This window comes from Panthera pardus, unplaced genomic scaffold (genome assembly GCF_024362965.1).
Source record: "Panthera pardus isolate Hobbes unplaced genomic scaffold, ASM2436296v1 HiC_scaffold_11, whole genome shotgun sequence".
Classification (NCBI taxonomy): Eukaryota; Metazoa; Chordata; class Mammalia; order Carnivora; family Felidae; genus Panthera; species Panthera pardus.
In genome coordinates, this window is record NW_026526666.1 from 88,928,090 (window position 1) to 88,992,506 (window position 64,417).

Genomic DNA, 64,417 nt, shown 5'->3' on the forward strand with positions numbered 1-64,417 from the left:
AGGTCTCTGAGGGTCAGGAATTCAGGAAGAGATCGGCTGGGCGGTCTGACTTGGGGTCTATCGTGGGGCTGCTGGTGCGGGGGGCGGGGGTAGACGGAGCTGGAACAGCTGGGAGCTGGCTGGCCATCTCTGTGTCCTCACGTAACTCTCAGAGCCTCCTCCCCCCCCACCAGGTTGTCCCTCCATGTGGGAGAGTTTGGGTGGCTCCCAGCATGGCTACGTCATGGTAAATGAAGGCTCCGGGAGGGAGTATTCTCAGCCTTGAAAGTCACATAGCGTCACTTCTGCAATACTCCATGGATTGAAATCATCACAAAAGCCTTCCTAATTTCAAGGGGGAGGGGACATATGGGAGAAGTCATATGGATGGGAGAGTCTACTGAGGTCATCTTTAGAAAATACAGTCTGCCAAAAAAAAAAAAAAAAAAAAAAAATATATATATATATATATATATATATATATACAATCTGCCAGACACGTTTTTGTGTCTGCCTTCCCTGCTAGAACACTTATTCATTCAACCACTCATGCATAAATTTGTTCACGCATCAAACGTTTGTTGAGCACCTATTATGTGCCAAGCACTAAGCCAGGCCCTTTATATTGATTATTTATTTCACTTAATCTTCATGTCAACCCTTGGAAGTGAATGCATTATCCCCACTTAAGAGGTGAGGAAACTGAGGCTCAGAATGGGACAGTGATCTACCCAAAGTCACGTGAATGGAGAAGCCATGATTTGAACCCAGAACTGCCCATTCTAGAACCTTTGCCCATTCTTTACATCAAGCTACACTCCCAGCCTCAACATAATCTGGTCGACTCTAGGGCCTTTCCACCTGTACCTTGGCAAACCTCCTTGCCCTCCATTTCTCCGGAGCAGGTCAGTAGTTGGGGAAAGGAATAGAGAGATGATGTATGGGACCAGTGGGAAGGAACCCCAAGTCTTGTGCCAGCAGCCACAGGACCACCATTTGTGGTCTCAGAGGTTCTGGCCGCACAGTGCAGGGTTGCGAGGGATTCATGCCTTTATTGACTTGTGTTTTCGTGCATGAAACCAGGTTTATCTGGTGCCACCTGCGGTCGACAATGGCAGCCTGGAGTGCGACCCTGAGGATGATCGGGAGCAGCATCTGGGCCCCCCAGAAATAAAGACCTTGATCAACTAGTCCTGTCTACCACTGACATGTCACTGGGAGCCTCGGGCCTTGCATCCACCTTCCCAGTCTCAAAATGTCACACCTGTTTTCACATGGGAGGATACCAGGATGCGAGCAGGGCGAGGATTTTTGTCTATTTTGTTCACTGTTGTATCCCCAGCACCTAGAACAGTGCCCAACAGGAATTAGGATCTCAATAAACATTCTCAGAACGAATGAAGCAGTTAAGGGATAAAGGTTACATGGGCCGAGGCCAAGGGCGTCACAGCTCTGGGCTTGAGTTTCAGCTCTGCCCCTTGCTAGCTGGATAACATTGGGCAATTTATGTAACCTCCCTCAGGCTCGGCTACTTTCCTTCATTCATTTCTTCGTTCGACAAATATTAGCTGAGCACCTGGTGAGCACCACGCACTGCTCTAGGCACCAGGGATGTAGAAATGACCAAAACAGACACAGATCTCCACTCTAAGGGAGTTTATATTTCTGGGAGGAGCAGGAAAATGAACTACTAAGTGGAGTATACAGTGGGCTTCAGCTGATGATACGGGGTTTGGAAAAAACAGGGAGATGGGGTTCTGGGGTGAGGAGGGAGGAGCTTTACCTCCTGGCCTATGGGACCACGTGAAGATGAGAGTCCAGGGCGCAAAGGACTGACCCAAAGCACCTGGAGCTCGTCCTACTCCTTCCTGGAGAATACTGAGTTATATTTCCACGTGTAACATCACGTGGATATAAAAGTCCTTGCTGCTGCTAAGTGTTGTGAGGCTCTGAAGAGAAAATATCTGAGACGCAGATATATCTGTGCCTGGTACGCAGCTCACTGCATGCAGATTGACATCGCTTTCCTCTCATGTACTCAGTGCACGTGTAAGTAGCCGCAGAAGGTCAGAACCTTCTCTAAATCTTACGGAAGAGGGAGCTAAGGCCTAGACTTGTTCAAGATCACACGGCCACGGCGAGGCCGAGCCAGAACTAGAACTCGGTCCCTCATCCCTGCATTGTTGTTTCCTCCTCCATCCAGGCCTCCCCCGGTGCCCCACCCCCCACCCCTGCACTTGTGGACTGTTTCCTATGTCCACTCATGGGTCCTGCAAGGTACCGTTAAAGAACATTATTCACGACACTCGCTTAAGATCATAAGGGGCAGTGGGGGGGCGGGGGGCTGTGGATGAAAAATGACTAACAAGAAACAGCAGGAGTAAGGAAGGATTCTTACTGACCTAACGAGATTCTTGCTGCAACTGGGCAATGCAGGAACGAACACAGAAATCCCTGAGAAACTCAGGAGAGACTGAGTGGAGTTTGGTCAAGGGGAGAGTCTTCGTCACTATTCAGTGGATGGTTTAAAACCATGAAATAGCTTCGTTTCCCTGGGAGGTTCACGCTAAACCGATCCGTGGCTTCTCGAGCCAACCCTGGGTCAGGAGTATCCCGCCAGGTGGACGCTTTGGCATCTGCCCAGAGTGGAAATTGCAGCTGCAGGCCCCCGGGGTTGCTTAATCACCGGGGGCCCAGCCAGCCCGGCGGCAGGAAGCGCCTCCCTCTGACCCATTTCCCTTGACCCCTGCACTGGGCCCTTGGATGCTGCCTCCTCTTTGTTCAGGGGACAGTTCTTCCTGCTCCTCTCCTGTCTAGCTGGCAGCTCGTTTCGTCCCCAGCCCTCTGTCTGCCCTCCCTCCACTCCTCCGAATTCCTTCGGGCAGGGGTGCAGTTGCGGAGTGAAGAGGGTCCCTCCTTCCTCCAGGAGATTGTCACCCGCTCATAGGCTGCCTTCTCATGATCCCTATTCTCTGAGTCTCGCTCGTGCCAACTCAGTACCTGGACCCTGAACGTGTCTCGGGCCTTTCTGACGCCTCCACTGTCCCAAGCACAGATGGAGGGAGACACTTGAGTACACAAGCAAATACTAATTGGTAGACATGGCCCTTTATGAAAAACAAGCAAACCAGATTGAGAAGTGAGACCGGTGCTGTGGCAGAGATCACTCCCGGCAAGGAAGGACTTGAGTTAAGCCTGGAGGAGTAGAGGTCAAACAGGTGAGCAGCAGGGGTGGGCCCACAGGCTGGCAGAAGGGCAAAACTGAGACGTGGCCGGGGATTGGGATTCAGACCGAGACGGGAGGCCCTCTAACCAGTGGTTTTCCGACTTTTGTAACCCGGTGGTGAGTGATCAAAATGATTTCTTTGGCTACAAATACCTTTTGTTTTTGTTTGTGTTTTTTGAAACAGAATAGAAGCAAATAAGAGAAAGGAAAATGTCTGAGCATATCCCACATAGTAAGGATTATCATCATTGCCTAAAATTGACCTTGCAATTTTATATACCGTATTAAGTATATATAATTAAGTGTACGGGGTCATGATGTAAAATGAATGGATTACACTTAAACAGAATTATAAAAAAAAAAAAACCTCTTACCAACCCCTATTCATCTTACAGATGAGGAGACTGGGGCTCAGAGAGGAAGCTCAAGCAGAACTGGGGCCTAGACCCAGATCTGCTGCCCCACTATCCTCCCCCCCGCCCTGCCCCACTTCCTCTCTCCACAATATCCCACCCTCCTCAGCTGATGGAAGAGATGGAACTCGGTGCTTTAACACTCTGGCTCCTATTAGTTCCAATGTTCCACGTTTTGTTTTGTTTTGTTTTGTTTTGTTTTGTTTTGTTTTGTTTTAAAGTAGGCCTTACACCCAGCATGGAACCCAACACGGAACTTGAACTCACAACCCTGAGATCAAGACCTGGGCTGAGATCAAGAGTCAAATGCTCAACCGACTGAGCCACCCAGACACCCCTCCACTTTTTTTAAAAAAATTTTTATTTAAATTCCAGTTTGTTAACATACAGCATGATATGAGTTGCAGGTGACAACATAGTGATTCAACACTTCCATACATGACCCGGTGCCCATCACAAGTGCACCCCTTCATCCCCATCACCTATTTCCCCCATGCCCCACCTTCCTTCTGGGAGGAGAGTTTGTTCTCTATAGTTAAGAGTCTGTTTCTCGGTTTGCCTCTCTCTTTCTTTTTCCCCTTTGCTAGTTGGTTTTGTTTCTTAAATTCCACGTATGAGTGAAATCGTATGGTATTTGTCTTTCTCTGACTTTTTTCGCTTAGCATAATACACTCCAGTTCCACCCACATTGTTGCAAATGACAAGATGTCTTTCTTTTTGACGGCTGAGTAATATTCCATATTATATATATATATATATATATATGGATATATAGAAGGTATATATATGTGGATATATAGAAGGTATATATATCTACATATGGATATCTATATATTCATATATAGATGGATATATAGAAATGGATAAAGAAGGTGTGGCATATATATATATATATATGCCATATATATATATATATATATATATATATATATATATATACGCTACACCTTCTTTAACCCATTTGTCAGTTGGACACTTGGGCTGTTTCCATAGTTTGGCTATTGTAGATAATACTGCTGTAAACTTTGGGGTGCGTGTATCCCTTTGAGTTAGTATTTTTGTATCCTTTGGGTAAACATCTAGCAGTGCAATTGCTGGATCCTAGGGTAGTTCTGGTTTTAACTTTTTGAGGAGCCGCCATACTGTTCTCCAGAGTGGCTGCACCAGTTTGCATTCCCACCAACGGCGCAAGAGGGTTCCCCCTTTTCCGCATCTTCGCCAACACCTGTCGTCTCTCGCGTTGTGGATTTTTAGCTATTCTGACAGGTGTGAGGTGACAGCGCATTGCAGTTTTGATTTGCATTTCCCTGACGACGAGCGATGTTGAGCATCCAGGGACACTCCGCTTTCATTAGTCCAATAAATCCTTGCAGTGAGGGCCTACTCCGGGCTGGGCCCCTGTGCCAGGTACAGGAATAGTATGCCGTTTAGAGTGCCAGTGTGGGATTTACTGCCTCGTACCTGGGTTAACTTTTTAAATTTTTGGTTTCAGCTTGGGGATGTTAAGGAGTATTCTGACACTTGTTTAAACCGCACGGAAGACTTTATTCGAGAATCTTGCAACGCAGAGAGAGATGGGGCTCAACTCCCAACACAGCACAGACAGCTGGGGGTTTACAGTCGAGGAGCACAGTGAAGGGGTCAGTGGACAGATGGTCACCGACAGGAGACATCGAGGGTAGGGGACACCCTCGCTAAACTGACCTAACAGGATTCTTGCTGAAGGCAGGCCAAGGACTTGAACCTCAAAGGTGGGAGATGAATAACCTAATCACGGATCACAGGTGGATTTAGCAGGATTCTTTGCTAAGACAAGGCTGGGCAGGCCTCAGACAGCACAAGGGCCAAGATCAAGGCCTACTTGGAAGAAGGGCTCAGAGGAACCCAACTACAGTTTGGTCAGAGAGATCCTTTGTCAGACAGCATTTCCATCTGTCTTCTATATCTTGTGTTTTCCTTGTCTCTGATATTTATATGGTCCTTTCTGATTCTTGCATTAAATGCTAGGTAGTAAGGGGCGCCTGGCTGGCTCAGTCGGCTGAGCGTCCGACTTCAGCTCAGGTCGTGATCTCACAGTTCGTGGGTTCAAGCCCCACGTCGGGCTCTGTGCCGACAGCTCAGAGCCTGCAGCCTGCTTCGGATTCTGTGTCTCCTTCTCTCTCTGACCCTCCCCTGCTCACACTTTGTCTCACTCTGTTTCTCAAAAATAAATAAATGTAAAAAAAAAAAAAAATTAAATCCTAGGTAGTAGCAGTAGATGGGAAAACTGAGGTTTAAGAAAATCCAGTCACTTGACCAAGGTCACACAGCTGTTCGCTGGCAGAAGAGGGGCCCAGGTCCATCTGTGTTTACAGCCCAGATGCTTAACCACGGTGCTATGTTGCTTCTCGCGGCCAGAACCCAGCTTGAAAATTCAAATACAGTGTTCTACTGAAGATGCCTGCCACCGTGCTGTTTTTGGAGCCTGGGTGTTATCTGCCTGAAACCCCCCAGGAGAGTCGAGGCTATTCGAGGCTATTATTGAACACTTTGAGTCTCAGAGCCTGGCAGGCTCAGATCTGCCCTCAGCCCCTGCCCACGCTGTTATTTATAGCATCGGTTGTTTACTGCTGGGGCTGGGCCACAAGGGCAAAGAACAGGCTGAAATACCCCGGCGGTGGCCGGGGCACCGGAGCCCAAGGTTGGCTCCAAAGTCAGATTCTGTTGATCAACCCTGTAATATATCTGTTCAACTGTCCTCCCTCCTCTGTGCCCACGGCCCCCATGGGCACGCTGAGCCCCTCAACACCCCTGGCCTGGATATGTGGCAGCCTAGAGAGAAACACATCGAAAAGTTAGCAATGTTTCCCTCCCCCATTGTGGCAGGATCCAGGGGCGTTTTTGTCTTCTTCCTTGTAGTTTGTAAAATTTCTTAAAAGACTGCATTGAAAATTATTGCTTTTTCTAGGGGACCGTTGGGTGAGTTTACGGTCTTAAGCAGACCCCTTGGGTCTATGGCTCGCTGTCACTACTCTGTGCAAGGCCCCTCTCATCCATTGATTTATTGATGCACTGAGCTTGTTTTAAACCCTTTTCTCCCCCCACCCCCACCACAGATAACCCCTCTGGGGTACCTCTTTGGTCCCTAAGTATCCTTGACTTTAAATGCATGCATGTAAAATATGCTGTACTGTTTTGTAAGTGTGTTTTTTTTTTTTTCAACGTTTTTTATTTATTTTTTGGGACAGAGAGAGACAGAGCATGAACGGGGGAGGGGCAGAGAGAGAGGGAGACACAGAATCGGAAACAGGCTCCAGGCTCCGAGCCATCAGCCCAGAGCCTGACGCGGGGCTCGAACTCACGGACCGCGAGATCGTGACCTGGCTGAAGTCGGATGCTTAACCGACTGCGCCACCCAGGCGCCCCTGTAAGTGTGTTTTCTAATCTACAAAAAGAGTAGTGTCCTAAGTGTCTTATTCTGCTTCTTCTCTTTTTTACCTTGGCACATAGGTGGACATTGTTACTTCTGTTTACTTTCATAGTCAGAAAAAAAAAGGCCTAAGGAGTAACAAAAGTTGAGTCTGATGGATTTCAGGGGGAGCTGGGAATGGCTGTGAAGTCTCTCGTTTCCTTCTTCTGAAATACACAGGCACGCTTTGGGAAAGGGAAGGTACCCCCGGGGAGGGGAATGTGGGTATATTCATCTAGAAGTTTCCAGCCATCCTCGCTGGGAAGGGCAGGAGAGGGAGCAAATGGGCAACACGGAAACACCAGGGAAGGGCCCTCGGGCAAAGGTGGCAGACTGGGGGCCTTCAGGACAGGGCCGGCCCACAGTAAAACCTGTTATTTGTTCCTCACAGAGTGAGATTAAAAAGTTGGAAGAATTTCACATGCAAATCCAGATCGTTTACTTCTTTTGCAAAATCTGTGGTTTGGCCCCTTGAGCCCGTTCCCGCAAGGACCGAGCAACAGGGCTGGGCAAGGGCTGCCTGGCTGGCCGCGAGCCTCCATCTGATGCCACACCTGCCCCCCCGCAAAGTTGCATTTGCAATACTTGCCCTAGATTTTAGCAGATTCTTTTTTTTTTTTAATTTTTTTTTAATGTTTACTTATTTTTGAGAGAGAGAGAGAGTCGGAGTGTGCGTGGGGGAGGGGCAGAGAGAGAGGGAGACACAGAATCTGAAGCGGGTTCCAGGCTCCGAGCTGTCAGCAGAGAGCCCGACGCGGGGCTCGAACTCAAAGACCGTGAGATCAGGACCTGAGCCGAAGCTGGATTTTTAACTGACGGAGCCACTCAGGCGCCCCAAGTTTTATCAGATTCTTAAAGAGGATCATGATCCCCCAAAACCCTAAGAATTACATTCCAAGGGTGCCAGAACTCGGCTTGTGGACAACTGCTGCCCCTCTTACACCACTACAGACCTCATTAACTGATCATGACATGGTTTCCCACTGAGTTCAGACACCCAGCTTCGGAATCTATGGTCTGATAACACCCACCAAAATACCTGACGTAGCACTGAAGCTAAAATCCAATCTGCCATTCCCGGAAACCCAACGGTCCCATTTTCTAGAGGAGACCAAGACCCAGAGAGGGGAAAGGACTCGCCCAAGGTCTTGAGGAGCTCGAGGACAGCCTTGCCCAAGGATTAACATTATGCTCACCAAGTCTACCCCTGATTCCCACGTGCTTCCCAAATAACACTGGAGTGACCTCACCAACGTCTACTCGTGCACAGATTTTTCTCGAGCATCATGTATGTGCCAGGCACTACAGCCAGTTGCAGAGGCGACAACAGTGGATACAGTAGATGGATCTGTGATGCGATGTGGTTTATAGTTTTCAGACAGGGAAGGGCGAGAGTTATAAATATAAGAACTGCTTATAACAGTGGGGCTTAACCTTGCCTGGGTAGTCAGGGAGGGCTTCTCAGGGGAGGCAATGGCATTGCGGCTGACGTCTGAACAATGAATTAGGAGGGAAGAGCTTTCTGGTTGAGGGAACAGCATTGAACGCCCTGAGGTGGGAGGACGTGTGGGATCTTTGAGAAACTAAAATAAGGACCCATGCCCCAGTGGCTCAAATGTAGAGGGGAGAGGGGTAGAGGCCGATCCCCCCACCCCAAATCCCCACCTCCAGCCCCTGCCCCTGTTGAGCACGTCTTCGTATATTTAACAAGTGGATATCAGCTCATAACATCCAAGCCTTTTGCTTTTTTTTTCCTCTTAATTTATATTGTGAGCATTTTCCAAAGTCATTGTGATAGGGTTTTTTTGTTGTTTTTTTTTTTTGAAAGCTTCATTGCTGGGACATCTGGATGGCTCAGTCGGTTAAGCGTCCGACTTCAGCTCAGGTCATGATCTCACGGTTCATGGGTTCGAGGCCCACGTCGGGCTCTGTGCTGACAGCTCAGAGCCTGGAACCTGCTTCAGATCCTCTGTCCCCCTCTCTCTCTGCCCCTCCCCCCCTCTCAAAAAATAAACATTAAAAAAAAAGACAGCTTCATTTCTAATAGCTGTATTGCCTTCCAACGCATGGATGTACCATAATTTATTAAATAATTCCTCTATTATCGGATGTTTAGAATGCCTCCTGGTCCTCACCATCATAAATAATACCAGTGTAACATCGTTGATCATGTGATTAGTTTCTTAAAATAAGTTTCCACAAGTTAATTACTGTTTCAAATGCTCTCTGTGGGCGTGTTTGAGATTCACGACAGGAGCCACAACTTTGTGCAGGACCGCCTCACATACTACCTGCGATCACCCTTTGGAGATTCCCAGGTGAGGAAGCTGAGGCTGGCAGGGGGCTTCACCAGGGTGTCACATAGGTGACAAGGGAGCTGGTTAAGACAGGTGTACTGTCGGGCCCACTTGGACCCGTCGAACGAGCATCTCCGTGCCTCGAACTCTTCCAGCCCTTCTGGTGATCTGATGAAGTCTGACAAACATCGGCCGGCTCCCAGTTGCTCATTTCAAAGGCTGAAGAAATTAAGAAAGTGCTTTGACCAACACAGTATGTTCCCCCCAGGCTAGAATTCCCTAGGTCTAGCCCAGGTCCAGAGGCTGCGCTCAAACCTCTATCCCACACTGCAAAACCCGGAGCCGGCTTCCTTCCAGGCCACACGCCCACTGTGACACGTCTGTCTCACTGCCTGCTTGCCAGCGTCGCTATTGGTTTGGGCTTTTTCTTAGTTTGATACACGAATCACCACATTTTAAACACGCCTTATGCAGCCACCTAAAAGAGTACCTGTGGGGGCGCCTGGGTGGCTCAGTCGGTTAAGCGGCCGACTTCGGCTCAGGTCATGATCTCGCGGTCCGTGAGTTCGAGCCCCGCGTCGGGCTCTGTGCTGACAGCTCAGAGCCTGGAGCCTGCTTCAGATTCTGTGTCTTCCTCTCTCTCTGACCCTCCCCTGTTCGTGCTCTGTCTCAAAAATAAATAAAGGCTAAACAAAAAAAAAATTTTTTTAAATACATAAAAAAAAATTTTAAAAAGAGTACCTGTGGTAAAGACTCGTACAGATACACAACCCCTTCCCGTATAAATATCACCACCAGCATTTGCACTTAGTGAATTCAGATCGCTGGTGTTGGGCTTTCAGAAGCTTCAAGGAGTAACAGTTTGGTGAAAACTTCTACCCCACGAACTTGTAACTGCATTTTGTTTTCATTTTCCTAGGTTAATTCAGGCTCCCACATCCATACCGGAAACTGAGTCATCTGAAGGGGTCAGAAGGCCCAGACCTGACAAAGTCTGCTTCCCTGGGGCCCATTGGGAAATACGTCACCCCTGAATGTTCCTCCTTCAATCAGGTCCTAAATGTAGCACCATGAGAGGCCCGGCACGGGCTAGATGCGTCCAGTAGATGGCAGAATCTCACTGTGCGCGGGCTGGTGAGGCTGGCTGTCCAGAGGGGAAAGCCAGCTGGAGAAAACCAGCTCCTGGACCCTTCCCTGCCCATGCACCTAGCCCTCTCTGGGGAAAAAAAGAGACCAGACTTCCTTAGCGGGTCCCATCAGCCCTGCCCAGGGCACCCAGGAAACTTGGGGATCCTGGACCGCCCCGGCAAGAAGGTCTCTTATCCGTCACTTCCTTCAGGCTCCCCAAAGTGTGTCCAAGGACCAACAACATCACCTGGGAACTTGTTAAGAATGCAGATTTTCAGACCTCCCCCCAGAATACTTCAGTCAGAAACCTGGGGTGGAAGGGACAGCAATCTGTGTTTTAACAAGCCTTCTGGGCGATGCCGATGCATGCGGAAGTTATAGAAACACCGATTAGCTCCAACTTCCTCATTTTAGGAATGGGGAAATGGATACTACACAAGGGAAGTAACGTCACGCGGCCAGGCAGTAGCCAAGACCACACTAGAACCCAGATTCCCAGTGTTCTTCCTACCTTAACCTTGAAAATTCTTTTTTTATATATATTTTTTTAATGTTTGACCATTTTTGAGAGAAAGAGACAGAACACGAGTGGGGGAGGGGCAGAGAGAGAGGAAGACGCAGAATCAGAAGTAGGCTCCGGGCTCCCAGCTGTCAGCACAGAGCCTGAGGCGGGGCTCGAACTCACGGAGCGCGAGATCATGACCTGAGCCGAAGTCGGCCGCCCCACCGACTGAGCCACCCAGGCGCCCCGCCATCCTACATTCTTACTTGCTGAGTCCGGCACCTCTGCCTCAGGGGCACGATCTCCCTTCCTGAGAACCACAGGCCTAGATCCATCCGTTGGGGTCTGGAAAGTGGGGGTAGTAAGTAAAAATATCTAATGAGATAATCAAATGCCATTCATCTAGGAAGGCAGGAACTTTACCATACTCATCTCTGTACCCCTAGGTAGAAGCAGATCTCATTAAATATTCTATCTGATAAGCCATAAAACAGACCCTTAACTATAGAGAACAAACTGAGGGTTGCTAGAGGCGAGGTGGCTGGGGGATGGGCCAGACGGGTGCTGGAGATTAAGGAGGGCACTTGTTGGGATGAGCACTGGGTGTTGTATGTAAATCAGGAATCACTAAATTCTACTCCGGAAACTACTATTACACTGTATGTTCACTGGAATTTAGATTAAAACTTGAAACAATACATAAATACATAAACATTCTATCTGATAACAGGTATGAAAACACCCAGGACTGGGCATTAGGGACACGATCCCTGCCTTCAGGGAGCCCATGATCTAGCAAACGTGAATGGAAAATGGTGTTGGTTTGACCCACATAGCATTTCTAAAATATTTGACTTTGGGGCGCCTGGGTGGCTCAGTCGGTTAAGCGGCCGACTTCGGCTCAGGTCATGATCTCACGGTCCGTGAGTTCGAGCCCTGCATCAGGCTCTGTGCTGACAGCTCAGAGCCTGGAGCCTGTTTCAGATTCTGTGTCTCCCTCTCTCTGACCCTCCCCCGTTCATGCTCTGTCTCAAAAATAAATAAAATGTTAAAAAAATTTTAAAAATAAAATAAAATAAAATAAAATATTTGACTTTGTGGTCAACATTCTAAAATTGGAAGCCATTACATAAAGGTCAGGATTTCTATTATCTCTTAGAAAAAGGGGAACATGTTCCAAATGTTTGGGACGGCTGGCAGCCAGGGTCTGCACTCCCATGCAGCAGGGCTTGGCTGGAGCTGAGATGCCAGCCCCCTCTGACTGGGTCATGTGTCTCCACTCCCCCACAGTCCCCGCTACTCTCTCTTGCCCCGTGCCAGCACCCTTCACCCATTTGTGTTATCTGGCAGGTGCCGATGGGCATTGGATTTCAAAGCTCTGATCTGACAGGCAACAGGGATTGATTGGAACGGAATGTCCTTTGAGGTGATCTGTGTAAGGCTGGTGCATTATCTCCATTTTGCAGATGAAAAAAAACTAAGGTTTGGGAAGGTTAAAGAGAATTGCTCAAGGTCATGAGCGCTATGTTGGATTAGAACCCAAGTCCCTTGGCTCCAAGGCCTATACCTGTGCCCTACGCTGGCCCGAGTTCCTTGTGAGAAACAGCTCAGCTACAGGGACAAGAATGCTGTGGCAGTGGGGTCCCAGAGGGGAAGTGGTGACAGGGACGGAAGGCCAGGCCTCCCCACACTCACTCATCTGTGAGAAAGAGCAAAAGCAAGTGAAAGCTGCTTGGGGTGGCTGTTCAACAGGGCCTCTGACTGGGACCCAGACCCACCACCTAGACACGACTGCCAGGACACCTCAGCGCCCAGCAGGATCAGGGAGCTCAGCCACAGATCACTGTGAGTAGCTGTCTGCAGCTGTTTTCTTTGGGGCCTCTTCCTCATTTCGGAAAACTGTGTTCTGTGGGGCGCGGCTGGCCTAGCGGTTACTTAGCATATAGCTGCCTTCCAGAACACCTGTGCTCTTACTTCACCCCTTCCCTCCAGGGATGTAAGGAGCTGGGAGGGGGAGGACTGCCCGGGGCCGGGAAATTGCTGCCGTATGAGGGGGACTCCTGAGGTTTTTGAGGACCAGTCACAGGAAGGCTCAGGGCTGGTGCCGTCCTCCCCTTTGGACGGGACCACCAAGGTCAGGACAGAAGGAGACACTCACCGACACACAGAGAGCCTTACTGCATGCAGGGCTTGACTTAGTTAACCCTCACATCTGTCTGCAGTCAGGACTGTTATCCCTCCCCGCCCCGCAGATGGGGGAAAGTGACTTACCTAATGTCACATTCAGTGAGACACTGGCTTGAACTCAGACTCTCTGCTCCACAGTCACCCTTTCACCACCGGGGTGTCCTGCCTTACAAGGTCAGGCCTAATGAGCAGACAGTGGGCCCAGAAAGAACCCCAATAGATCGGCTGGAAGAGACCTTAGAGGTCATCTGGTGAGTACAGGGCCCCTCTGCTGGACGGGGGGGCCAGGGGGGGGGGCAAGGCTGAGGCTCAGGGAGCACGGCTTCCCCGTCTGGGGCAGTTCCACAGCGTTAGAGCCACACTAGACTCAGGAGGCCAGGGGTCCGCTCCATGGAGGTTCCACTTAGCAGGACAGTCGTGTTTCCGAGTGTGCCCTGGGCCAGCACCCAGGTGCATCTCAGCGCTGGTAGGTAACTCCACGGCCTCAGGAAAATCGGTCCCCTTCCTTCCCACGCGGCTCCCTCTTCTGCGAATGTTGGGCCCGATGCCAGCACTCGTGGGCCTGTGGTGAGGGCGGGCTGGATGATGCTGACGCCAGGCGGGCACCTGGGTCAGCAAATGACTACAGTGGAGAGACTCTGATCTTCATCCATCGGCTCCCGCGATGGAGTAGAGATAAGGACGTCATGGCTGCAGCCTGTTTTTCTCTCGAACGGGTGGCAGGTAGATGCCTTGAGGACGCAAAGGCCAGGACTAGGGCAGAGGAGGGGCCGTGGAGGAATCCGGGGAGTCCCTGGGAGTCAGCACCCTAACGACTCTGGCCCTAGCATTAATTTCTACCAATGAAGCGTGGCCTTTACCTTTGGGAGGGTTAAGACCATGTGGTTAAGGTGGGCAAAATGGGAGCACGGCCCAGCCGAGCAGAGCCCTCCGGTGTATCTCTTCTGTTCCCTCCTCATCTTGGTGCACCTGTTAATCTTACTTACCCTGTGCTCTCAAACGTGCACAGAATGTTCTTTTATTCATTCTTATTAAAGCATGTTCAGTAGGACTCCGAGCCTACTGAGCTGGTCAGCGATGGGGTCTCGGTGCGTAGCGAGTTTCTCTCGCCTTCCAGCAACGCACATGGCGTCCTAGGGTCTCGTACAGAGCACAGAACGAGGGAGGCGCCCGGCCTTGGTGCCACCCCGGTTCCTCCTGTGGTAGATGCCCATTGTCCAAAGGGGTTTGATTTCCCTGAAGTCCAGCCCTGTCCACTTCCCTGGCAGGCCTGGAGTCCGGATTCTTTGCCAGGATTTGAAACCACTGTGCTTTGGATTCAACTTCAGGGTGAGCCACCCAGTAACTTCCCCCAGAGGCCCCACCATCTCCCCAAGACAGCAGAGCCCAGGATGTCAACACTCAAGGGACCCGTGACCTCTGGTCCCTTTTTAGCCCGGGGCCATCTGTCCTGTGTCCTTGGCTTTGGGTCACAGATGTAGGCTCTTCTCCCCACCCTCCTGGGACACCCACTTAACCGCACCGCACTCAGATTTTCACAAAGGACAGGAAGAAGGGCTGTCTTCAGACAGTTTCTGCTTTCTACCCCAACCCGTGCAAAAAGGCCCTGAGCCAGGAGAAACCAAGGATACTCTTTGAAGGGAGACAGGCAGCCTGTGAGACAAGGCTCACAGGCAATGGTGACTCATTCAAGGTTGACCTTGAATTCAAGGCCAAGGAAGAGTGTCAAGTCCAGCTCTCTGGGCTCCAAAGCCTGTGCTATCAATCGCTGAATCCTGTGGAAGACGCAAGTCCCCCTCCCCAACGAGTCAGATGGCCTTGGGGGAGTCACATCACCTTTCTAACCTACAGTTTGTCCAACTCCAAAAATGAAGCAAAGCCTTACCAATCTGCCGCCAAGGGGAGCTCCTTTCCTTAAGTTAACATTTACTGAGAGTTCACTACCTGCTGGAAGTCTGCCAGCACGGCTGCCTCACCTTGTCCAGTGCTCACGACAGCCTGTGAGGGAGACACATGCTCTCACCACCCACATCTGAGAGGTGAGAAACTAAAGCTCACCCAGGACTAAGACCTAGCCCAAGGTCACACAGCGGGTGGCACACGGCAAAGCCGGGACTCAAACCTGGGTCTGTCTGAAGCCAGAACCGGCTGCACCGTAGTGAGACCCAAAGAGAACAGGTGTGGAGAGTACCTTGCAAGCACTGAGGTGTCATGCAGGCTTGAAGAACCATCAGCCCTCTTCCAGCCGAGCTCGGAAAAGGAAATTGAAGACCATAATTCCCTCTTCCCTCCATCTCCTGGGGAAAGATAGGGTCCACAGAACATGGGGTGTATCCTGTCCCACCCCCATGCAGGGAAGACCCCCCCCAAATGCCAAGGAAAGAAAATGGCAGAGAAAGGCAGATCATCAATAGGGTAGATCAGAAGGGGAGGAGCCCCCCAGTGTCATTAAAGCCAAGCTTGGGGGAGGGCGCCTGGGTGGCTCCGTCGGTTAAGCGCCCGACTTCGGCTCAGGTCAGGATCTGGCGGTTTGTGAGTTCGAGCCCCGCGTGGGGCTCTGTGCTGACAGCTCGGAGCCTGGAGCCTGCTTCGGATTCTGTGTCTCTCCATCTCTCGGCCCCTCCCCTGCTCATGCTCTGTGTCTCTCTGTTTCTCAATAATAAATAAACATTAAAAAAACATTTTTTTTAAAAGCCAAGCTTGGGAAGGAAGGCTGCTGAGGTCCCATCCAAATCAGAAGAATGTTGGGGAGACCTCCGGACAGAAATGGGTTGGGCTGAGTGTCCTATGGGCTTTGCTGCCTCCCTTCTCCTCCCTCCACCTGCTCCTACCCCTCCAGAGGAGGCCCCCAATCTTCTGCTCGCACAGTGAGTCAGAAGCAGCCCCTCCCACTACAGCTACCACCCCGCCTCCGCCCTCCTCTCCCTGGGGGGTTGGGGCCACCCCAAAGTTCCTCCGAGAACCACAGCTGCGTTCACGGTGTTGCCTCTGCTGGACAGTGAATCGTCCTCTGTGGGTCTCCGTGGATCTGCCTGGGTCCTGGGAAATCTGACGGAGCTGAGAGGAGGGGGTGGGAGCCTGCTGAGAACCGGGCGGGGGTGCAGGGTGTCTCACGGACCTTCTCGAAGACTTCACACGAGTCCTATCTTAATAATACCCACTTGGCAGATGAGGTCACCAAGGCCCAGTCAGAGCGGGCAAATGGCAGAGACCAGAGTCGAGCTCAGCTCTGTGCTCCCATTACTTTCCACGAGGTTTTCCCAACAAGGAGGAAGGTATTTCAGAAGGTTCACACACTAGAAGTCCATGGTGCTTGGTTCCATTTTTTTAAAAAATTAGCGAATAATTATTTTTGCTATTTAGAAGATTGTTTTTATTCAGACTGAGAACTTCTTAAAATAAAAAGAATCAAAAGCAGAAGTCAGTGGTGATCAAATGAATGATAACCTAATGAATTCCCACCCAGGATGTTTCTTATTTGGCGACTAGAGTGGCTTTAGCTGATATATATGGTTTTACACTGGTCTTATTCTTAATTGTTTATTATTTAATTTACACCCTTATTGAACCAATGATCAAAGACAGGATGCAAAAGGAACTCTGATGTCAAAAACACAAGGAAATAAGAAGGAAAATAATACCTCCTCTGAAAATTTGCCTCAAGATTCATGAGTTGTGTTTATCTGATCAAGTTTCTTACAAAGCATTTCAGGGAAGTTCTTATGCTTCTCCACATTTCAAGATTGTTAAAAAGAGAAAATAACGTGTTCTTTCTTCTCCTGTGTTGGGCATAAAGGCGATCCACACTTGCCAGACAAATGCAGAGAGAGGCTTGCAAATAGGGACCTCAGATTATTTTCTCTTGCCTGTGACAAACATGAGATTCTTTTTAAAAAGGTACAAACCAGGGGCAGCTGAGTGGCTCAGTGGGTAAGTGTCCAGCTTCTGCTCAGGTCATGAGCTCGTGGTTGTGGGTTCGAGTTCTGCGTCGGGCTCTGTGCTGACAGCTCAGAGCCAGGAGCCTACTTCAGATTCTGTGTCTCCCTCGCTCTCTGCCCCTCACACTCTGTCTCTGTCTCTGTCTCCCTCAAAAATAAACATTAAAAAAGTAATAAAATTTTTAAAAATGACAAAATAAAGCCATGAGGAATTAAAAAAAACTTTTTTAAGTACAAATTGGCTTTTTAAGCATTGAATGCAAGAATTCAAACCTTCAGCGTACTTGGGTGGCTCAGTCATTAAGCATCCAACTTCAACTCAGGTTATGATCCCCCTGTTCTTGAGTTGAAGCCCCCTGTCGGACCCTGTGCTAACAGCTCAGAGCCTGGAGCTCAGGATTCTGTGTGTGTGTGCTCCCTCTCTGCCCCTGTTTCCTCCCCCTCCTCAAAAATAAATAAACATTAGAAAAATTAAAAAAAAAAAAAAAGAATTCAAACCCTCAGGTCATGAAAGTGATTCCCATCCTCTTGTTACATCGCAGCCTATTGTAACGTCCCTTTGGTCCCAATATTAACATTCCCTCAAAATGTGTTCACTAACCAGGCATTTTCTTCTGTTGTGACTGCAAAGCAGAAAGGAGCATACATGCCCCTTGGAAGGTGGGGAGAAGTCAAAAGTTATCTTCACACATCATGCATATAATTTAAAGCGTTTAAAATAAATCTTAGGGAAAATTCTGAAATGATACACGTGTATTGAAAATAGTACATGTAACTTAAAATCGCTTCCTTTTTCACAAGCCACACACAATTACAAAATGGCTCAAATAATTCCTATTGGGGTTTCTAACATTACATATTACTGTGAAACGGCTCCCAAGTCGGAAGAGATTGGAGATATTCTAGTCTGACGCCCTCACTCTGTTTTGTTTTACTCTTTCAGTTTTGGCCATGACCCTTAGATAACCTGGCACACAGACAGACGACCTTAATTGAGGGTAGATTAAGTGCTGGCCAGGTACTGAGCTATGCATCTGCTACATGCCCCCTGCCCCATATACTCCTCACAACAGCCCTGAGTACTTTCATTATCCCCATTTTACAGATGAGGACACTGAGGCTCAGGGAGGTGAGGCAATCTGCCCAAGACACAACGGACCTAATAAGAGGCAGAATCAGAACTCACAACCGTGACTTGGGGCGGCCTCTTAAACCTCCGTCTGTAGGGGCGCCTGGGTGGCTCAGTGGGTTAAGCGTCTGACTCTTGATGTCGGCTCAGGTCATGATCTCACGGTTTGTGAGATCGAGGCCCATGTTGGGCTCTGTGCTGACAGCACAGAGCTTGCTTGTAAATTTCCTTCTTATTCTCAGTCGATCCTTATCTGTTGACCACCTCTCCTTACGGAAGCAGGAGATGGAACTCCAGGCCTCCTTGCAAGTTGGTGTCTCGAGGGAATCAGTGTGCTGGGTCTGATCCCAAATTCTAGGCCAGAAATGGTGACATGCTTTCGTCCTCACTGCCCCAGGGCCCAAAGCAAACAGCGCCACCGGGGCACATTAATTCGCTCTGTAGAAAGCAGTAGGTGGAGTGTGCGTGAGGGTCACCTCCCCAGATGTCTGGCCCATCTCTGGCTTCTCTGCATCTCTCCATGGCCTGACTGCCCACAACAGGTTTCATTCATTCATCAGCCTGCATCCAGCTGTCCCCGTGGCCCTCTAGCCACTTTGTCACCCCAGATGTTAGGGGCCCAAAGTCTTATGAATCGGCCCCTTTGCTGATGCCAGTTTCCTCGATTATGAAATGGGAATGCTACCAGTCCCCGCGTTGGCTTGTCGTGCAGATTATATGAATTACTGTGCAAAGGGCATAGAATGGTCTGGCACACAGTATACAGTAAGCCCTCATTCAGTGTTACTTTCCATGATTGTCATGATCACCACTGTGTTCCGTGGCTCTGTCGCCCCACCACTCCCACCTCCGTTTGGAGAACTGGTCTGAATTGCAACCCCCACGGTGCAACTAGAAACAACCAGAATCAAGGTTAGGGCAGGGACCACACCCTTTGGGATCTGGGCAAGCCAGGAAGGAGTAGAGGAACCTGGGGGAAGCTGCAGGTGATTCAGAATATCTACCACTTAATTAGCCCTTGCCTACTCTGCTGTATAGAGAAGCCACCCCGAAAAGCCCCCATCATCACACCTCTCTGCCCCCTCTCTGGTTATAAGGCCTTGTTTGCCCTACAGGGAGCACTTCATGGTCAGAAGGGGTGATCAGCCGCTATACACACACACACACACACACACACACACACACACACGCTTCCCAATAACCAATGACCAAGCTTCGCCCTCAGGGTCAGGGAGATCCATGCACTGTTATCAGTCATGCAGACTTTAACGTGACTGAGTTTCCAAAATTTTCTGTAGCAGGTTTTCTTTGAGAGAGAGGTATAGGCCTTTTTTAAATCCCTGTTACAGAGATAAAGGTAAAAGGCAGGGAATCAGAGTAACAGGCCCTGAATCACAGGGGGACTCCCTGCTAGGGCAAAACTAAGACACCTGTCATCAGACACCCCATCCTGAGACCCTGAACCCTGGGATCTGGTAAAGCAGGAAACAGGGGACCTCATGCTACTTCCAGAATTTCAAGAAGCACCCCCGCCCCCTCCTCAGAAAGGACAGAGGTCCTCAGGAGAAAGCTGCAGGGACCCACTGAGCAACTGGGAGGAGAGGTCCCATGATTACGGGCCAAGCCTGGGTTTGAATTGGGCTCTGCCCTTTCGTATGACCTCAGGCAAGTCACTTCGTGTCTGTCTGCAAAAGGGAGCCGATGATAATAGTGATTATCATGCAGATTAACTGAGTTCACATGCAAAGCCAAGCTTGGCGCACAGGAAGCTGTTAGTATTTAGGTCCGATCCCCCAAGACCCCACCCTCTCCTGCACATTTCAGCAGGGCAGGGGAATCTCCTAAAGGCTTGTCCTAAGTGCTCTTGTCGCAGATCCTTTGAGAATCACTTCTGAAACGTCAAGCCCCGCATGTTCTTCCTGCTGATATACATTCCATCAGCCCTTTTTCCCCCCCATACATTTTTTTAAAATGTTTTTATTTATTTTTGAGAGAAAGAGAGATAGAGTGTGAATGGAGGAGGGGCAGAGAGAGAGGGAGACACAGAATCCGAAGCAGGCTCCAGGCTCTGGACTGTCAGCACACGTGGGCTCGAACTCACAAACCTGAGATCAGGACCTGAGCCGAAGTCGGCCCCTTAACTGACTGAGCTACCCAGGCGCCCCTCTGTAAATAGATCAGTTGTGTCCCCTTTGAAAATCACCCTCCTTGAGGATTTTCACAAGCGTCAGAGAGAAGCCCTTCAGCCGATTCATTCGGAAAACATTTAATTGGGCAGCTACTATGTGCCAGGCACTTGAGACACAGCAATGAACAAAACAGACGATGAACACCTGCTCTCTTGGAGCTGAGATTCTACCGCCCTCGCAGCTAAGGGTCGTGCTAGAGGCCCAGGTTGGAGCAAAGAGTCCAAAGAGGAAAGGATGAAAAGGAAAGGGAAGAGATTGTCGCCCCGAGTGCGTCCCTCCCGCGGACAGGGTCCGCCACGCGCGTAGCCACCCAAGCCACCTGCAAGTCGTGTGACCTGGGGCAGATCCATCCAGCTGGGCCCCAGCACCGTCATCTTAAAATAGGGAAAATAAGACAATCCACCCACAAGTGCGGTTTGCAGGATAAAGGAAACAATGCAGGTAAAAAGCCTCTTGGAGAGCCTGCCACAAAGGAAGTAGTAAAGGGTGGTGACAAATTCATTTTCCTCACATACTTTAACCACAATGACCTATGACAATAGGCTGACTGCAGAAGCAGAGATGAGAATCCGGCTGCCAGATAATTAAGAGACTTCCTTTTGCCCAAAACTATTTTCATTAAAAATAGGCTATTTCTGGGGCGCCTGGGTGGCTCCGTCGGTTAAGCGTCCGACTTCGGCTCAGGTCATGAGCTCACGGTCCGTGAGTTCGAGCCCCGGGTCGGCCTCTGTGCTGACAGCTCGGAGCCTGGAGCCTGCTTCGGATTCTGTGTCTCCCTCTCTCTCTGACCCTCCCCTGTTCATGCTCTGTCTCTCTCTGTCTCAAAAATAAACGTTAAAAAAATTTTTAAAAAATAGGCTATTTCTAGGGGCACCTGGGTGGTTCAGTCAGTTGAGCGTCCAACTTTGGCAGAGGTCATGACCTCGTAGTTTGTGGGTTCGAGCCCCACATCTGGCTCGCTGCTATCAGCCTGTCAGCACAGAGCCTGCTTCAGATCCCCTGTCCCCCGCCTCTTAGGTCCCCTCCCCCGCTTATGCTCTCCCCCAAATAAATAAATATTTTTTAAAAATAGGTTATTGCTATTAACATGTAATATAGTTTCACTAAACATATTTTTTAAGTTGTCAGGTTTATTTTCTAATACAGTAAAGAGTGAGAGATGTAACCTACATCAATGAAAGCCCTCCAGGGTCTGGTGATTTTTTTAAGATAGTAAAGGGGTGCAGAGAGCCCAGAGTTTGAGATCTGCTGCTCCAGGCTTTCCTAAGCTGACTTTCTCATGCCCAGCTCTTCTGCAAGTGAACAACAACCCCCCTGCCCCATGTGATTAATTGCACAACTTCAAGTTGGAAAGAAGGACCCTTTGAGATGTCATCAAAAACCCCTTCCTGGTACAGATGGGCACACTGAGAAGACTGTTTTGCCTGAGGTTACCCGGCCATCGTTTCCACCCCAAGCTGGAACCAGAAGCCTGTCTCCTTGGCCCAGGGCTCTTGTCCCAATCGCAGGCTGGCAGGTGCTGACTGCTTTACCCCAGCCTGGTTAATAATCCATCAGGCTCCCGGCACATCCTCAGCTTCCGGTTCACTCAATTCCTAACATCCTGAATGGAAACAGGATCTTCTCCCTCTGCTCCCCTAACACTGTCCCACTCTCCATCCTGCCTCTCAACTGCTCTGTTCTCCTAGACCCCCCTCCACCAGCCCAAGGGCACGACAGAAATGACATTGTCCCTCGGTGTCAATTAGCAAAGAACTTGGGGAAGTGAGGAGAAAGCTGTAATATGTACACATATTGTGTGTGTGTGTGTGTGTGTGTGTGTATATAGTCTCTACTATATATATATATATATATATATATATATATATATATATATACATATATATATGTGTGTGTGTGTGTGTGTGTGTGTGTGCGCCAGGCATTGTATTAAGCATGATGCTATCTCAATTAATTCTCGTGCTTCACCACCACCAGTGAAGTATGTCCCATTTGTCCCAACAAATAACTATTTGTTATTCCCATTTTATGGATGAGGAAACAGAGGAAAAGAAGTGAATGAAGTGACATTTTTAGTGTTTATTTTTGAGAAAGACAGCGTGAGGGGGGAGGGGCAGCGACTGGGAGTGGGTTGGGGGGGGTCAAAGAATCCGAAGTGAGCTCTGCCTTGACAGCTGAAACCCATGAACCGGGGGATCATGACCTAAGCCAAAGTCGGATGCTGAACCGACTGAGCCACCCAAGCACCCCCAGAGGTGACTTTATCTGAGGGCACAAAGCTAACACTTGGCTGTGCCAGTTCTGGAAGTCGGGTCTGTCTGACTCCAAAGCCCCAAGAGCCTGACTGGCAAATCCTTGGGGGTGAGGAGGTCAGGACTCCATCTGGTTGGCGGGGATAAGACTAAAATCTAGATCAGCTAATGTAAGCAAGGGAGGCATTGCTGAGTGAGATTGGTCCAAAAAGGAAAAAGCCAGAAAGAGAAACAATGCAATTTGCCCCTGGGGCTAAAGGACAAAGATCGCCTATTTGCTGTTGTTAGGGCCCCTCGCCCCCGGGCAAGGTCATGCATTGGATCCTGTCCCTTTACCAACCTGACTTTGTTGGAGCACTGGGGCCCAAGTCCTAGCTTTGCCTGGCACTTGCTGTGAATTTTGGGTAAGTGACTTGCCCTCTCTGCACCCATTTGCTCAAGACATGCTACCTGCTTCAGATACCATCGTGAGCCCTCCCCACTGTGCAAACTGTCAAATATGATATGGATGTGGGCACCATTGGTTCATTCTCTGAAAGGGAAGTTGCTGGAACATAAGGTAGTTGAAAAAAGGAAGAAAAGATCTGAAAAGGCTCAACCACCCTGTCCTGTGGGAAGATTTCAGATCAGTCAGTTAATTACCAAGACTTAAGGAACAGAAACCAACAGGATGGGACCCTGCGTCTTCAGAGGAATGAACACGTGCCCGGTGCCCCCAGCACGTTTCTTACATCCATCCCTGGGCCCCGCTTTCCTCATCTGGAAAATGTGGAAAATAATTACACCAGCCTTGCAGGGTTGTTTTGAGGTTTCAGTGAGATAATGCGTGGAGGGCGCCAGTACCATGCCAAGCCCTCGTCATCGTTATCCTTCGATCTTCTTCTCAGATGGCAGCACTGGGGACAGGGAGGGAAAGCGACCTCTCCATAGCACCAACTGGTGCCAGAGCCAGGCTCAAACCCTGAGCACCCGCGGCTTAGCGTGAGACCCTTTTCTTTCCGCCACATCACACACCAACACGCTATAGTCCATTCAGGCCCCCACGCGACTGCTTGTTTTAAATCATTACTTAATCTGCACATCAAGAATGCAGGCAGTAATAGTTTCCCCAGTCACAGATGAAGAAACTGAGGCTCAGGGAGTTTGAGTAACTCGCCCTCAGGTCACACAGCCCACCACTGGCAGAGCTGGGGTTTGAAGCCGGCAATGTTTCATTCCAAAGCTTTGGCCCTTTAACCTTTGCTACCGTGGAAAGAGACCTCAGACACCGTTTAGCTTAATTCCTCCCGGGAGGGAGGCTGGAGACGATACAGAAAGACGAGGAAGGAAGGTCCAGGGAGAACAAGTGTCCAGACAGCAGGTAGTGATCCCACAGGCCCCTGGTGGGAGCGATGAACAGCGAGTGGATAGCAGACAGGACGGAAACTTCCAGGCCCACAGGGCAGACTCATGGGGAGTGAGATTTTTTTGCCAACCGTTAGATGTTTGAGAAAGGCCTTCATGGTGATCCTTTGCGCCAATTCTATAAATTAAAAATCCTTCCCTTAAAGAACTGGTGGAGGTCTATCTTATGAATTAGGGCAGTGGAAATAAAAGCAAAGCATTAGAAACCACTGAAAGAGAGAAGAAATGAATCAGGAACCAACATTGAACGAACCAGGACTGCAGGCTTGCATCGTGTTTAGCTCTGAACTTCCTGGCAGCGGAGGGAAAAGAAAATACAAAGTCTCTCTGAAGAAGCCTGCTTTTTTCCCAATAGGACATTTGTTCGTTCATTCATTCAACATGTTGATTTTAAAATATTTAAGTGCCTACTTTATGCCAGGCCTTGTGCTCAAGTGCTGGAAATCCCAGGAAAAATGTATTAAAGAAATCAATTTGAGGCGCCTGGGTGGCTCAGTCAGTTAAGCGTCGGATTCCTGATTTCAGCTCGGGCCATGATCCCAGGGTTGGGGGACCCAGTCCGGCTTCAGGCTCTGCGCTGAGTATGCAGCCTGCTTGGGATTCTTTCTATCTCTTCCTCTGTCCCTCTCCCCTCTTGCTCGTTCTCTCTCTCCCTCTCAAATAAAAAAAAAAAATTAATTAAAAAAAATAGAAGAAATCGGTCTGCACAGCCCTTTGTATCCCTTCCCTAGGACAATTTCCATATTTTGCCTCACATCCATAAGCTTCTCCTAGGGCTTATATCACTGGAGAGATTTCTGTTTAATTTTTTTTAATGTTTATTTATTTTTGAGAGAGAGAGAGACAGAGCACAAGCAGGGGAGGGGAAGAGAGAGAGCAAGACACAGAATCCGAAGCAGGCTCCAGGCTCTGAGCTGTCAACATAGAGCCCGGTGCAGGGCTCGAACTCACAGATTGTGAGATCACGACCTGAGCCAAAGTCAGACGCTTAACCCACTGAGCCACCCAGGCGTCCACATCACTGGAGAGATTTTTAAGTTCCTTCACTCACAATCTGTCCCACCTCCTCTGGGATGACTACCGTAGTGGTCTATTTACAAGGTCAAAAAGAGCCTGGACAGTTGCCAACCTTTTAGTTCACTTTCTGCCTTAGACCTGCTGTTTGTGGTTCCCATCTCTTTCTAGAAGGCTGGTTCCCTGGATAAAGGGCACTAGGGTGAGGCTCAGGATGACGGGGAATTGGGGCCGATGGGCACTGTCTGTCATGGCTTGGGAACAGGGGGTGGTGGCTCGGGGCCACCTAATTGTCTTGCTTAGCTGGGCTGAGTTCCACCTCCATGAGGGCTGCTGAGCCTAGCTCAGAACCCCTCATTACAAGAACTTCGTTTCATTGTAAAGGGAACTAGAATACAAAGATGTCTTCCCTCCCTGACCCCCAGATTCAACTCTCAAAACTAGAAGCTCACAATCCAGGAAGCAAGAGGAGACAAATATTACTGATACAAATAACAGAAGGTAGATGGTGATCCATACAGCAGGACTCAATGAGTTTCAACCACCTGGAAGGGTTACGGGAAACCAGAGAATGCTTCCGGGAGAAGGTGGCCTTGATACAGGACCTGAAAAAAATAGATAAGATTTGGGTAAAGGACAATAGCCTACAGCCCCAAATCCCAGAGAACTTCCTTGCAACTTGCAGCCAAGGGCTATCAAGCACAGAAGGGAAGTAGGAGAAGAAATGTGGAAGGAAGGCCCCGTGACTCCCTTCCTACAGCTGGACATAGCACCAAGAGCCCAGACTGCTGGGAAGCAGGCCAAGAAGGTCATGTGGGTCAAACAGGGTTTTAAAAATGTGATGGTTTGGCCTTCATGGTGATAAAGTGTCAGCTAAGAACGAGCAGAGATCTTTCTATTTGCCTCAGCTCTCAGATGAAGGTCAGACAAGCCTTGAGCACAGAATCCTGTAAGAATTCTAACTCAACTGAGTTCTTTCCTGCCTTTTATTGGACACGTACTGTCAGCCAGGCACAGCACCATGAATTTAGGAAACTTCGGTTACTTAATCGGTACAGCAATGCCATGTGGGTGGTATTTCTCACCGGTTCACAGCTGAATGAAACAGAGGGGAGGTAACTTGCCCAGTGTCACACAGCCCACGAAATGGAGAGCTGGATTCGAGTCCAAGGAGGTCTGGGATTCAACATGGTGAATTTCCAGGAGGAGACCTAAGAAATCACCCAGTCTACCCACCTGCTTTAAAGATGCGAAAAGAAAGACCCAGAAAGGAGAAGGGAGCTGCCCAATGATGATCAGTAGCAGAACAGGGACTAGAACCCAGGCCTCCGCACTCCCAGTCAGAGAGAAAAATGACCGCTCTTGACCTCCGATCTCAGCTTTTCACTGCAGGTGTAGCAGCCACATTCAAAGGGTTACGATCCTCCTCGATCATCCTCTTCCCTGGTGCCCTCAGGCTTTAACGTGGGGGCAGCTGTTACCGTGGCCTCACTCTCACTTCACACTTTCAGTTCAGGTAGGAAAACCCCCCAGGGGCACCCACCCACCACCACCGCCCCCCCCACATCCCCCTGCCTGAAGGTTCCCTTCCCAGACACTCAGCATGAGGGCTCTAGGACTGCAGGCCCTGCCAACCCACCACAGCCATGGACATGCTGTCTGAGAAGAGTGTCAGGCAGTTTAAGGACTTTGACATGTTTCTTAGGTGGGGATAGCACTTGCCTGGTTCCTTTTTTTTTTTTTTTTTTTTTTTTTTTTTTAGAGAGAGAGAGCGAGGTGGGGAGAGGGGCAGAGGGAGAGAGGGAGAGGGAGAATCTCAAGCAAGCTCCACGCTCAGCACAGAGCCCCATGCAGGGCTCGATCCCATGACCCTGGAATCCTGACCTGAGCCAAAATCGAGAGTCAGAGGCTCAACCAACTGAGCCACCCAGGCGTCCCTGGTTGGTTCTCTTTTTAAAAAAAATTTTTTAACGTTTATTCATTTTTGAGAGACAGAGAGAGACAGAGTATGAGCGGGGAGGGGGCAGAGAGAGAGGGAGACACAGAATCCGAAGCAGGCTCCAGGCTCCGAGCTGTCAGCACAGAGCCCGACGCAGGGCTCGAACTCATGAACCGCGAGATCATGCCCTGAGCCAAAGCAGGCCACTTAACCAACTGAGCCACCCAGGAGCCCCAAGATTGGTTCTCTTTTCATCTTGCATTTGTACAGAGTCGGCCACAAAATGGTTTTGCATGACTTGGTGCTTCGTACTATTGGGAACTTCATTGACACAGTGATAAATATATATATATGGGGGCACCTGGGTGGCTCAGTCGGTTGAGCGTCCGACTTCGGCTCAGGTCATGATCTCACAGTTCGTGGGTTCGAGCCCCGCGTCGGGCTCTCTGCTGACAGCTCGGAGCCTGGATCCTGCTCCGGATTCTGTGTCTCCCTCTCTCTCTGCCCCTCCCCTGCTCCTGCTGTCTCTCTCTGTCTCTCAAAAATAAATAAATGCAAAAAAAATAATTTAAAAAAATATGAACGCTTTCCCCTAAAAAATGTACAGACATAAAGTCTTACACACACTTTGAAAAGATGGCTACCCCCATCACAGCTCACTGACTTCAAAAGCCATGGTGGAGGTCATCAACCAATTGGTTTTTCCAAGGAGAATGGGACAGGTATTGTCACTGCCGTTTCGTAAATGAGAAAAGGGGATGGGGGGCGCCTGGGAGACTCCGTCGGTGGAGCGGCCGACTCTTGATGACAGCTCAGGTCATGGTCTCACGGGCTCGTGGGCTCGAGCTCTGCACTGACATCGCAGAGCCTGCTTGGGATTCTCTCTCTTCCTCTCTCTCTCTCTGCCCCTTCCCCTGTCCTCTGTCTCGCTCGCTCTCTCTCAAAATAAATAAGTAAACATTCAAGAAAATAAGTAACTGAGAAAAGGGGCTCAGAAAGTCGAAGGGACTTGCCCGGAGTCACATGATGAGACAAGGCAGAGGTGGAACGGTTCCACCTCTGTCGCGCAGCCCACGCTGGGTCTCTCCCCGTGCCGGGCATTCAGACCAGTCCTCGCCCTGGAGGCAGGCCCGTCCGGGAGCCAGATGCTCTGACTCCAGAAGGTATTTCTATCCGCCCACCGGGAAACCAGACAGGGAGCTGGGTTTCCTGTTGCTTTGTGCATCCTGTTGCCGTCGGATGTTGTCTTGTCAGGCCCTCCCTCTAAGGGCCTGCATTTCCTGACCTTGACGAATTTGGACACCACCACAGGTCAGTGTCCACGCCAGACCTGGGGGCAGCATAGAATGCCGGCAGCCACCTCTCCAGCATCCCTCTTCTAGGCTGGATGCTGCGTGGGGTAAGCCATGCTCTGGTGGGAAGGGGACCGTTTTCCCAGGGAAATTCAGGGAGAGGGGAGTTTGGCTGGGGCCGCAGGGTGCAGGGAGGAAGCTTCCAGAAGTGACAGGGTGGGGACGTGGGAACCGAGAAAGGTTTGCACTGTCTGTCACTCATTCATGACCAGGGCTGAGAACTCGGCCAGCACCATTTCCTGTCTCAGCTCAGATGTGACTTTGGCGACATTCAGCAAACTGTACGTCTCAGGGAAACACTTCTGTCGGTAGGGTCACCTCTGCGCCTACAGAACAAGAGTCTTGTCTTGTGATTTGGGGGGATGTGAAGTCTAGTTTCAGGTCTGCTGCTCTTTTGCTGGGCGACCTCAGGGATTGTGTCCCCACCCTTGGACTATTTTCTTAACGGTAAAATGATGGAGCTGGATTAGACGAGAGGTTTCCGACGTTCCTCGGGTTGCCTTGAAGAGAGGCTACCAGTGACGTGAGCTCAGATTTTACCTGACTTACGAATAGGGGTTCCATCAATTGTAAAAATTATTCTGCTGTCTTAAAATTTTTGAAGCCCTAGCGGCGCCTGGGTGGCTCAGTCAGATGAGCGTCCAACTTCGGCTCAGGTCATGATCTCAGAGTTCACGAGTTCAAGTCCCGTGTCCGGCTCTGTGCTGACAGCTCAGAGCCCGAAACTGTTTCAGATTCTGTGTCTCCCTCTCTCTCTGCTTTCTTCATCTCACGCTCTGTCTCTCTCTCAAAAATAAATAAAAATTGGGGCGCCTGGGTGGCTCGGTCGGTTGGGCGTCCGACTTCGGCTCAGGTCATGATCTCACGGTCCGTGGGTTCGAGCCCCGCGTCAGGCTCTGTGCTGACCGCTCAGAGCCTGGAGCCTGTTTCAGATTCTGTGTCTCCCTCTCTCTCTGCCCCTCCCCTGTTCATGCTCTGTCTCTCTCTGTCTCAAAAATAAATAAACGTTAAAAAAATTTTTTTTTTTAATTTTTAACCTGGATTATAAGGGTTAACATTTATCAAGCTCTTGTGATGTGCCAAGCATGTTATTATTTTTTTTAAGTTTATTTATTTATTTTGGAGAGAGAGAGACGTGGGAAGGGCAGAGAGAGAGGGAGAGAGAGAGAATCCCAAGCAGGCTCTGCACCATCGGCACAGAGCCCGATGCAGGGCTCGAACTCATGAACTGTGAGATCATGACCTGAGCGGAAACCAAGAGTCCGACGCTCAACTGACTGAGCCACCCACGCGCCCCCTGGCATGTTATTCTTAAGAACCTCATGGAGTAGGTGAGTTATCCCCATTGGAAGATGCTCAGCAGCAGCAGCAGCAGAAGCACTTTCAGATAGTATATTAATGTACTTAAAGCCTCACAAAACCCATTTTACAGATGAGAAATGGGAAGACTGAGGCATTCGGTATCTTCAACAAGGCCACCCTGCTGGAATTTTAACCTACAGGATGTGCTCCCCTCCCCCTCACATTCTTCCTTGGGGTCCACTCCACTTGAGGCAAATGGGGTTCATTCATTAGGGAGTTTTTGAGCACCTACTGTGTAGATGGCAGGCGTTGTGCAAGGCACTAAAAGACCCAGAAATAACGAAAGCCCAGCCCCTGACCTTGCCAAGCTGTGGGACCTCCGCCAAGTGGTTTAACATCTCTGAGCCCACTTTATCTATGCAAGAACAATAACCATAATCTTTATATTGTCAAGTTGTGTGAAGTGGATGGTGGCAAATTACTTTGTAGAATTTCAGTCCCATACAAATGTTGGTTAGTGCGGTTATTCCTCCGGTCGGAGAAAAGCCTAGTGCAGAACTGGTTACAGCATAAGCAGAGTAAGGCTGGGAGCTTCCAGAGCGATGGGGGATCGAGGAAGCCTTCACGGGGCGAAAGATGAGTCCAGAAGGAAGGAAAAGAAGGAAGGTGAGCCAGAAAAAGGAACCCTGGGGCGAAGGTGTGGGCAGAGGTGCAAGAAAGCAGAGCTATCTGGGAACCAGTGGGGCATCTGGTGGAGCAGCTGAGCCGGATAGGACTGCCAGCCGTGGCTGCTGGGCGCTGTGCCCTGCCCTGCCTGGCCGTCCACATGCAGCACAGCATGCTGGCGTGGGCCAGCGCCATCCCGCGAAGGCTTCACGTGAGCCACATGTCATTTAAAAAATAAGTAAGGGGGCGCCTGGATGGCTCAGTGGGTGGAGCATCCAACTTTGGCTCATGATCTCACAGCTCGTGAGTTCGAGCCCTGCCTCGGGCTCTGTGCTGACAGCTCGGAGCCTGGAACCTGCTTCGGATTCTGTGTTTCCCCCTCTCTCTGCCCCTCCCCTGCTTGCTCTCTCCCTCTCTCTCTCTGTCTCTCTCAAAAACAAACATTAACATTTTTTTAAAATAAGTAAATACATAGAAACAGGAGAGGTAAGTAAACATCCTTGTTGCTGTCTCCTCGGTCACACGTGTCGGTGTCCCTCAGGAGCATATTCCCGGGAGAGAAGGTGGTGCATTCAAGGGCAGGGGCACATCAACTTTGCCAGATTTTGCCAAACTGCTCTCCACGGTGGTTGTGCCAGCTTACACCCCCGTCGCGGTGCTGAAAATTCTTGTTGGTCTGCGCCTTGTTGGTCTGCTCAGTATCATCAGGTTTAATTTTTTTTTAAGTTTATTTATTTATTTTGAGAGAGAGAGAGAGAGCGATAGAGAGAGCATGCAAGTGGGGGAAGGGCAGAGAGAGAAAGAGAGAGAGAGAGAATCCCAAGCTGGCTCCGCACTGTCAGTGCAGAGCAAGTTTCAGGGCTCGATCTCACGAACTGGGGTCGTGACCTGAGCCACCCAGGCGCCCCTCTCAGGTTTAAGTTTTTACCAACCTGCTTGGAGCGAAACTTATATTTCTGTGGCCGTTATCGAGGTTAAACATCTTTTCAAAGGATCATTGACCAAAAACAATAGCAACAATGTCAACAACAAAGGATCATTGACCATTTCTCTTTCACACCATTATTTTTCTCTCCTTTTTTCTTCAGAAATCTTTCCTGAAGGGGCACCTGGGTGGCTCAGGCAAGGTTAAGTGTCTGACTTCGGCTCAGGTCACCATCTCACGGTTCGTGAGTTTGCGCCCCATACAGGGCTCTGTGCTGTCAGCACGGAGCTCACTTGGGATCTTCCTCCCCCTTCTTTCTCTGCCCCTTCCCCACTTGTGCTCTCTCTCTCTCACAAATAAAAAAAATAAATAAACATTAAAAAAAAAATCTTTCCTGAGGGTTGCCTATTTTATCACCTTTTCAAAAAACTAGCCTCAGTCTTTTCCAGGCTCCGTTAGTTTCCTATGTAATTAATTTCTGCTCTTCTGAGTTGTCTTCTGCCTTCTTTGTATTTATGTTGTTGTCCCTTTTCTAATTTTGTGATGGTTAGCACATTTTTTTTCCTTTTCCACTATGAGCATGTGAGGCTATAGATTTCCTTTTCGGTGCTGCTCAGATGCATCCCACGAATTTTAATGTTACAATTCTAAGTATTTTCAGACTCCCTTTATGATTTCTTGACCCAAGAATTATTCAGAAGTGGGTTTTTTTTATAATTTTTTTTAACGTTTATTTATTTTTGAGACAGAGAGAGACAGAGCATGAACAGGGGAGGGTCAGAGAGAGAGAGGGAGACACAGAATCTGAAACAGGCTCCAGGCTCTGAGCTGTCAGCACAGAGCCCGACGCGGGGCTTGAACTCACGGACCGCGAGATCATGACCCGAGCCGAAGTCGGACGCTTAACCGACTGAGCCACCCAGGTGCCCCTTCAAAAGTGTTTGTAAAGCTTCGTACTATGAAGTTTGTTAGTTATATTTTTTTAAGTTCTTAATAAATTGCACTATGGTCAGAGAACATGGTTTGTATGTTACAGATTATTTTAAATTTGTTAAAATTTACTTTTCACCTAAGACTTATCCAGTTTTGGTAAATGTTGCTTGAAAACAGTGTATATTCTCTAATTCTTGGGTGCTGAGTTCCATATATGACTGTTTTTTTAATTTTATTTTTAAGTAATCTCTACACCCAACGTAGGGCTTGAACTCACAACCCTGAGATCAAGAGTCGCATGTACTACCAACTGAGACAGCCAGGTGCCCATCCATATTAACTATTGGATCAAGGTTGTTCATTGAATGTTCAAATATTATACATTCTATTAATTAGTATGTTGTCAATTTAATCTATCAATTTCTGAGAAAAGAATGCTAAAGTCAGTCATTATTCAATTTCACTTCACTTCAAGTCCACAATATTTATTGAGTACCTATTATGTACCGGATACTATTCTAAGACCTTATATGAGTGAACAAAATAGCTCCTTGACCTCATGGAGCTTAAATTCTAGTGGAACAACAGACAATAAACAATAAAACATAATACATAGATAAGTTATGTAGGGTAAAGTGTATGTTAGAAAGTGATAAGTGATATGGGAAAAAATAAAACATAGAGCACAGGGAGGGGGACCAGAAGAGCAGGAGGTTGGTGTGAGTTACAGTATTAAATAGAGTGGTAAGAAAGATGTCATTGAAAAGGTAAAACTCGAGCCAAGACTTGAAGAAGGTGAGCGACTAAGTCAAGCATATATCTAGGGACAGTGTGCTCAGATAGAGGGAACAGCCAGTGCAAACGTCCTGTGGCAGGAGGTTAGACACCTCAGGCATCCAGTGTGGCTAAAGCTGGTTGACCAAGGAAAGCATGATATTAGAGATAATAGGGCCAGAACACATAAAGCCCTTTAGGCCATTGTAAGTACCTTGGCTTTTACACCAAATGGAATGGGTCCTATACAAAGTTTCAGACAATGAGTAGCACCCTCTGACATATTTTAAAAGGATCACTCCAGAAGCCCAGTTAGTAAACTATCAAAGTCAACCAGGTAGGAGATGATGCTTGATTTTTAAAATCCTGAAGTAGATCAATGCCTTTACTCACTTCCTAAATAAAGCTTCCACTCTTTCTCTTTCTTGGCTTGTGTTACTGTCATTCACAATTTTGCTTCCATTTTTTCTTTATGCCCTCCATACTGATCATCAGCATTCTTATTAGTGTTGTATACAAACTGTTGTTTTTATTTACACATACATTTAGCAATTTATTTGTTCACAGTTCCTTCTTGCCTTCCTATTCTTTCCTCTATGAAAAATTTCTTTCTGGTGATGGCACATCGTTTAAATGTTCTTTCAGTAAAGGTCTGTTACTAGATACGTCTACTTCTATTTATTTATTTTGAGTTGTAGTTTAGTTACCTCCCTTCCACCTCTTTCTTCTGGCATCTATTGTTGCTTTTGGAAAATCAGCTTTTAAATGTAATTATGATTCAATGCAGGTATTGTGTCCTTTCCCTCTGATTGCTTTTAATTTTTTTCTCTGTCTTTGGTGTTCGGAAGTTTAATTATGATATATGTGAACGTTGAATGAGTTTGTTTTTAAAATTATGCTGGGGGGCACCTGGGTGGCTCAGTCGGTTAAGCGTCTGACTTCGGCTCAGGTCATGATCTCACGGTCCGTGAGTTCGAGCCCCGCGTCGGGCTCTGTGCTGACAGCTCAGAGCCTGGAGCCTGTTTCAGATTCTGTGTCTCCCTCTCTCTCGGAACTTCCCCTGTTCATACTCTGTCTCTGTCTCAAAAATAAATAAGCATTAAAAAAAAATTAAAAAAAAATAAAATTATGCTGGGGGCACGCAGGGGAACCTGGGTGGCTCAGTCAGTTAAGCATCCAATTTCGGCTCAGGTGATGATCTCATGGTTTGTGAGTTTGAGCCTAGGGCTCAGTGCTGACAGTGCAGAGCCTGCCTGGGGTTCTCTCTCTCCCTCTCTCTGCCCCTCCCCCACCTGCATGCACGCGTAAAGTCTCTCTCTCTCTCAACATAAATAAATAAACGTTAAAAAGATACTTGTAAAATAAAATAAATAAAATAAAATTCTGCTCAGAGTTCACTGTGATTTCTGAATCTGAGGAGAATTCTGGACGATTCTCCACCATCTGCCTCCCTCTTTGGCCTCCCCAATGCCTACCCTCAATTCTATTTTTCCCTTCTGAAACTCCAATTAGATATATTATACGACTTTTCATTCAGTCCTTCATGCCTCTTAACTTCTCTTTTATCTGTCCCATCTCTTTGTCTCTTTGTGCTACGTTTCAAGAAATCTCTTCAGCTCTACTTTCGGGTTCAGTGCTTTCCAACGAATCTGTTCTGGTTTTTTTGTTTTTTTTTTTTAATTTTTTTTTAATGTTTTTTATTTATTTTTGGGACAGAGAGAGACAGAGCATGAACGGGGGAGGGGCAGAGAGAGAGGGAGACACAGAAATGGAAGCAGGCTCCAGGCTCTGAGCCACCAGCCCAGAGCCCGATGCGGGGCTCGAACTCACAGACCGCGAGATCGTGACCTGAGCCGAAGTCGGACGCTTAACTGACTGAGCCACCCAGGCGCCCCTGTTCTGTTTTTTTAACCTGCCTTTAAGAGTTTCTTTTTTCAAAGACTTTATTTTTCAGTTCCAGAAATTCAACTTGATTCGTTTTTAAATCTGCCTAGACAGTCTCCCATTATGTACTCATGTTTTTGAGCCCTTATTGTTTAATTAGATTAAACATATTCCCAAGAATGACACAAAGTCCTGGGAAGTCTCATTCTACTGTCTGACATTTCTGTTAACTCTTGTCCATAGATTCTTAAGTATTTTGTAATTTTGTATTGTGAGCTCAAACACCATGGGCTTCTCCATGTGGGAATCTTGGATCACCTGGCTAGAAAGTGTATCTCTCTAGAGGATTTTCCAGTCTGCTTTCTAGTAATATCTAATGATGTCCCCTATAATATTTGGGAACCCTGGTTCGGTTTTTCTCAATATTTAGAATACTTATACTAAAAAATGATTCATTATCTGACATTCAGGTTTATCTGGATTCCTATATTTTATCTGGCAACCCTACTGGCGTGAGGCCAAAGACTCATCTTTGTTGTTAAAACTTCGGCATCTTACTTACCGAAACCAGCAAACAAAACAAAACCGAACAAAACGCCGATGGAAAAAATCCCCTCCCGCCTTATCACTCTGGATTCCATTTTTTTCTTGGTTTTGATTTCCTCTCAGTTTTTGACGCTTGGAGATTTCTTTTACTTTCAAAGGGAAGTCTCAGGATTGGTCTTTTTGAAAACAAAAGACCAAAAACCTTGCAGGACACTTCTGCTTCTTGAATTCCCACATACCTCTCCTAAAGCAAAGCAACCAGTACAGACCTAGTGACCCAGTGGGATAGAGCAAGGGCAAAATACAGGGGAACAAAACACAAATTTTTTTCAAAAGTTGAAAGGTCTAAATCGCTATGGCAACGCAAGATCCATCCGCACAGGTAAAGGGTGTGGCTAGAGCCGGTGATTGTGTGAAGTCCTTATTGTGCTAATTGAGAAAGACTCATTTCTTCCCCTCATTGTACTACAGCAAAGGCTTCTTGGCAAGCCCGGCAGGAGCCAAGGGACCCGCCTCATGGAGAGACGCTGGGTGATGGAGGCGGCCAATGGCTGCAAGGATGGCTTGGATTTCAACCCCATGAAAGAGTACATGGTCCTGAACGCTTCCCAGAGGATCGCTATTGCGGTGCTGTGCACCTCCCTGGCCCTGCTAAGCGCCCTGGAGAACCTGGCTGTGCTCTACCTGATCCTGTCTTCCCACCGGCTCCGCAGGAAGCCTTCGTATCTGTTCATCAGCAGCTTGGCTGTGGCTGACTTCCTGGCCAGCGTGATCTTTGCTTGCAACTTTGTCAATTTCCACGTCTTCCACGGCGTGGACTCTAAGGCTGTCTTCCTGCTGAAGATTGGCAGCGTGACCATTACCTTCACAGCCTCTGTAGGCAGCCTACTGCTGACCGCCATTGACCGCTACCTCTGTCTGTGCTACCCACCCACATACAAAGCCCTACTCACCCGTGGGAGGGCGCTGGCAACCCTGGGCATCATGTGGGTCCTCTCAGCATTTGTCTCCTACCTGCCCCTTATGGGATGGACCTGCTGTCCCAGTCCCTGCTCTGAGCTTTTCCCCCTGATTCCCAATGACTATCTGCTGGGCTGGCTCCTGTTCATTGCCTTCCTCTTCTTTGGCATCATCTACACGTACGGGCACGTCCTCTGGAAGGCCCATCAGCATGTAGCCAGCTTGGCTGAACACCAGGACAGGCAGGTGCCAGGAATGGCACGGATGAGGCTGGATGTGAGGTTGGCCAAGACCCTGGGGGTGGTGCTGGCTGTGCTTTTCATCTGCTGGTTCCCGGTGCTGGCCCTCATGGTCTACAGCCTGACCGCCACCCTAAGCGACCAGGTCAAGAAGGTCTTCGCCTTCTGCTCCTTGCTCTGCCTTGTCAACTCCATGGTCAACCCCATTATCTATGCCCTGAGGAGTGGGGAGATCCGCTCCTCTGCCCACCGCTGCCTGGCCCACTGGAGGAAGCATCTGAGGAGACGTGGGCTTGAAGGAAGCAAAGAAGTCCCGAGGTCCTCAGTTACTGAGACAGAGGCTGATGTGAAAATCACCCCGTGGCCAGATTCCAGAGGACTATACTGCTCTGATTGCTGATGAGGCCTCTCACAGTTCAACAAGCTGAGCCAATCATTTCACTCCCTGGAGGAGAGAGAGCAACCTTGACCCTATTGTCTTACTTGAGCCAGCCCCAGGGGCCTGGACACTTACCCCTTTTCACCGATGACTGATGGCACCCACCCTTGGCAGGTAGCCTGGCCACGCCTATTTGCACACAGACTGTTGGAGAGCTAGGCCCTGTGAGGAGTGGCAACGTGGGCCAGAGGCCTGGGAAGGCTCAGTGCTCGTCAGGTTAGGAGAACCTCCCCAACAAGACGGCTTAGTGCTTGCGTCCTCCAGAGACCACAGAGACCGCAGCCAGATGGAGCCTCCAGGCTCAGCAACAAGGGACTTGGAGGACATCTGGGAAGAAGAATGGATTCTTTTCCTGGGATCTCAAAGTATCGGATGGGATGGCTGGCCAACCCTGTTCTTGCTTAATTGTCAGGGCCTCCTTGGCTCTAAGGCTATGAAAGACCCCACTTTCTGGTCATCCTTTCCTACTGAGGACGAAAAACTTTGATATGATGAGGCTCAAGGGGGTTGATCCACCTCTTTCGTAGGTAATTGACAAGCCTCCAGCTCAGGGAATCTTGCTATTAGGGCAATGGCCCCACTTGACATCCTGAGAATCTCCACTCACAGCCACTGTGACCTAGGTCCCGGGGATACAGGGGAGGCTGGCACTGTGCAAGACACAGAATTTTCAGAGCATTTTATTGACCCTGTGAAGTCCTATTTGATGGTTTGGTTCCCCTGGAAGCAAGCAGTGCCCCAATCTAATACAGCTCCAAGAAAAAGAAAGACATTCACTAGGATTTCATAAACTCCCAAATTGTTCTCCGCTGTCCCTCAATTCGGCCCCTTTGTCTCTTCCACACCCCTACAGCAAAAAATAAACAGGGCAAGTGAGAGGAGGGAGAAATTCCCTTCCTATGTGCCAGGCATGGGACTGACATCCCACAGTCTGTTATCGCCAGCAAGAACACAGCCCCATGCTTCCGAAGATTCCAGGACACCCATATTTTACATATCAGGGAGGCTGCGTTCCTACCAAAGAAGCTTAAAACAGGCAAGAGAAATTATTGTTGGTGGGGAAGATTACAGAGGCATTCTAATGCAGTTATATGGGACCACAGACAGAGTAAAAGGAAAGATATTGTTTAAACATGTCTTCATTTAATGTTTACAAGACAAGGTGTCCACTATTCATTAATTAATTCATTCATTCATTCATGCATCCATCTCACAAATACGTGCCAGGCTTCGTGCTAGGTCCTGTGTGCAGCCATAAATGAGACTCTGCCCCCACCTAAAAGGACTTACATTTTACACTCTGGTGGGAAAGACAGCCACTAACGAAGATAATTACTGGTGGTACAATGAAGGAACTCATTAGTCAAAGGAAAGGGACTAACTGAGACAACTTTAGGTTGGTCATAAATGTCAGCTGGTTTTTTTTAAAAATTTTTTTTTAACGTTTATTTATTTTTGAGACAGAGAGAGACAGAGCACGAACGGGGGAGGGGCAGAGAGAGAGGGAGACACAGAATTGGAAGCAGGCTCCAGGCTCTGAGCCATCAGCCCAGAGCCCGACGCGGGGCTCGAACTCACGGACCGTGAGATCGTGACCTGAGCCGAAGTTGGACGCCCAACCGACTGAGCCACCCAGGCGCCCCAAGGTTTTTATTGAGTCTTTACTATGTGCCACACACCAGGATGAGTGCTTTCAAATGAGATATTTCATTTAGTCCTCATAATAACCTGACCATGAGGGTCTTAAGATCCTTGTTTTATGGATAAGGAACTATCGAAGAGGCAAAATCACTTGCCTGAGGTCACAGTGCCGATATGTACCCCAAACTGGGGTTTCCAACCCTTTCCCACTAACCTTTTGGCTTAGTTCAGCCAAATTCTGTCAATGAGGAATAATACTCAATTTCTGTAACATCAGATTGTTGCTTTCTTAACTCACCATTATTTCTCACTGCACTTCATTGTATGTCCTGTGTTAATTTCCTGTAACAATTTTCCACAAACTGAGTGGCTTAAAACAACAGAAATTCATTATTTCACAGTTCTGGAAGCTACAGTCCAAAATCAAGGCATCAGCAGGGCCATGTTCCTTCCAGAGGTTCAAGGACAGTATCCTTCCTGGCTTCTTCCCACTTCTGGGAGTTCCTGATGTTCTTTGGCTTGTGGCAACAGAACTCCAATCTCTGCCTCTGTCTTCATATGGCCCTCCCCTCCCCACCTCTCCCGGCATCTTCTTTTAAGGACACCAATCATTGAATTAAAGGCACATCCTAATCCAGTATGACTTCATCATAATTTAACATATGACATCTACAAAGGCTATTTTCAAATAAGGAAACTTTCACTGGTTCCGAGTGTACATGAAGTTTGGGGGTGGCCATTATTCATTTCAGTACAACCCCCAAGGACAAATCCTACCCCTCTGTTACAGCCCAGATCATGGACTGTGTTAAATGGCAGTCACTGGCTAGTCTCCCCCCATGAGATGAGCTACATGTTCACCTCCTGGTCCCCAGTGCTCCCTGACAACCCAGCATAGAGTCTTAAGAGGGCTGGTCAATACTTGTGGGACTAAACTGCCCCTGAAAACCATTTTGGAAAATCAAACTTTCTTTTAACCCAGATGCCTATCTTTTTGTAAGGCAAAGACATGGAATGATTTTTTTTTAATTTTTAAAAAATGTTTATTTATTTTTGAGAGAGAGAGACAGAGCACGAGTGGGGGAGGGGCAGAGAGAGAGAGAGAAAAAGAGAGAGAGAGAGGGAGAATCCAAAGCGGGCTCCAGGCTCTGAGCCAGCAGCACAGAGCCAAACGTGGGGCTCGAACTCACGAACTGTGAGCTCATGACCTGAGCTGAAGTCGGATGCTTAACCGACTGAACCATCCAGGCATCCTGGCATGATTTTTTTAAGGTGAACTTGTGATTCCTTAAAGTTTGGGCATGCCTTTCTTTAATCATTCGTGGGGTCTGCTCTCATTTTAGCAAAGAAAATGCCCCAAGTGCCTGGCATAAATTGACACTCAGCAAATATTTATTGTTTAACGAATGAAACTGGAGTTTAAAAATCATTTGCACTTCCACACTTCCTACCTCTCTCTTTTCACATTCACGCTCAATTTCTGCTCTAAGTAAAGAACTCGAGTTTATGGAGGAGGAGAGCAAGTGGGGAAAGGGGTCCGTGGATTTCACTGAGAACTCTCCTTATTATGGAGATGAGAGAACGGACCTAGACAGTGGACGAGACTTGCCCAAGAAGAGCCAACAAGGTGATACCCAGTGCCAAAAATGCAGGTCTCCCAACTTCCGGTTTTGTCCACACCGTCACCATGCCTCTCACCTACCTGTCCCTGCAGATTTACATTTTGGTGAGGAGAATAAGGAGCCGTGAAGGTCACAGTGTCCCATTTTACCTTCCCCAAGATAAGTTCCATAACGTCAGAGCCCATTACTCACTCTGATCACTAGAAGATGTGTGCAAATGGGTTGGGTTAGGTTTCTCGAGGTGGTCCATGCTTACTGTTCTAGGCACTATGTTACCATAATCTTGCAGAGAAAGACACACAGAAGATAAACTAGCTGTTCAATCAGCAACACCACTGTATTTCCTTATCACTCCTTGAATGAGGAAGTGCTTGGTTTTGTCAACACAGGCTCCAACCCCTCCCAGAAAGATGCAGCCTATAGAGGAGAGGCACAGATTCCACACCTGGAGACCTGGATTCTGGTCCCACCTCCGGCTCAAACTAGCCTCGTGATCCGCGGGCAACTCCAATCCCCTCTCTGGCTCTCAGTTTCCTCCTCCATAAGTAGGGAAGCGGATAGTGTCCAGGGTCTCCAAAGTCCCTTCGAACTCTGATGTGCCTCAGCTCTCTCACTGATACGTGGGGACTGGCTGTGCCACATGGGGTCATTGGGCTTCCCCCACCTGATGGCCTCACCTGTTTGAGCACACAGCGTGTAAAAGGGTAGAGGAGCTGGTGACATCCCTGAGAGACAAAGTTGACACGGGCGCTCCTTGGGCCTGGGGCTCTCAATTTTCTCACTCTGCTCTTCTAAAAACGTTCCTTAGTGGCAGCCTGTGCCCGGGTCTTGTTTTTTTGTTTGGTTTTGTTTCATTTGTTTATTTTTAATTTACATCCAAGTTAGTTAGCATATAGAGCAATAATGATTTCAGGGGTAGATTCCAGTGACTCATCCCCTATGTATCACACCCAGTGCTCATCCCAACAAATGTCTTCCTCAATGCCCCTTGACCATTTAGCCCATCCCCCCACCCACAGCCCCTCCAGCCACCCTCGGTTTGTTCTCTAGGGTCTCATTTTTCCAATTAGATATTACACTCTTTGAATTGCCTCAGAATGCCCAAAGCAAGTTCAGTAAATATTAGACGGGCACAGTGACCACAGAGGCTCTTCCTCTCTCGGCGCCCTCTCTTCCCCCTCTTCTTCCCTGGCAATGCCTCCACCATCCCTCTAGCCCGCATTTCTGCCTGGGCCGTCACTATGCCCTTCCATCTGGTATTCCTGCCTCCAGGCTGGCTCTTCTCTACTAACGTTCGAAAAGTCCTCTATGTCTCCCAATGACAAAATGCACTAGTCCCAGCTCTCAGCACTCGCCAGGCCTTCCTCACCCCCACTTTTTAACCCAGCTGTGACTCCCTCATTCATCCCTCAGGGATCACGGTCAACGACCCTTTGCGTTTTTCTCCTTTTGAGCGCCAGAGGGCGCTGCAGGAAAAGCCGCGGCGGAGAGGAACACAGTCGCCAAGTCGCCTAGGTTGACACGCCCCTTTTCCCCTCCGAGCCAATCATTAGTTAGAGTAGGCGGAACCGGGCGGCCCGCACCTGCGCGTTAAGAAGCAGAGAGGAGGCTCGGAGTCCGCCACTCGGTTCTCCGAGATGAAGTCGCGGGAGGTGGGCGCCGGGCTGGTGCTGCTGCTGCTGGTGCTGCTCCGAGCCGCATACGTGCGCGGGTTCCGGCCTCAGCCCCGTTATACCCCGGACTGGCAGAGTCTGGACTCCCGGCCGCTGCCGGAGTGGTTCGACAAGGCCAAGTTCGGGGTGTTCGTGCACTGGGGCGTGTTCTCGGTGCCGGCCTGGGGCAGCGAGTGGTTCTGGTGGCACTGGAAGGGCGAGGGGCTGCCGCAGTACGAGCAGTTCATGAGGGACAACTACCCGCCCGGCTTCAGCTACGCCGACTTCGGGCCGCAATTCACCGCGCGCTTCTTCAACCCGGACAGCTGGGCCGATCTCTTCCAGGCGGCCGGGGCCAAGTGAGTGTCGCCGCGGGGACCGGCGGAGCTCGCGTTCCCGGCTCGGGCTGACGTTGGGCAGGTGGGAACTGAGTGGGGGCGGGGCGGGAGGGGGGGGGGGAGGCGAGGCCGCTGTCCCCGGGTCGCACGGCTGCCCGGCTGACTTAAGGTCCCCCCGGGGCCTGTGATTTGCCTCCTGAAGGATGCAGAACTGAATGTAGCACTCCTGATCAGGAGAAGGCGCGTCTGCTGGGGGGTTCGAAGAAAATAAAGCTTTCAGGGAGGTGGTGGTCTGGAAAGCCCCTTGTCTACACCTGTTGATCGAGACGATTGAGCTCTGATACCTAATGTCCTTCCAGGTCAACAAGACAATCAGGATTCCAGAATTTTAATCCAGTGGTCTGGAGTTTTGTTACCTCCTTGCAGCCTCCTTCCATGGTGATAGAAAGGGGGTGTATTTAGTTCGTTTCAGCCTTAATATCTCCCAGGGGAAGAGGGAGGGGAGGGGAGTTCTGGTGTGCAGTCCATTTGGACGACAGTACCAGTTCTCACTCACCTGCTTCTTCTCAGTGCCCTGCACACAGAAAGTGCTCGAGAAATGTCTGAACTCTTTTGATAACTGTTGGAGCTTGAGTGTGGTCGGTGCAGAGAACTGAGAGTGTGGCATGCTGAAATGGGGAAGGGAGAGGCTGTTAAAGGCTGGGGCCAATCCTGAAGGACTAATCCATGAGGGCATTGTGTGAAGTCAGGTGTGAAGTCAGGGGATGGTTCCCTTCAGCTTCTAGAAGAATCAGCTTGGCGGCCGGGAGGGAAGCAGGTTGGAAGAGGGTAAGAATGGAGGCAGGGAGGTTTCTGGGCTCCTGGCTTAGAGTGGCCTTCCACCCTTACCTTGTCTTCTCAGTCATTTTCTGGGTTTTAGTTTCCCTTGGGTAAGTTCTTTTGTCCTAAAGAAAAATTACAGCTGACTCTTACTAGTGTTTGCCAATAAATATGTGGGAACATAAAGCTTGACCAAATGGAGGTGGTGGTCACTGTCTAATGGGAGCCTTAGAGATCCATACTTTACAAATGACAAAAAATTAAAATCTGGGAGACATCCTTTGTCCAGACCCCTTATTTTGTAGCCCAGGTGACTAGCCCAGACAGAGGAAGGGAACTAATGTCCTGCATCCAAATCTCATGACTCCAAGGTGAAGGTTCTTTCCACCACACCAGGGGTCTGCATACTGTGGCCCGAGAGATGACCTGTTTCTATAAGTTCCATGAGATGAGAATGGTTTTTACATTTTAAAGGGTTTAAAAAAGAAAAAGGATATGCTACGGAGAGGAGTGGGGGCCACAAAGGCTGAAGTACTATCTGGCCTTTCAAGTCTTAGAGCTCCCTACCTCAGCCAGTGATTAAATTATCACGTGCAGGCTTCCTCTGTTTTTCTGCCATTAAAGCAAATGAGATGTTGAGTGATTTGGTTGTTATTTCGACATTTTTCTCACCAGTTCTTTTGGTCTTTTGTCACCTCTGTAAGTGAGAGGCAATCCAGGTGACCTTTGCCTTTACTTTTCTATCATCTGCTATTTCCAGAACCGGAGAGCTAAGGTGCACTTCTTTTCCCTTATCTACTCCTCCCTTCCCTCTGGGCGTCCTCCTTGGCTGGGGACTAAAGAATGGTCCTCCTTAAGTTTGCTTCCATTCCTAAAACTCCCCATGGGGGTTTGTGACTGCCGCAGCTCCCTGGGTGTCAGCTCCCTGGGTGTCGCTAATGCAATTACCCATATGCAAGTAAGTTTTCTGTAATCACGTTCTCGGGACCATTTTTAAAACCCTCAGGCATGCTGGGTAAGTTCATGCTTGTGGCCCGCCGCCTGCTTCCTTTGCTCATGTAGTTTTGATGTCCACAGATACGTAGTCCTGACAACAAAGCATCACGAAGGCTTCACAAACTGGCCAAGTCCTGTGTCTTGGAACTGGAACTCCAAGGATGTGGGTCCCCATCGCGATTTGGTTGGTGAGTTGGGAAAAGCTGTTCAGAAGAGGTAGGCATCTACAGATGGTTACTCTTTCATGTCTTTTGATGCACCATTTCCCTCCGATCTTACGTGTCGTCTAAGTTTACGTTCAGCGAGTAGCCTGGCCTTTGAATTAGCAGGCTCTGATGCCCAGCGCTTTTCATGCCTGAACTTTCCATGATACCGTGAGAGAAGGTCATGGCCTTGTTTAGGTGAAGGATACCCAGAGTAGCCCACAATGCCTCATTTGCACCCTGTGAAGGATTCTTTCTGGAAGGCCTTGCAACCCAAGGCCTTTTCTGGTGGCTGATGAAGGACTGGGTCTGTCATCTCTGTGTCCCCCTTAGCTGTCAACACGCAGCTTTGCAGGCATTCGGAGAAAGTCTGGCTGAATGGTAGATCCAGAGGGAACTGAAAAGGGCAGTTAGAGCAGCAGAAAAGTGAGGCGAGGAGCCGCTTGGTTGATTCTAATTAATGCTTCCTAATATTTATCAACTTAATAAGAAGTAACTTTCCCAAGGGGCACCTGGGGGGCTCAGTCAGTTAAGCATCAGACTCTTGATTTCGGCTCAGGTCATGCTCTCACTGTTCCTGGGATGGAGGCCACCCCCCCCCCATCACCCCCCCCCCCCCCCCATCAGGCTCTGTGCCGAGAGCTCGGAGCCTACTTGGGATTTTCTCTCCTTCTCTCTGCTGGTGCACTCGCTCCCTCTCTCTCTCTCTCTCTCTCTCTCTCTCTCTCTCAAATAAATGTTAAACATTAAAAAAAAAAAAAAAAAGTAACTTCCCAAGATCAAAGAGCTAGGAAATGGTAGAGGTGGGCTTTGAACCCCATTATCCTGGTTTTGTGCCCTACAATTCTAGGTATGTTTGCCTGTAGAGAGGAAAAGTAGTAGTGTTTGTCCCCTGCCCAATCCCGCTCTTTTGTGATTTGGTAAACTTGCTGCCCTGTTTCAGGGATAGGCCAGCTGCCTGTTTGTATAAATAAAGTTTGATTGGAACACAGGTACGTCCACTCATTTATGGGTTATGTCTGGGGCTGCTTCAAGCTGCAACTTCAGAGTTGTGATAGAGACCGTGAGGCCCACAAAGTCTAAAATGCTATGTGGCCATAAAGAAAGCGTTTACTGACTCTGGTCACCTGTTCAGTATTCAGTCTCCCAATGCTGTGCTTGGCTCACAGTCCTGCTGTAAAACTCTGAGATGTTGATGAGATCTGGATTTTACCATCCTTGATTTTTACCTTCTTTGTACCTGGTTAGGCCCCAGGTCATATGATGAAACACTTAACTCTAATTCTTTCTGCCTTATCTGTGCGGTTGCAATGTTATCCTTACTTCTTACTGAGTATAGCATTTCTGTGACACTCACCACTTAGAACTCAAAACAAGTTTTATTGTGTACAAAAATAGGTCACTTTGACCCTTTTTCATTTTGGCTAAGAATTCTTAACATTTCAGTGTTAAGAACTATTAGTAAATCTTAGGTAAATGAAACAATAAACCTGTATTCATTAATTTCAACTAAATAGAAAATGTTACTAATGATCACTTCTGAGAGATAAGATTTTGGATGTTCTTTATATTTTTTTCTATTTTTTCTATTTTTTTATATTTATATATATTTATAATATTAATATATTATATATTATATATTTTATATTATATTATATTATAATACAATATATTATATATATAATCATATATTATTATATTTATAATTATATATTATATATATTTATAATATTTTATATTTTCTATTTTTTCTATTTTTCTATTTTTTCTATTTTCCAATATCTTTACTGGAAGAAAAACAGTTCTTAAAAAAGAACTATGTGTCATTACTGAGATAATGGACATAGATAAAATATGGTTTAAATAACATTTGGTGTTAAGATAGTTATGTATAAAAAGTAGTCATGTGTATTATCAAAAACCCAATCATCTTGTTTAAGTTAATGATAAGACATAATTTAAGGAAATGGTTTGGGATCCCACTGCCCTGCATACCCTTACGGGTGAGTTTCACTGAGATGTAAAATGCTGTCACTGATTTTTCTTAAACTAAATTATTTTTTCTTTGCTTACTGGACAGGTACTGTTCTATTTTTCTTTTTCAGGAACATGCGTTATGGACTCTATCACTCACTGTTAGAATGGTTCCACCCACTCTACCTACTTGATAAGAAAAATGGCTTCAAAACACAGCATTTTGTCTATGCAAAAACAATGCCAGAACTGTACGACCTTGTTTACAGGTAAAAAAAAATAATAATAATTATTTTTGGTCTTATGACTTTTATCAGTGAAATTAGAGCTTCCTATAGGATACTGTTAAGTTGGGGGGAAGGGGAAAGGAAGGACTATGGAAAAAAATCTACAAGACATCAAAATAAGAATGGTGGTTTGTATTAAGACAGAGTATATATATATATTTTTTTTAAAATCTTTTTTTTTTAACATTTATTTATTTTTGAGACAGAGAGAGACAGAGTATGAACAGGGGAGGGGCAGAGAGAGAGGGAGACACAGAATCTGAAATGGGCTCCAGGCTCTGAGCTGTCAGCACAGAGCCCGATGCGGGGCTCGAACTCACGGACCGTGAGATCATGACCTGAGCTGAAGTCGGACGCTTAACCGACCGAGCCACCCAGGCGCCCCAAGACAGAGTATATTTTTTTCCTCCTCTACTTCTCAAAACTCCCATAATGTGGTCATAACTGTCTTTATAGGTTAAAATGAACAAAACCAAGGATGGTGGTTAAGTCAAAACTTCAGGCCCTCTTTACATGTAGTTTTCTCTGTCGGGACCTAGCAGAGGGGCAACAAGCCCCTGCATAGGATTTGGCATCCGGCAGATTTGCATTTGAACCCTGGCTCTTGTTACAAGCCTTAAATGACTACCCTTCTGAGCTTCAGATTCTCACTGTGTAAAGTAGGGAAATCGTGTCTTTTACATAGGGCTCAGAATAATATGTGAAAAGTATCTGTCACCTTGCCTGTACAGAAGAAGGGTGGCGTTATCATTATTATCATTAAAACGATCACTTTCACATTGGGGTTCAGCACTAGTCTTCACCATGCTTTATTTCTAGTTTGCCCTTCTCGCACCTGGGCGTGCCACCTCGTAGAGGATGGTGAACCTTCAAGACTCTAGCGGCAGCCATCTCTGCCTGGACTCTCATTTTAGACCAAAACCAAAACAAAACTCCTTGCGTCCAGATGACTTCCCTAAGGAAATAGTACGGTCGTAAGAGACCCGCAGAGGTTCGGAGTCCCGACGGAACTGGATCTGAAACCCGGTTCTTTTTCTTGCTGGCTGTATGGCCTTGAACAAACTCCTTAATCTGTCTAGATCTCAGTTTCTTTATCTGTGAAAGGAGGTTAATAGACACTGCGGGGCTGTTGTGAAAACTAATGAGGTAATGATGAGTATAAAGTGCCTAGTACAGTTTCTCATACACGGTACCACACAGGCCACCTGCGTTTTATCTTGCCTCTCAGACAGGCAATCTTTTTCCTGAAGTCCACTTGCTGTCCTGCTTACAGAGCACAGCACAGGATCAGGTTCGGGTAAATTTGCACATGAGTTTCAGCTCCTATCACTTACAAGCTTTGCCACCTAAAACACACTGCCCTGCTGAGCATCAGGTTCTTGCTCTCTAAATGGGAATAATCGTGCTTACCTCATAGGTGCGTGTGCTCACGCCGCATAGAGCTCAGAGTGTCACTATGTGAAAGGTGCAGCTGTGGCTCAAGTGGACTCAAAAGATCCTTTATAGTTGAGGCTATGGCAGTTGTCCAAAAACAGTGCATTTGGTGGAATAGTTGAAGCTTTTTTTTTTTTTTTTTTTTAACATTGATTCATTTTTGAGAGACATTGTGAGTGGGGGAGGGGCAGAGAGAGAGGGAGACACAGAATCCGAAGCGGGCTCCAGGCTCTGAGCTGTCAGCACAGAGCCTGATGCGGGACTAGAACTCACAGACCACGAGATCACGACCTGAGCTGAAGTCAGACGCTTAACCGACTGAGCCACCCAGGTGCCCCGAAGCGCTTAATACATCTTAAAAGCAGACACCTTAATCCTATAGTTCTGGAGCACCACTCTTGATCAGAAGTAGTTGCTGGAAGGAAATCAAATTGTATATATACTGATTGCGACTCTTTTTTCGGAAGACATTGAAAAAAGATTAGGAGGAAATATACCAAAATATTGTGTATTAAACAGCGGTTATATGAGCAACCATAACAGTTACAGCTGTTGTTTTTGTCTCTTTAGTTTTCCACATTCTCTGCACCATGTAATTTTTTGGTACTTTCAAAATGGGAGAAATTTTTATATTTGTTACAAAATAGATCCGTAAGACCTTACTGTGAACAGATTCAGATGATAAACTTTCCTAATTGTGTATCTTTCAGGTATGAACCTGACTTGATTTGGTCTGATGGAGAGTGGGAATGTCCTGATACTTACTGGAACTCTACAGAGTTTCTTTCTTGGCTCTACAATGATAGCCCAGTCAAGGCATGTGATTGTATGACTTCTCTCTTATTTGTCTGTTACGAGAAAAGAAAGAGTAAGGAGCCAAGATCTGGAGTAATAACAGTGACAACAGCAACAATAATAAATACTAATAGCAACGTGGAGGTGGTAGGGACCAGGGGACTTCATGGGTAGTAAAGGTTTCTCCTTTCCCCCCCCTTCCTTAGAGTATAAGCTTTTCTTTTTCTTCTTTAATTCTTGATTTAAATTTTTTTTTTTTTTTTTAATATTTACTTGTTCTTGAGAGACAGAGCATGAATGGGAGAGGAGCAGAGAGAGAGGGAGACAGAATCCGAAGCAGGCTCCAGGCCCTGAGCTGTCAGCACAGAGCCCGACACAGGGCTCGAACTCACAGATCGTGAGATCATGACCTGAGCTGAAGTTGGACCCTCAATGGGCTGAGCCACCTTTGATTCTTGACTTTGACAACAGAGGTTTACATCTTGTTAAATTTAAGGAGTAGAATTTGACAATAAATTTCATATATTGAAAAAAAAAAAAAATTTAAGGAGTAGAATAGAAGCAGTATGTAGAAATCCCAGAGACTTAGAGAAAGTAAAATATACTATTAAGCACACGAACATTATAAATGAAAAAAAAACAAAAAAAAACCAGCCCTCCCCCCCAAATTAATAGACAAAACATAAAAATTAAATGATGGGAATGAGATGTACATATTTATGACTGTACCTAATCTGTGTTGGTCATGTGGTTTAACTCTCGAGGAAATTTCCTTGCCCTTCTATCCAAATTCTTGACGGAACTTTGCCTCCCTCCCCTCCCCCTCCTCCTCCCCCCTGCTACATACTCAGCACTATGACACTGTATAGCTGCCCGTTTCTGGTTTGTATTTCCGTACGCTTACAAAGTCACAGAAGCCTGGGTCTTCACCGCACAAAAATTTAACAATTCTGCATATTCTGGATTTGTTGTGGATTTTCAAGAAAAATCCAAGTATAGCACCAGGTTGTACTGAGCTATCTTGGTAGATTCATAAACCTCCTAAGGAGCTTATTGGGTAACTGTTACTAAATTCAGGAGGTAAAAAGGGAAAAACTGATGTGACACCTAGAAATTAAGAGTGCTTTTCTGGGATTTGCCAAGTGTGGAGGGACTCAGGGGGCACAGCTTAAAACGGGCTTTCCCCAAGGTGCTCACCCTGGACCGGCTCCGATGTGCACCCTCGGGTGGGACGTTGCAGATGCTGTTCTGCACACTCTTGTTCTATGCTTTCTCGTGCGTTAGGAAGGAGGGTTATTTCGGAGCTATGCTCGTCTTGGGAAAGTGCTTTTAGGAGAAGTCCCTTTTCCTTACTGTTCCTTCTGTCCGTAATTCCCACATGGCTCCCTCCTGTGCTTCCTCCAGTCTTCCCCCAGAGCTCATCTGATTCGTGCAGCCTTCCTAGTCCCCCTGTCTGAAACTGCAGCATGCCCCTGTCTCCCTGCTGCCTTTTTCCCTTAGCACTGCCTGGCTTAACATTTTTCAGATGTCACTTGCCTTGTTTCTTAACTCTCTCTCAGTAAAGGGTCAGCTTTCTGAGGGCAAGGTTTTGGGTCTATTCATTGCTACATCCCCAACCCCAAGAACAGTACTTAGCCAGTTAGGCACCTAATAAGTATTAGTTAAATGTTAACTAAATCTGGCTCCTGACAATTCATATTCTTTGCTAGAATTAAGAAACACTCCCGGATTAGTGTTTCCCCTTTAAGTTAGGTAATTAACTCTGCTGTGCTGTCATATTGTCCACACGTCTGTCTCCTCAGCCAGTCTCTGCTGGATCTCTAAGGACAAAAACTGTTTTATTCACCTTAGATATGCCAGCACGAGCATAATGGTAGTATTAATCATTAACATTGAGATAATCTGCGTAATTTCTCAGAGTGCAGCAAAGATTTGAAGGAAGGAAAAGAATATTTGCTGACTTTTCTTTACCTAGGAAAAGGAAGTCAGGGTTATATAGTGGAAAGCATCTTGGGCTGAGTTCACCTACCAGCTTCACAATCCCAGCTTCCTGAAACTCTGCCCAGGGATGTGACCTTGGGCAAGTCTTCTCTCCATTTCTCCTTTATAGAAGAAGTGGTTTACCAGATGGTCTTTAAAACAGGCTCTCCCAGCTCTGACGTTACCTATGGGCCTAGCAGGGTTTCTCAGCCTAGCACTGTTGACATTTGGGGCTGGATGTTTTGTTGTGAGACATTTAACAGCATCCCTGGCCTCTACCCATAGATAGCAATAGCACCACCCCGACTGTGGCAACCAAAAATGTCTCCAGACTTTGCCAAAAGTCTCCAGAGTAAAACAGCCCCCAAACGAGAACCACTGTTGTAGACCAAGTCTGCTCCTTCTGTCCAGATACATACTTAATTTACCAAACAGCATTACATAAGGAGGCTAGGTGGTTTTACCTCTGGTGACCCAGTACTCTTTCTTCCTTTAGGACAAGGTAGTGGTAAATGACCGATGGGGTCAGAACTGTTCCTGTCACCATGGAGGATACTACAACTGTCAGGATAAATTCAAGCCAGAGAGCTTGCCAGATCACAAGTGGGAAATGTGTAGCTCCATAGACAAGGTCTCCTGGGGCTATCGTCGCAACATGGTGATATCTGACGTCGCAACTGAGTGTGAAATCATTTCGGTAAGAACACTTACGAGTTAGGTGTTTGTTAACTACTATCTCAAACTAGCCTTCTAACTAAGAGTGGTGGGAGCATTCTGGGATGGAAGTGCAGCTCGATCCATAGACCCACTGGGGTCATTGAACATACCCACAGAAACCTGTCCTAAGGAAATCATTGTAATTACAGAAGAAGGTTTTACATACAGAGATGTTCTTCCCAGGATTATCTGCAGTTGGACATGCGGATTGTGTTCATTTCTGGCAGCCGTAAGGGGATATTTAAGTAGGTTTGGGGATTTTCCTTAACCGTTAAAAAGTTTATGAATGTAATATTGGGTCAGTGCCTGGGGATTGCGTGAAAAAATAAGTTATGAATTACCACAGCTATATAAAATCTATTTCCACTGCATGGGAAAAAGACCAGAAGGGAGTATCAAAAGTTGGTGGTGTAGTGTCTTTGGGATACTGTGACAGTCTCCTTTTTAAAATTTTGTGAGTGTAACCATAATTTTTCTGGGCCTCCTTGAAGTGCACCTGTTTGAGGTCATAGTAAATACACACACACACACACACACTCCAGAAGCCTTGAAGAATATATTTCTTTACAGCATCTTTTCCCGGAGAGGCAGCATATACATTTATGTAGCCCATTTCTTTTTTTTTTTTTAATGTTTATTTATTTATTTTTGAGAGAGGGAGAGAGACAGAGCACGAGTGGGGGAGGGGCAGAGAGAGAGGGAGACATAGAATCCCAAGCAGGCTCCAGGCTCCAAGCTGTCAGCACAGAGCCCGACGCGGGGCTCGAACCCACAAACCGTAAGATCACGACCTGAGCCAAAGGCGGACACTTAACCGACTGAGCCACCCAGGCTACATAGCCCATTTCATACAGAGCGTCCCGAATTCTGCAGATCTCGTCCATGTCCCCAAAGTGCCCCTAGCACCCCCTCAAAATCTCTCTTGTCTTATCCCCATATTCTCTCTATGTGGCTCCATGGGATCACATCACAGCAAAGTGTTTTGTCCTCCCCTTCCCTGCTCACACTTTGCCCTTCTGACACATGACCTTCCCAGTGCGTGCCGCACCGTGGGGAGTGCAGGCTGACACGGAAGCACCCATGATCACTTCCTGGAATTCAAGTTAATCTATTTCTCCACTCTGTAGCAGGATTTTTTCAGTTTTCTCATATAAACCCGTCCTGCTTTCATAATGACAAAAAATATATGGCATTTTCAAAAGGGTAAAGGCTATTCACCAAAGGAGATTCTTTTTCTTAATACCTATGTGTTTCAGATTCTGTGTCTCCCTCTCTCTGACCCTCCCCCGTTCATGCTCTGTCTCTCTCCGTCTCAAAAATAAATAAACGTTTAAAAAAAAATTTTTTTTTAAATAAAAAAAATACCTATGTGTTCTCAGCATCATGCTGGGCTTGGCACTCGTAGCTACGGTTTCACTGTTCTGCTCTCTCCAGGAACTGGTTCAGACAGTGAGCTTGGGAGGCAACTACCTTCTCAACATTGGGCCAACTAAAGACGGGCTGATAGTTCCCATCTTCCAAGAAAGGCTTCTTGCTGTTGGGAAGTGGCTGAGCATCAATGGGGAGGCCATCTATTCCTCTAAACCGTGGAGGAAGCAACTGGAGAAGAACACGACGTCTGTGTGGTGAGCTTGTCCTTCGTTGCGGGCGGGAGCAGGACGGCAGCCTGTCCCAAACCGGCGTCTCCTCGGGTCCGCAGTGTTAGAAGCCAGGCTGGAAGCCATCTTGATTGAGGAAACCCGGAGCCGTTCTTTTGCTGTTAAATTTGTACCCCAGTTTATGTCTGAAGCCACCAGGATATCTTTGACTCGTGAGAGGTGTGGTGGGCTTCGTGAAGGAAGGAGCCACGAGGCATCTGTTAACATACTTGACCTTGTTACCCTATCTCTAAAAATAGTAATAGCCAGTACTTGCACAGCACCTACAGTGTGTTAGGCTCCAATCCAAATTCTTCCCATTCACATAATCCCTTCAGTAGCCCCACCAAGTGGACACTGTTATCATCCCCATGTTGCAAGTGAGAAGGGGACCCAGGGCAGTTCTATACAGTTCCTAACCCTAGGACCACAAAGCTAACTAGTGGAGAAGTTGTGATCGAAACTTGGAATTTTGAATCTAGTTATTTGACCTTGGGCCTGTGTTTTTCAAGTGCGAAGCAGGGCAAAGATACTTAACTTCCCGGAGTTGTTGTGATGGTTAAGCGTGATAACTTATGTAAAGCGCCCGAGAGCATGCCCAGCGTATACAAAGTGCTCAGCGAAAGGTATCTGCAGGTGTTACACCATAGCACATAGGTCTTTGGATCGGGGGAAACACGTTGATCCTTCCGTTTCGAGTGAATTTCTATTTAGTGATTTTCATCCTCTTCTCTAAGCCTGGTGAACTCTCAGAACAAATGCGTCTTTATTGTACATCTTGCCCTTGTTAGATCCTCTGCTGTTCTCCCACGGATTTAGGGTTGAAAAAAGATTTGAATAATAAGGGAAGTGGCTTCAATGTGAAATAACTAGTATAAGCGTTAAAATTTTTTAAAGACAATTTCTAGCCCAGTAGAGCAGGAAAATGGAAGAGATCACCAAAAAGAGCCTTCCAAGGCTGTTTTCTTTCCTTCCTGCAGACCTTAACTGGTGTCCGAGTAAGCATCACTTCCTAGCAGCAGTGACAGACTCAAGGTCTTGGAGTTGGTAGATAACTGAAAGGGAGATGTATAAGGTTATGTGTCAGGCTCACAAGCCAGGTATTTCTGACAATGGTGTTTCTTTTTTCCCAGGTATACCTCAAGAGAAACAACTGTTTATGCCATTTTCCTGCACTGGCCAGAAAATGGAGTCTTAAGACTCGTATCCCCCATAACTACCTCGACTACACAGGTAAGGAGCCTCTCAGTCTGTCCTTTCTGAGAGGTAACTTTTTTTAAAGGAATGGGAGGTCATCTCTGTTTCTTCCCTTTGGCCCCAGTTTTCCCCCATTTTGATTCCCCTTTTAGACCGTCTGCCCTCCCCTGGCCCGGTGTGGCCGTCTCCCATCATGTTCAAGCCGTATTCTGTACTCAGTGCACTGATGTGTGATCATTCCCTTTTACTTTCTGCAGATAACGATGCTGGGGATCGAAAAAGATCTGAAATGGTCTCCAGATCCAGAAGGAGGTCTACTCATTTATCTGCCCCAGTTACCACTCCTTACTCTCCCAGTTGACTTTGGTTGGACTATAAAGCTGATAGGAGTGGAGTGACCACTGGAGCTCAGGCAGAACTGTCTTCTCTTTGCTGCTTTGATTTTCCTCTTATAGCACCATCGTTGTAATAAACTACTTCTCTACTCAGAGCTGGATTTTCCAACACATTTTAATCAAAGGAACTGAGGGTCTGTACTGATGTCTCTGTGGATCAGGGATCTGACATCCATGGCTAGCATGTCTCTCTCTGAGCAGAAGGAACTAATCGGTTAAGCTCTGAGTTCATCCTTCTCTTCCCAACTCGGGAAATTCTCTACCCTGGAAACTTCCCTCCATTCTCTGTGTCCGAAACCTGTTTCCTTACTCAGTGACTTCAGGTAAAGAATAAGCCAGTCACCCTATTGCCTGTGGAAGGAGGTGAAAAAGGTTTAGCAAGCTCAACCACATGCTGTTTACCTAGTGCCATTTGTCATCCCCACCCTTCCAAGAGGTGGAGAGCCTGGAAGGGAAAGAAGAGGCTTGCTAGACTGCACGTGGTCAGCTCTTTGAAGTTTCCAAAGCAAACTAGGGACTCACAAGTCCAGTTTGTTTACAGAGATATTATGAAGGAAATGAATGTGATTCTGCCTTGCTTTTTAAAATACGATCAAATAAATAAATTTTTATGTCAAATCATTTCTACCAAAAAGCATGTTGTAGTCTTCTTCTCCCAGTTTCTATATGGACTGCTTATAAAAAGCTTTATATTTCTGTAAAAAGAAAAAAAAAAAGACTCGCCAAGTCTCCTTAATGCAGAACAGAGAACATAATTCCTTGGTTTTTTTGCTTCTCTAATACTGCTTCTTTTGAGTTGGCTACCAGTTCAGCCCCCCTCCCCCCTTTAATTATAGATCTAATCAGATTTTCCATTTCTTTTTTATTTGGTAGATATATTTAGACATCTTAACACGACGTTTAAGGAACGTTTGTTTTCTCAAGCACATGGAATATTTATAAATATAAATACCAAAGGAGCACTATCATACAGATGTCTGCAACATAATTAAAGGACCATAAAAACATAAAAACCTGGAGGAAAAAAGCCTATAGTTTGGAAATTTTAAAACATACTTTAAAATAGCTTTGCACAGTGGCAGTATCATAGCCAATGAGGTTTATCCGAGGCACGATTATTGCTAATTAAAACATACTTTAAAATAACTCACTGATCAAAGAAGGCACCATACAGGGAATGAGAAAATGCTTAGAATAATATTGAGAACACTATGTACTGAATCTTCTGAGATGGAATGAAGTCTTTAGAGAGGATGCTGGGAAGATGACAGAGAGGAGGCACCAGGAATCTATCTCCAGACCTGGACCACAATTGCACTGGCAGAATTTGATGCAACTTTTGTAGAACTGTGGAGTCTACCAAGGCTCCAACTTCCAGAGGAAGATTTGGATGGTAAATTGTGGTTAGTGTTGGTCAACTTAGCTGCCTATTCCCCACCCCCAGCCACGGAACAGGCAGCTATGAATGTGTTCCTGGAACAACTTGCACACAGCTCATGGGAGCCCAAGAGGGCAAAAAGGACCCTGCCCTCCAAATACCTGGGATTTGAGCTCGGATCTCTGATGGCTGCTTCTGGTCACAGAGGTGGGCAGCCATTGTTGTGCCTCCCCCATTGTTGCAAGCCCCTCCTCCTTGGGCTAAAGTGACTTCCAGTGGATTTAAAGGGCTAGTGCCCTCCCCTCTCCCATTCAAATATTACCCATTTGGGGAGCCAGACATTAAAAACGAGGATATTCAAAAGCAACTGCATGTATGAGGAGAATTAGAAAGTGACCATGCATGCCCAGGGAAAGGCTCAGAAAAGACCTGAGGAGACCTTAAGTTTATACCTCTGGATTATCCTCAGCATAGAAACAGCCTACAATAATCAAAATACGAAAACAATAACAACAACAAAACCCCAGCAAACCCAGGAGGGTAGTAACTGATTTCCAGAGTTAACGACATTATTGGATTCCAACTTCCAGTTTTAAACAAATCACCAGGCATGCAAAGAAACAGGGAAACATGTCCCTTCAAAAGAAAAAAGTGAATCAACAGAAACTTAAAAACAAGTCTCTGAAAAAGACCTGATGGCAGATAAATTAGACCTTAAAACAGCTGCCTTAAAGACGCTCAAAAAACTAAAGGAAGCTGTGGGAGAAATTCGAGAAAATGATGTACGAATGAAACCTATGTCAATAGATAGCTAGATAACGTAAGAAACTGCACACGCACAAAATTCTGGAGCTGAAAAGTACAATAACTAAAATGAGAAATTCACCAGAGGGATTCAAAGGTAGATTTGACTAGGCAGAAGAAAGGATACCGCACTTGAAGACAGGACAATGGAAATTATGGAGCCTGAGGAACTGAAAGAAGAAAGATTGAAGAAAAGACCATATGTTAGAGCAGAGATCAACAGAATAGAGAACCAAAAAACAATAGAGAAGATAAATGAAACAATTGTTTTTTCAGGGCGCCTGGGTGGCTCAGTCAGTTGAGCATCCAACTCTTGATTTCACCTCAGGTCATGATCCCAGGGTTATGGGATTGAGCCCTGTGTCAGGCTCTGCACTGAGTGTGGAGCCTGCTTAAGATTTTCTCTCTCTGAGCCAAAGCATAAGAGACTCTTAAAAACTGAGAACAAACTGAGGGTTGATGGGGGGTGGGAGGGGGGGGGGGTGGGTGATGGGTGTTGAAGGGCACCTTTTGGGATGAGCACTGGGTGTTGTATGGAAACCAATTTGACAATAAACTTCATATATTGAAAAAAAATTTTTGTAAATTAAAAAAAAAAAAAAGATTTTCTCTCTCTGCCCCCCTCTCCTACTTGCATGTGAACTGTCTCTCTCTAAAAAAACCTTTTTTTAAAGTTCATTTTTTGAAAAGATCAGCAAAATGACAAACCTGTAGCTATGATGAAAAAAGAAGATTCAAATTACTAAAATAAAAATGAAAATGGGGACATTACTACTAATTCTATAGAAATAAAAAGGACTATAAGAGAAAACTAATGAGCAGTTGTACTCCAACAAACTGGATAACCTAGATGAAGTGGGAAATTTCCAAAAAACAAAACCTACCAAGACTGCATCACAAAGAAATAGAAAACCTGAATAGACTTATAACTAGTAAGGAGATTGAATCAATAGTTTTAAAATCTCCTGTCAAAGAAAATCCCTGGACCCAATAGCTTCTTGACAAATTCTACCGTTTAAAGAACTAACTTTTCCAAAAAATTAAAGAGGAGAGAAAACTTCCTAATTTTGCGAGACCAGCATTAAACTCATATCAACCCAGACAAAGACACTACCGGAAGACTACAGACCAATATCCCTATGATCATTGATGCAAAACTCTTCAACAAAATACTAGCAAACCCAAATCAGCAAAATATTCAAAGTATTACACACCATCACCAAGTGGAATTTATTCATGGAATGCAAGGATGGTTCAAGATACAGAAATCAATCATTATAATACACCACATTAACAAAATGAAGGGGAAAAAACATGATCATCTCAACTGATGAAAACATTTGACAAAATCCAACACTTTTTTTGTGAAAAATACACTCAAGAAACTAGGACTAAAAGCAAACTACCTCGACATAATAAAAGCCATATAAAGGGGCGCCTGGGTGGCGCAGTCGGTTAAGCGTCCGACTTCAGCTCAGGTCGCGATCTCGCGGTCCGTGAGTTCGAGCCCCGCGTCGGGCTCTGGGCTGATGGCTCGGAGCCTGGAGCCTGCTTCCGATTCTGTGTCTCCCTCTCTCTCTGCCCCTCCCCCGTTCATGCTCTGTCTCTCTCTGTCCCAAAAATAAATAAACGTTAAAAAAAAAAAAAAATTAACACCAGAAGGAGTTCCGTAAGGTCAGAGGCTATTTAAAAAAAAAAATAAAAAATAAAAAAAATAAATAAAGCCATATAAAAAACCTGTAGCAAACATCATACTCAATGGTGAAAGACTGAAAGCTTTTCCTCTAGGACCACACACAAGACATGAATTCCTGCTTTTACCACTTCTCTTTGGAAGTCCTAGCCAGAGCAGCTAGTCAAGAAAAAGAAATAAAAGGTATCCAAATTAAAAAGGAATAAGTAAAATACTCTGTTTGCAGATGATATAAGCTGATATGTAGAAAACCCTGAAGATTCCACACACACACACACACACACACACACACACACACTGTTAGTTACTAAGTAACCAAACAGCATGGTACTGGCATAAAGCAGACATAAAGTAGATAAATGGATTAGAATAGAGAGACTCAAAATAAATCCTTGCACATGTGGTCAAATTATTTTTGAAAATGGTGCCAAGACATTTACTGGGGGAAAAAACAGTCTTTTCGACAAATGGTGCTGGGAAAACTAGATATCTATGTGCAAAAGAATGAAGTTAGACCCTTCTCTGATATCATACAAGATTAACTCAAAATGGATCAAATACCTACACGTAAGGCCCAAAAACAATAAAACTCTTGGAAGACAGATGACATAGGACAAGAGTTCATGATACTGGATTTGGTAGTGATTTTGTGGATACACCAAAGGCACAGAAAACAAAAAGAAATAGACAAATGGACTTAATGAAAATTTTTAAAATTTGTGCATCCAAAGGCACCATCAACAGGATTTATAGAACAAACCTCAGTTAAAAAAAAAAAAAAGAATGCGGGGCGCCTGGTGGCTCAGTCGGTTAAGCGTCCAACTTCGGCTCAGGTCATGATCTCGCGGTTTGTGAGTTCAAGCCCCGTGTCGGGCTCTGTGCTGACAGCTCAGAGCCTGGAGCCTGTTTCCGATTCTGTGTCTCCCTCTCTCTCTCTGACCCTCCCTCGTTCATGCTCTGTCTCTCTCTGTCTCAAAAATAAATAAGCGTTTAAAAAATTTTGTTTAAAAAAAAGAATGCATACCTCAGAATGGGAGAAAATATTTGCAAATAATATATCTGATAATGTTAAATATTTAATATTATTTTTAATATTAAGAAAATATTGATTTTATTTAATATTCTGATTAAAATCCAGAATATAAAGTAGTAGACTCCTAAAACTCAACTAACGAAGGACAGACCAATTTAAAAATGGAAAAGGACTTCAACATATATTTTTCCAAAGAAAATATACAAATGGACATTAAGAATAAAAAGATGATCAGAATCACTAATCGCTAGGGAAGTAGAAATCAAAACCCCGAGATGCCACTTTACAACCATCAGAATGGCTTTATCAAAAAACAAAAAGACAAACCAGAAAATAAGTGTCGGCAAGGATGAGGAGAAATTGGAACCCTTGTGCGTTGCTGGTGGGAATGTAAAAGGGTGCAACTGTTGTGAAAAACAATGTAGCACTTCCTGAAAAAAATTAGACGTAGACTTACCATACGGTCCAGCAATTGCACTTTGGGGTGTATACCCCAAAGAACTGAAAACAGAGTCTCAAAAAGAGTATTTGTACACCTATGTTGATACCAGCATTGTTCACAATCATCAAAACATGGAGGTAACCCAAGTGTCTGTTGACAGATGAATGGATAAGCAAACCGAAATATACTTACATATGTGCTTGCTTTTCAATGTATTTCACCTGTATATTGCACAGTTTGCTTAGCCACATATATGTTACTCAATGTCAAAAAGGAAGGAAATTCCACAATGATACAACATGGATAACCCTTGAGAACATTAAATGAAATCAGCCAGTCACCAGAAGATTCCACTTCTCTGAGATACTTAGCATAGTTCGAATCACAGAGACAGAAAGTAGAGTGGTGGGTACCGGCTGTAGAATTTCAGTTTTACAAGATGAAATCAGTTGTCGTGATGGATGACAGTGATGGTTGTACATTATGAATATTTAATACCACTGAACTGTACACTTAAAAATGATTAAGATGATAAATTGTACGTTATATGTATTTTACCACAATAAAAAATGGGAAAAAAAAATGGAAAAGTGTACTTAAAGGAAATGTATAGCCTTAAATTTATATTGGGAAAAATGAAAGGCTGAGATTTTTTTTTAATTTTTTTTTTAACGTTTATTTATTTTTGACAGAGAGAGACAGAGCATGAACGGGGGAGGGGCAGAGAGAGAGGGAGACACAGAATCTGAAACAGGCTCCAGGCTCTGAGCTGTCAGCACAGAGCCCGACGCGGGGCTCGAACTCACGGACCGCGAGATCATAACCTGAGCCGAAGTCAGACGCTTAACCGACTGAGCCACCCAGGTGCCCCAAGGCTGAGATTTAATAAGTTATGGAATATCATTGTAAAAACATCAGGAAGCAGGGTTGGGGGGTGGAAACGGAGCACCAATTCAAAGAAAATGATATTTAAGTGATGAAATTAAAAGCAGAAACTCAAGAAGCAGAATAGAATAATGATCAATAGGGCCAATAGTTTATTCTTTGAAATACTAACAATAAACAGAAAAAAGAAAAGAAAAGAAAAGGCACAAATAAACAATCTTAGGAATGAAAACACACTACACAGCAAGATTAAAAAGAGAATAGGGGTGCCTGGGTGGCTCGGTCATTAAGTGTACGACTCTTGATTTCAGCTCCAGTCATGATCTCAGGGTTTGTGAGATCGAGCCCCAAGTTGGGCTCTGTGCTGACAGCATGGAGCCTGCTTGGGATTCCCTCTATCCTCTCTCTCTCTCTCTCTGCCCCTCCCCTTGCTCTCTTTCTCTTAAAAATAAAAAAAAAAAATTTTTTAATTTTAACATTTAATTATTTTTGAGACAGAGAGACAGAGCATGAACAGGGGAGGGGCAGAGAGAGGGAGACACAGAATCTGAAACAGGCTCCAGGCTCTGAGCTGTCAGCACAGAGCCTGACGCAGGGCTCGAACTCGCGGACCACAAGATCATGACCTGAGCCGAAGTCAGACATTTAACTGACTGAGCCACCCAGGCTCCCCCCAAAATTTAAATTTTTTAAAGAGAATAAGATGGATGATTTTGTACCAATAAAATTTGAAACAAATAAAATAATTCCTTGAAAAAAGCACTAAGCCAAATGACTTAGGGAGAAGTAGAAACCTTGAAAGTCCTCTAACATTTAAGGAAACCGAATCAGTACTACACGATCGTCCTGTAAAGAAAACACCAGACCCAGGTGGTTTTACAGTTGAGTCATGCAAAACTTCCAAAGAGGTTGGAAGTCTTACTGTTTTTCAGACAATGGAAAAAGGGGACACACCTCACGTCATTCATAACACTACCATAATTTTGACACCATAATTAGAGGAAAATAGTAAAATAATAGGACAGCTCTATCCACTCATAAATAAAGATCCAAAAAATTCTTTTTTTTAATTTTTTTATGCTTTTATTTTTGAGACAGAGAGAAAGCATGAGCTGGGGAGAGGCAGAGAGAGAGGAAGACAGGAACCGAGCAGGCTCTGCACTGACCGAGCTGTGAGATCATGACCTGAGCAGAAAGTTTTTTTTAAGTTTATTTATTTTGAGAGAGAGAGAGAGAGAGAGAGAGAGCATGCGGGGGCAGGGAGAGGCAGAGAGAGAGGGAGAGAGAGAATCCCAATCAGGCTCTGCCCTGCCATTGCAGAGCCCGACCTGGGGCTCATTCACATCAACCATGAGATCATGACCTGAGCCAAAATCAAGAGTCAGACACTCAACCGACTGAGCCACCCATTCACCCCCAAAGATGCAAAAAATCCTGAGCAAAATATCACAAACTGAATCCAGGTAACAGTCATAAAAGTATAACAACACTTGTTGAAATTGGTTGTATAGCAGGAATTTAAGGTTGCCTTTAATATCAGAAAAAAATGCCAGTGAATTCAACACATTAACGGAGTAAAGCTAGATGATCTCAATAGTTTCAGAAATATTTTTTGATAAGTCACATTTGTTTTTTGTGGGGGTTTTTTTTTTTTTTTGTAGTTTTTTTAAGTAGGCTCCACACCCAACATTGAGCTTGAACTCATGACCCTGGGATCAAGAGTTGCATGCTCTACCAACTGAGCCAGCCGGGCGCCACCCCTGATACATCACATTCGTAATTCAGAATAACAACAACAACAAACCTATGTGAAAAGCAGGACCAGAAGTGAGCATACGCTAACAGTTTACAGCAAACATTATACCTAAAAGGGGGTGTTGAGAAGCAAGCCTTGTAAAGCAGGAGTGAGCTGGGGTGCCCAGTATCACTGTGCTAAGTGCTATTTGGGAGGTCCTAACCCATGCAATAAAACAGGTAAAAGAAATAAGGGACATCAGAATTCGCAAGGAAGAAACCAAGCTGTCGCTGTTCTCAGATTGTGTGATTGTCCACATACAAAACCTCAAAGAATATACAAATGAATTCTTAGAAGTAACATGATATGTTAGCAGGTTGTTGGATCCGTAGATAGAAACCAGTTGCATTTCCACAGTCCAGAAACTAGAAAACAATGAAAAACTTCCTTCTTCTGTAACAATGAAAGATACAAGATACCTAAAACAAGATGAGAAACAGTTGTGCCAGAGACTCAACAATGGCCACTCCCACGGCCCTAACCCCTCATCCCACTGGAAGGAGATGGGGCAGACAATGTGGCCTGCATCTGAAGGCCTCCCAGACGGTATGAAAGGTCCCCAGTAAATCCTGCTGGCTGAGTTCACTTACAGACCGAGCTCCTGGCAAAATCTTACACACCCCAGGTGTGTCCTCAGCTCTTCAGTCTTTCAGAAGATGCCAAACTGGAGTGCTTCCAGGATGGTTCTCAAGAAGAAGAGTAGATTCAGCTCCTTAGAAATGTAATCCCTTGGGGCGCCTGGGTGGCTCAGTCGGTTAAGCGTCCGACTTCAGCTCAGGTCACGATCTCCCGGTCCGTGAGTTCGAGCCCCGCGTCGGGCTCTGTGCTCACGGCTCAGAGCCTGGAGCCTGCTTCCGATTCTGTGTCTCCCTCTCTCTCTGACCCACCCCTGCTCATGCTCTGTCTCTCTCTGTTTCAAAAATAAATAAACTTAAAAAATTTAAAAAAAAAAATGTAATCCCAAAGTGTGGTCCCAACTCTAAGATGTCATCCAATGTCTGGAGTAAATCGTCGCTGTTGGTCATTATTGGAGAATGGCTGCTATGAAAACCGGCAGGTCCAACTTCTTACAAAATTGAGTTGTCCCTAACTCTTAAGTCGTAAATATTGCATCAAATGTCTGGAGTATGGAGCACCTGGGTGGCTCAGTTGGTTAAGCATCTGATTTCGGCTTAGGTCATGATCTCACGGTTCATGAGTTCGAGCCCTGCATGAGGCTCTGTGCCGACAGCTCAGAGCCTGGAACCTGCTCTGGATTCTGTTTCTCCCTCTCTCTCTGGCCCTCCCCCCTCTCAAAAATTAATAAATATTTAAAAATTTTTCAAATGTCTGGAGTAAATCCATGCTGTTTTGGGTTTGATTCCAGATGACGGTTATGATGGAAATAAGTAGATCCAACTTCTTACGAAACGGAGGTCAGAGGTCTGTCATATCCTTTCAGCCTCCCTGCTCATGTGGACGGTCACAGGTCCAGGATGGTTTGCTGCTGGGACATAGACAGAACCCCTTACAAAATGTTGGCCCAAGGTGTGTCCCAGGATCTTTCTCAATGGAGACAAGCAAATCAGACACCTTGCAAAGTTTGCCATCAACTCAAATGTCTCAAGTAATTGCATGTTGGAATTACCAGCCCAG

The 64,417-nt window shown here is 46.6% G+C and overlaps 2 protein-coding genes and 1 pseudogene across 4 annotated transcripts; all 3 read left to right on the plus strand.

Moving 5' to 3' along the window:
- The first annotated feature begins 12,678 nt into the window (after positions 1-12,678).
- Positions 12,679-39,343, plus strand: CNR2 (cannabinoid receptor 2). Of its 3 annotated transcripts, XM_053898808.1 has the most exons (4): positions 12,679-12,838; positions 13,319-13,431; positions 35,899-38,482; positions 38,712-39,343. In XM_053898808.1, the coding sequence occupies exon 3, from the start codon at positions 35,944-35,946 to the stop codon at positions 37,024-37,026; it is 1,083 nt and encodes a 360-aa protein (XP_053754783.1). In that variant the 5' UTR covers positions 12,679-12,838; positions 13,319-13,431; positions 35,899-35,943; the 3' UTR covers positions 37,027-38,482; positions 38,712-39,343. The 3 variants fall into 3 exon arrangements, with proteins under 3 accessions (XP_053754783.1, XP_053754782.1, XP_053754784.1); XM_053898807.1 differs by lacking the exons at positions 12,679-12,838; positions 13,319-13,431 and adding an exon at positions 27,617-28,444; XM_053898809.1 differs by lacking the exons at positions 12,679-12,838; positions 13,319-13,431 and adding an exon at positions 27,617-28,356.
- Positions 39,344-41,911: 2,568 nt separating this feature from the next.
- On the plus strand, positions 41,912-55,373 carry FUCA1 (alpha-L-fucosidase 1). The gene is made up of 8 exons (XM_019461781.2): positions 41,912-42,339; positions 44,215-44,349; positions 46,442-46,579; positions 48,742-48,847; positions 51,303-51,503; positions 52,958-53,148; positions 54,294-54,393; positions 54,615-55,373. Exons 1-8 carry the CDS (start codon positions 41,966-41,968, stop codon positions 54,753-54,755), a joined length of 1,386 nt encoding a protein of 461 aa, XP_019317326.2. The 5' UTR covers positions 41,912-41,965; the 3' UTR covers positions 54,756-55,373.
- Positions 55,374-55,816: 443 nt separating this feature from the next.
- Positions 55,817-56,005, plus strand: LOC128776054 (U4 spliceosomal RNA; annotated as a pseudogene).
- Positions 56,006-64,417: the final 8,412 nt, after the last annotated feature.

What these genes read in the sequence shown, in the direction of transcription:
- FUCA1 (XM_019461781.2), top strand. Translation starts at nt 41,966, where the DNA reads ATGAAGTCGCGGGAGGTGGGCGCCGGGCTGGTGCTGCTGCTGCTGGTG. An exon ending in TTCCAGGCGGCCGGGGCCAA is followed by an intron (nt 42,340 to 44,214) that starts GTGAGTGTCGCC and finishes TGATGTCCACAG; the next exon opens with ATACGTAGTCCTGACAACAA. An exon ending in AAGAACACGACGTCTGTGTG is followed by an intron (nt 53,149 to 54,293) that starts GTGAGCTTGTCC and finishes CTTTTTTCCCAG; the next exon opens with GTATACCTCAAGAGAAACAA.